The 60948-nt window shown below is 55.6% G+C and overlaps 2 protein-coding genes across 2 annotated transcripts; both read right to left on the reverse strand.

Annotated features, from left to right (window-relative positions):
- Positions 1-14100: 14100 nt before the first annotated feature.
- Positions 14101-28814, reverse strand: IFITM10 (interferon induced transmembrane protein 10). The gene is made up of 3 exons (XM_034931928.3): positions 28459-28814; positions 27111-27563; positions 14101-14730 (listed from the first exon to the last, which is right to left on the reverse strand). Exons 2-3 carry the CDS (start codon positions 27351-27353, stop codon positions 14581-14583), a joined length of 393 nt encoding a protein of 130 aa, XP_034787819.1. The 5' UTR covers positions 27354-27563; positions 28459-28814; the 3' UTR covers positions 14101-14580.
- A 3373-nt stretch (positions 28815-32187) lies between these two features.
- On the reverse strand, positions 32188-43459 carry CTSD (cathepsin D). The gene is made up of 9 exons (XM_008969110.4): positions 43206-43459; positions 40709-40868; positions 38902-39025; positions 38355-38473; positions 36717-36949; positions 34295-34417; positions 33463-33607; positions 33272-33370; positions 32188-33104 (listed from the first exon to the last, which is right to left on the reverse strand). Exons 1-9 carry the CDS (start codon positions 43271-43273, stop codon positions 32937-32939), a joined length of 1239 nt encoding a protein of 412 aa, XP_008967358.1. The 5' UTR covers positions 43274-43459; the 3' UTR covers positions 32188-32936.
- Between the last annotated feature and the right edge of the window lie 17489 nt (positions 43460-60948).

The raw sequence follows: 60948 nt of genomic DNA on the forward strand, positions 1-60948 counted from the left end.
ACATTTACAGTAGCATAAAAATCAAATATCTAGAAATAAATTTAACAAACTGTGTAAGACTCTACACAGAGAACTACAAAGCGGTTTTTTTGGGAGAAATTAAAGAAGGCTTACATAAATGGAAGGTTATAGCATGCTTGGAGATTTGGAAAACCCTTGCCTATTATAAAAATATGTAAAGAAAAACTTACATATTATAAATGTAAATTCATTAACGGCAAAAACCACAGTTACTTTTGCACCAGCCTAATATTTGGGGAGAATTTACGTTTTTATAATGTGTGAGAGTTTTTGTTTACATATGTTTATAATACGTAAGGGTTTTCCAAATCTCCAAGCATGCTATATGGCATACTTTTAATGGCAAAAACCGCAATTACTTTTGCACCAACCAAAATATATCTATAGACTTAATCAAAATTCCGATAGGCTTAAAAAAAATTTGGATAAACTGGCTCTAAAATTAAGTGAAAATCTAAAGTAAAATAATCGAGAAATTCTTGGAGAGTGACAATATGAGGGGTGGAGTGACATGGGGGCTTACTCTCAAGCTACGGTAAGTAAGATGATCTGGCATCGGTACAGCAACAGACAGAAGAACAAACAGAGAGCCGAGCTCTAGACCCTGCATCCAGGAACACCTGAGGTCCAGCTAAGGTGGCGCAGCAGAACAATGAAGAAAGGACGGGTTTTCAAAACAGCAGAGAGGCGGAACTCACCTCTGCCTGTCTCCATGCGCAGGGAGATTATCCATCTAAATGTGAAAAACAACATAATAAAGACCCTAGAAGATCATCAAGGGTGATATCTTTTATTTTGTTATTATTATTTTTTTGAGATGGAGTCTTGCTCTTGTCACCCAGGCTGGAGTGCAGTGGCACCATCTCAGCTCACTGCAACCTCCACCTCCGGGTTCAAGCGACTCTCGTGCTTCAGCCTCCTGAGTAGCTGGCATAACAGGCGCGCGCCACCACCCCTGGCTAATTTTGTATTTTTGGTAGAGAAGGAGTTTCACCATGTTGGCCAGGCTGGTCTCGAACTCTTGACCTCAGGTGATCCACCCACCTTGGTTTCCCAAAGTGCTAGGATTACAGGCCTGAGCCAGAGCACCTGGTTTAACCAGATTTAAAAGATATCACCGGCCAGGTGCGCTGGCTCAGGCCTGTAATTCCAGCTCTGGGCGACAGAGCAAGACTCCGTCTCAAAAAAAAAAAAAAAAAAAAAAAAGAGGCTGAGTGAACTCCTCTCTTGCGGCCCCATGATTCGTCAGTCCCTCTGGAGACAGTGGCTTGCCCCCAGTGCTCGAGGCTCCCAGGATTCCCACCCAGATCTCCAGCCAGAGCGAAGAGCAAAGAGCAAAACCTCTGCCGGGAAGACGGAATCTGCATCCTCTTTCACGGCTTAGAAGAAACATTTAAGGGCTCAGGAGGGTCCTGCCCCAAATTGGTAACAAACTAAAAGCAACTGACTCAGAAAATCTCAAATCCAATCCTGAGCAAACGCAGTCAAACGAATTCCTCAAACAAACTGGGTTGAAACCGTCAAGCCCTCCCATGCGATCCACCTAGCCGGAGAAAATCTTCTTCACGAGAAAACAACAATTTGTCTTTAATAAATTAATACATAATGTTTAGCCTCTGAAGTTCTTTTATGCATAATGTATGAAATGCAAAAATAAATAGAGACATGAAAAGAAGATAAATACATCCAATATCAAGAAAATAAATTTAGCAGGATGGTTACCTGTTGTAAAGAACGAAAAAAGAAAAGAAAGCCAGACAGTAAAAGGCAACCACTTATAATCTGTATGTTGGAGTTAGCAGACATGCATTAAAAGAACTATTATACATATGTTTTGAAGATAGAGGAAAAGATGAACAAAATACATGAGAAGGTGAAGAATCTCATCAGAAAATTGGAATCTAAAAAACAATGGTATAAGCATTGTTAAACTAACATTATATCTAAAATTTGAAAATGCATTGGATGAAAAAACAGAATATAGCTGTGCTATGCCCACATATACTTTCTGAGAGTAGATCCTGAGATATTTACACAAATTATATTCTAAGGTAGTATTTCTTAAAGTGTTTGGCAATAATCAAGATATAATTAAATTTTGCTTAAAATATACAATGTATAGAAAATGTTGGATTAAGCAACACTCAATAGATTTCCAAGCAACATGTCTTTTGTGAGTTTTATTTTACCTAGCTAATATGCATTATGAATCTTCAGAGAAGGGTTCTTAACATATTCTTTTGTTTTCCTTCACACAAGCCAAGAGTCCTAATCAAGATTTTCTGCAATCAACTATGATTCTTCTAAAAACATGTTGGGTATATTCAATCATATGCTGAACAGAGCAGAAGACTGAATTAGCAAATTTAAAGAAAGATGAATAGAAAATATACAAATCAAAGACAGTCTTTCAAGGGACAATCGGTCAGCGTAACTGACTGATTTTATAAGTTAGTTGATTTCTCATTAGAAACAATGGAAGCCGTAAGAGAACGGGATGACAGTGTGGTGGTGGTGTTTTTTTAAAAGAAAAAAAATGGCCAACCTAGAATTCTATAGTCAACAAAAATATCCTTCAAAAATAAAAGCAAAGACCATTTCAGACCAGCCAGGCTGTTGCAGGAAACACTCAAGGGAGATTTTTGTGCTGAAAAAAAATTGTCCCAGATAGAATGTGGAACTTCAAAACAGAATACAGTGTCCTGGAAAGGTTGAGTAAGTATGCAAGTCACTACATGGAAAAAGAGAAAGAGAAAGAGAGAGAGAGAGAGAGAGAGAGAGAGACTGGGTATTTAAAACAATGAGATTACAGATGTTTATAACATATATAGAGGTAAAATATAAAATGACAATAGCACAAAGGGCAGGAGGAGGTAGACGTGGTGAAATTCCTGTAAAATGTCTGTACTGTTTCTGGGAAGTGGTAAAAGTACAACTTTCTTTAGACTGTAACAAGCCAGTAACTCCTGTTGTCATATTATAACTCCTAAGAGATTAATACAAAAGTGTATAGCTAAAGATCTAATGGAGATAAAATGAAATAAAAACATTTGATTTGGCCGGGCGTGGTGGCTCATGCCTGTAATCCCAGCACTTTGGGAGGCCAAGGTGGATGGATCACTAGGTCAGGAGATCGAGACCAGCCTGGCCAGCATGGTGAAACCCCATCTCTACTGAAAGTACAAAAAATTAGCTGGGCGTGGTGGCACTCGCCTGTAGTCCCAGCTGCTTGGGAGACTGAGGCAGGAGAATTGCTTGAACCCGGTGGGTAGAGGTTTCAGTGAGCTGAGATCCCGCCACTGCAGTTCAGCCTGGGCAACAGAGAGACTCCCTCTCAAACAAACAAACAAACAAACAAAAATTTGATTTATCTAACAAAAGGCAGAAAAGAAATAAGGAGGAAAAACAAGTGAGTCATGGAAAACATTGCAAAACAAAGGTAGATTTAAATGTAACTATATCATAATTATTTTCAATGTTACAATAAGTGGATAATCACTGCAGATAAAAGTCAAATTAGTCAATCCAACTTTAAAAAAAACAAATGTTGTTTACAGCCGGGCACAGCGGCTCACGCCTGTAATCCCAGCACTTTGGGAAGCTGAGATGGGTGGAGCGCTTGAAGCTCAGAAGTTCGAGACCAGCCTAGGCGACACTGCAAGACCCCATCTGTACCCAAAAAAAAAAAAAAAAAAAAAAAAAAAAATTAGCCAGGCTTGGTGGCATGTGCCTGTGTTCCCAGCTACTCAGGAGGCTGAGGTGGTAGGATCGCTGAAGCTCGGGAAGTCGAGGTTACAGTGAGCCATGATTGTGCCACTGCACTCCAGCCTGGGTGACAGAGCAAGACCCAGTCTCAAAAATAAATAAATACAGCCTGGCCAACATGGCTAAACCCCATCTCTACTAGAAATACAAAAACTAGCTGGGCGTGGTGGCACACGCCTGTGATCCCAGCTACTCGGGAGGCTGAGGCAGGAGAATCACTTGAACCTGAGAGGCGGAGGTTGCAGTGAGCCGAGATGGCACCACTGCACTCCAGCCTGGGTGACAGAGCAAGATTCCGTCTAAATAAATACATAAATAATTGTTTGTAAAAGATAAAATTAAAGGATATGGACAGATTGGAATGGAAATATGATATAGCTTACAAACATTACCCAAAAGAAAGCAGAGGTAGCTAAATAAACATCAGAAAGGAAGTAGACTTAATAAAAGAAATATTGCTACCAATAAAATGAATCACTTGATAATTTCAAAAAGATCAATCAAAAAGACACGACAATTCTAAACTTCCATTCATCTGATAACGTTACTTAAAATACGCAAAAGCAAAGCTTGACAGTGGCAAGGAGACATAGACAAATCTACAATCAGAGTTGGAGGCTGTAATGCACCTCTCTCAGCAACTGATAGGACAATTAGACTGAAAATGAAATCAGTAAGGCAGGAGAAGATTTCAACAACATAATTAACCACTGGAAATAATTAAAATTTACAGTCAATAACTGGAAAATAAACATCTTTTCAAGCGCACATAGACACAGTTACAGGAACAGACCAAAATCTGCTTCAAAAAGAAGCCTCATGCATTGTTAAAGGATTGAAATGATCTAGGGAATGTTCCCTGACAATAGTAAAAATAAAGCCAGATACTGAGAACAGAAGGATAACTACAGGCCGGGCGTGGTGGCTCACGCCTTTAATCCCAGCACTTTGGGAGGCCGAGGCGGGCAGATGACCTGAGGCCAGGAGTTTGAGACCAGCCTGGCCAACATGGTCTCTACTAAAAATGCAAAAAATTAGCTGGGCGTAGTGGTGGGTGCCTGTAGTCCTACCTACTCGGGAGGCTGAGGCAGGAGAATCGCTTGAACCTGGAAGGCGGAAGTTGCAGTAAGCTGAGATTGCGCCACTGCACTCCAGCCGGGGCGAGTGCAGAGCGAAACTCTGTCTCAGAGAAAAAAACAATAATAATCACTATAAAAATCTGAATGTCTGCCGGGCACGGTGGCTCACGTCTGTAATCCCAGCACTTTGGGAGGCCGAGGTGGGCAGATCACGAGATCAGGAGATCGAGACCATCCTGGCTAACACGGTGAAACCCCTTCTCTACTAAAAATACAAAACAATTAGCTGGGCGAGGTGACAGCCGCCTGTACTCCCAGCTACTCGGGAGGCTGAGGCAGGAGAATGGTGTGAACCCGGGAGGCGGAGCTTGCAGTGAGCCGAGATGGTGGTGCCACTGCACTCCAGCCTGGGTGACAGAGCGAGGCTCTGTCTCAGAAAAAAAAAATCTGAATGTCTGCAAATTAACCAAGTGTCTATGTAATCAAGGATTCAAAAAAGAAATCAGGATAGAACTCAGAAACTATATTGAAACATATGATAATAAAACATATATAATATCAAAACTTGTAGGATATTTATGGGTTTAAATTAATTCATTATATTATGAAAAAAGAAAGTTAAAAAGAATTATTGACCAAAGAGGCTGGAGGGAAAAACAGCAATTTAAACCCAAAGAAATTACAAGAAAGGGAATAATAAAGTTAGGAACAAAAATTAATGAAATGAAAAGCAGACACACAGTAGAAAGACCCGCAGGCAAACTTTTCTTTTTTAAATAAGTATATTGATAATTATCTACAAGACTGACCAAGAATAAAGAGAATCAAACGTTGTCAAGATTATGAATTATGATGATCAGAAATGAAAATGTGGGTACAGACATCCAAAATGGAATAAAAATATACTATGAACAACTTTATGTCAATACATTTGGCAGCTTCAATGAAATGGAAAAATTCCTTGAAAAACATTATCAGTTATGAAGACTTAATACAGATAGTATTCCCACAGGAATGGAGACAGTCCGATGTTGCCGTAAAGTCAGATAAATAGACCAGTGGGACAGACTGAAGTCCAGAAACACATGCACCACGTCTCTACGGCCACCCAACAAACCACTGAGGGCCCCTGCAACTTAGTGGGGGAAAGATGGTCTTCTCCATGAGTGACATGGCAGCACTGGGACATCTCTATGGGAAGAATAAAAATACTAACATTGCCCCGGAGTTGGTTCAGGTTCTCCGGCAGCAGAACCTGAAGTGAGAAGATCCCCATGTCTGTAATTTACTGGGGACATGCTCCTAGGAAAATGTGGGAAGGGAAGTGAGATTTCAGGAGAGTGGGGGTTTCTGTGCAGGCCCAGCTTCTGCCTAATCAATGGCAACTCTTGATCATAGATCATAAGTTTATCTTGATGCAGACAGGGGAGCTTGGCTTTGGGGCTCCAGCCGGAAACAGCAGTGACTAAAGACTGTGAAAGGGATATGAAGTCAAGATACAGGGTCTTCCCAAGTACCATCTCAGTCGTGGACTCTTGGAGACAGATGCACACTGAGGCTGGGGGTGGGGCACAGAGGAACAGTGGTATGACCCAAGCAGACCTGGGTGGAGGACCTACAGTGTCCTCGGCTCCCCCACCTCCCACCTCACATCATACACAAAAATTCATCCAAGGTGGAGCACAGACCTAGATCCAAAAGGCAGAACAATAAAGCTATTAGGAGAAAAGCTTCATGACCCTGAAGTGAGTAAAAAAAAAAAAAGAAAAAAGAAATTAAAAATTAACAGGACATGAAAAACATCAGTCATTCAAGATAAAAATTATAAATGGAATTTAATAAAAAATAACTTAGTTATCAGAATATAACATTAAGACAGTGAAAAGACAAACTGCAGAGTGAGAGTGTGCCTAATTACATTTGTCTGGAACGGTTCCTCAATCTTTCCTTGACATTCATGACCTCGACACTTCTGATTACAGGCCAGATCTATTCTCACGATCCCTCAGTTTGGGTCTGCCTGGTGTTTGGCTGTGCATTTTTGGCAGGATATTAGTCACCTCAGGCTGCCACAGCTAATATGACTGGGTGGCTGAAACAAAAAAAATTATTCTTTCTCAGTTCTGGAGGCTGGAAGTACAAGACCAAGATCAAGGTGCTGGCAGATTTGGGTCCTAGTGAGAGCTCTCTTCCTGGCTTGCAAACGGCTGCCTTCTCACTGTGTCTTCACAGGCTGTGGGAGACAGAGAACAAGCCCTCTGGTGTCTTTTCTCATAAGGACACTAACCTCATCATGGGGGTCCCATCCTCACGACCTCATCTAACCCTGATCAGCTCCCAGAGGCCCTGCCGTCAATACCAGCACAGTGGAGGTGACACAAACATTCAGTCCTTAACCGGCAGAAATATCACAGAAACGACTCCGTTCTTCTCAGTGCATCCCATCAGGTGGTGAACAGTTTCAATTTATCTGGTTGTTGATGACATTCACTTTGATCATTTGATCAAGGTGATGCCTGCTGGGCTTACCCACCTGTAAAGTTACCTCTGAAGGCATAAAGTCATAAAGTTTCTTTGTGATTGCGATGACTCTTTAGGAAATTTCTTTGGAACTAAAGATCCCTGTGGTTGTTCAACTACCAGTTTATTGATGTATTAACATCAGTGTATTAAACTCGGGTTCCTATTTTATGCAATAAACTGTAATCTTGACTAACATTATTGGCTTTGATGCTCAAGTTGTCTCTGGTGTGGCCAGTGGGAAGCGACTCCAGCGTGTTTTCTGCATGTCCTCGCCCTGGCTCATCCTGCCCCTGACCTGTCTCAGCCTGGAATCAGCTGCTTCCCCAGGGAGCCCCGTGTCCTGTCAGTGGTGAGTGGTATTTAGGGGCCAGGGTCTGCCACTGGGGGAGTTGCTGCTTCCAGAGTCTCTTAGAGGAAGGAGCTGGAGAATAAATGGATTCCTCCAACTCCAATCCAACACCGCAGGCTGCGTTCTAGTTTCATCCGTTTCAATATTTGTCACTCTCTTTGTCCACAGTGAGAAAGCAGACTCCTGTTTGCTTCAATATCTTTACTTCTTCTACTGACCCCCTGGGTGTAACCACCTCCCTCCCATTGCCACTGCCCATCTCCCCGCAGATGCCCTTCTCATCAGGCATGGCTCTGGCCCCCTCCTTGCAGCCCCTCCTCTCCGTACCCAGCCTCCTGCCCTCCTCCTCGAGTGCCTTCCCCACAGGGATGCCCCCACATTCTCCTCTCTGTGCAGCTTAGTTCACAATAAAAATTACTAATCACCACTGCTCACTTTCCCTTCCCAGAGCCAGTTTTCTTCTGGAGATATTCTATTCTATGCATTGGAATTACTTATGAATAAATATAAGGCTAATTTCTCTCACAGATATTACTTGAACCCAAAGATGTGCATAGTTATTTATTTTATTTTCATATGCATATGAAAATATGTCAGTAGACATTTGAGTTACTTCCCATTGGTGGCATTTATACATAATACTGCAATATATAAAAGACATAAATATTATACAGAAAACTACATCAAGCATAAATGTACAACTTAATGACTTTTATAAAGCAAATAGTCATGCAACCACCACCAGCATCAGAAAACGGAACCTTCCCAGCAACCCAGAAGTTGCCCCACCTGTGCTCAGATTTGTCAAATGCATCAACGTTTTTCATTATGATCACTCTATTTGTGTCTTGCCGAGAAAAGCAGTAACCAAATGGAAGATGTTGGTAATTGTGACTATATTAAAATTGGAAACTTCTGTCTATAAAAAGATGCCACCAGGAGAGCGAAGAGGAAAGCCTCCGAGCGGAAGAAATTATCTGCACTGCGTAGAACCATCAGAGGATGTGGACACGCTGTCCTGAGAGAACCCCTAGAATCACGGAGAAACTGACAGCCTGGTAGGAAAGAAATGGTCAAGACACTGAAATAGTCATTTCACAAACAGGAAAACCAAATGGCCAGTCCGTGCACAGAAAAGACGCTCGACTTCCTCACCCATCTGGGAAACACAAACCAAACCCACCACGAGATACTACCACGTGTTCCCCTGAGTGGCAAAAATTAAAAAAAAAAAAAAAAAAAAAAAGACTGACAGCAGGTGCACTGGGGAGGAAATGAAACGGTGGGAACACACACTGCTGGGGGAGGTGCAGCCACCTTGGAGGGCGGGCATCGCCTGCTGAGGTGGAGGATCGGCAAACCTCATAATTCGGCAATCCCACTACTAAGGATCCGCCCGAGAGACATGGGTTCTGGGGGCCCCGAGCAGCACACACAGGGATGCTCGCAGCAGTGGTACCCCTAAATGCCAAGACGGAAACCGCCCAAGCGTTTGTCGGTAGTAAAATGGATATGTACGCTGTGGTACATGAGGCAATGGATGTCAGTCTGCAATGAAAATTCATAGGCACCCCAGTGAATCCCCGGGGGGTGACTCAGCGTAGAACACCAAGCACAAAAGAGTGCATGGCCCGGTTCCATTCATAAAAAGTTCCAAAAGTCAGGAGCCTGTTTAACAGATGACAGCGCTGAGGGATGCACTCTTAGGTCGTAAAAATGTACACAAGGACTTGGAATTGATTGCTGGGTGTCGATCAGTCAGGGTGGTGGGTCCCAGCTGGGAAGGAAGGGGTGGTCAGAAGGAGCCCCGGGGGCTTCCAGGGGTCTGGACAAAGTGCTCTTTCTTGATATTTTATGGTTAAATTGATGGGTGATTGCTTTGTGAAGATTCATCAAGCTGTACATTTTCAAAAATTTTACTTTTAATTGACTTTGGGCACTATTCTGTGCGTTATATTTCACATTTAAGAAGTTTTTGTTTAAAGAAATCCTTTCTTTCCCATAGGTCATGAACAGCCCATTATTTTTGGCTAAAAGTCATTGTTGCTGCTTTGAAAATAATCGATTTTCTCTGGCTGCTTTTAAGGCATTTTCCTCTGTGTCTCTGGTGCTGTGCAGTTCCACTGTGATGTACTCAGCCGGGGATTTACTGTTCTATCGTGTGGGCTTCACTGGTCTCAAATTGGTGGGTTGATGGAGCTTATCAGCTGTGGGCCATTTTCAGATGCTGTTTCCAGTGACTACTTCTGCTTCTTCCACCATCACAGCCTCTCTGGCCAGTCTCCTAAGAGCCGCCCCGACCACCCCTGCAAAGCCTCCAGCTCAGCAGGTGGATGTGAAGTAGGGGTGGGGAGGAGATTCCTGTCCCTTTTCTGTCTCAGAACAGTTCCCCTCTCCGCCCAGTCCCTGTCAAGGGCAGTTCCTCTCATCCTGAGGTTCAGTGGGCCCTGTGGTTTTGTGGGGTCAGAGACTTCCCTGGCCCCTTGTGCCCCCATCCATCTGAGCTAGTCAGCTGCATGCTATGGGAGCAGGAGGACCCCAGGGAGCATATATTCCTGGTCTCTAAAGCCCCCGTGGGACAGCTGAGCACATGCAATTAGGAAATAATGTTATGCGGATTTCCAATGTCTGGAGAAGAGGCATCAAGCTCCACTACCTGCAGGAATGGGCAGTGGCTTGGCAAGGGCAGGGGAGCCTGGAGAGCTCTGGACCACTGTGGTCAGGGGAAGGGAGGCTGGGGGATGACCCTATAGCACCTCCTCCCCAATGCACACACATCTTACACATGCACACACACACAATACACACATGCAGACATGCACAACACACACATGCACACAGCCACACGCAGCACATATACACAATACACACATGCACACACATCTTACACATGCACACAGCCACACACAGCACATATGCACAATACACACACGCACAGTCACATACATGCACACATGTACACACACATGTGCAGTCACACACATGCACATATACATAATACACACATGCACACAGTCACACACACATGCACACAGCCACACACAGCACATATACACTCATGCACGGCCACACACGTACACACAACACACACACACATACATAGTCACACACATGCACACAGTCACAAACATGCACACACAACACATCCACATGCATGCATACACATGTACACACAACACATCCACATGCATGCATACACATGTATACACAACACATCCACATGCATGCACAGTCACACACACTCACACAAAGCACATTTACACACATGCACACAGTCACACATGCACACCCTTGTACACACAACACACATGCACACAGGCACACACACATGCACACAGGCATACACACATGCACACATAATGTGAATATCACGTGCAGTCACACACATGCAAACACACACACAGTTACATACATTCAAACACGTGCACATAATACATGCATGCATAGAGTCACACACACATGCAGTCACACACAACACATACACATGCACATAGTCACACAGAAGCAGTCACACACACATGCACCACATACACAGACAAAAGCACACAGGTACACACACTACACACACACACGAACACATATGCACACAGTCTCACACACACACACACAGATGCACAGTGAGGCTCGGCCTTTACAGTCCCCTCAGTCTTGATCCTTTATTTATTTATTGAAACAGGGTCTCGCTCTGTCACCCAGGCTGGAGTGCAGTGGTGCAATCACGGCTCACTGCAGCCTTGAGCTCCTGGGCACAAGCAATCCTCCTGCCTCAGTCTCCCAAAGCACTGGGATTATAAGCATGAGCCACTGAGCCAAGCCCCAATCCTTTTAAACTGGCCTGTTGGGCTGGGGTCCCAAGGGCAGTGACCAGGGCAGCATGGGGAGAGGGGAGGGTAGGGAAAGTCACCTGACTCCCAAAAGATGCACAAATATATGGAGGCACACAGGGAGAAGGACAGAGAGAGTGAGAGGGGGATTGATTCTTTCGTTCGTATAATGTTTATCGAATGTCAAATGTCTGCCAGGCACTGTGCAAAATCACATAAAAATGAGGTGGGAGGAGTGCAGTGGACAGGGAGCGCCAGCAGGTCAGGCATGAGTACAGACAGGCAAAGACACAGACTTCGAAGCCAGAGACCAGCGCCGGAGCTGATGCCTGCTTGCCTGCCTGCTGAGGGCGAGAATGCACCTGCTGTGGGGGCCTGACCTCACCGTGGACACCCACCGCGGGAGCACCAGCCCTCCCCCGGTCCCCAGGGTGTGGAAGCCAGGGGCCTTTGTAGCCCCACATTGCCCGGAGTTGGATACAAACATCCCAAGAGCTAGGGGTGCCTTTACTGGCTGGAAGGTGACCGTTCCATTTCCCCAACATGAACTCAGAAAGCTTCAGCCAGGCGCAGGAACATCCCAGGGAAAAGCTGGCTGAGGGCTTCCCTAATGCAGGTGTGTTTCCTCCTGGCCCCTGTCCCAGGCAGCCACCAGCACTGCCACCAAATGTTTAAGGAAAATAGGCAAAGAAAGCATTTGCCCCTCTACTTTCTTCCCTCCCAGGCATAACATGGAAGACACCTGGACACTGGGGTTGGCCTTAGCTGCCCCAGGAACTAGAAGCCAGGACCCTCTCTCTTCCAAGGCCCAGCAGCCTCTGCCATCCTCTTCCAGCCCAGGCTCGTCCAGGAAGCTTCTGGGTCTAATGGTGCAAGCATCCGAAGTGCCCACAACCAGGCTGCCCACAGGCTCGGCAAGGCTTTCAGCCGCCCCTGGCACTTCTCCCGCCATCCTCCAAGAGGCTCAATGACAGCTCCGTGCAGCCCCGCATCAGCCTCGCAGCCCGCCGCCTCCTGCCTTCCCATCCCACCACTGCCTGGGTTCAAGGGTCAGTGCTCAAGAGTCCCACATGGTCCCCACCCTGTCCCCTCTCTCGACTCTGACCCCCAAGCCCTCCCATTTTGAGGTCACACACTCCTCTCCCCTCTTCCCTGAGCACCCCCTCCACCTCCGCCTGGGCTGCACCCCAGGCCCATGGGCAGGTGCTGGCCACCCTCCCTTCCTCTGCAGGTTTCTGGGTCAGGACTGTGACCAGAATCTTGCTCGCTGCACTCCTGCCACAGCTGTGCCCTGTCCCCTGCGTTTGTCCCATCTGCTGCTAGCTCAAGGTCCTCCCTTCTGAGGCACCCCACGTCTCCAGCCCAGAAGGCTCTTCCCTTCTCTGCTTGGTATCTTAAAGTCAACATCTTCTTCTCCCTGGTTTCCTGCTCTTGGTACACAGTGCTCTCCACTGGGCTGTCCAAGTCAAGGGACAGGAATCCTCCGGGCTTCTCCCCCACCTTACCTTCCAAACCAGTCAACCCCACTGACTGCACAGCTGCCACGCAGGCGCCCTGCTGTCCAGCCCTCCGCCGCCAGCCCCAGCCCAGGCTCAGCTCCCTCCACTTGCATCCACCTCTGTCCACTGGACTCCCCTCCAAGCTGGCCTCGCTACCCCAGAGGGCACGAGCTTCCCAAAACATGAGGCGCACGGCCATGCCCCTTCCCTGGGAAGGTTCGCCTGCCTTCCCACGGAATAGCAAGTCCTTCCCACTGCGCACCTGAGCTGCGGGATTTCTTGCGGTTTCCCAGACCAGCTGGGCACCCACGGCGCGAGGCTCCACACCCATGGCCACTGCCTCGGCTTCTTCTCCATCTTCACCTCCCCACCTCCTTCGTGTGCCTCGCCGATGCCCTGCACTTTTCCTAGTGCACCCTCATCAGCTTGTCTTCAGGGCTGACTGGCACCCCCATGACTGTGCCTGAGTTCCAAGGGGACAGAGCCCATCCCTGCATCCTGCCTCCCACATTGTGGACTGCACATGCCATGGGCCGTCAGGGCGCTGGCCTCGGCCTTTGAACGGCATCTTCCATTCATTTTCACAGTGATTATAGAAGTGAAAGGCCATTTTCCTATTTTACAGCTAAGGAGATGGGCACGAGAGAGGTAAAGGGGCCTGTCCGGGTCCCAGAGCCCTCCAGGAGGGACAGGGGTTAGCCAGGCGTCTATCGTCTCTGCCTGCTGCTTCCTTCTGAGTGAATTTGTGGTTTCCTTTGCTCTGATTTGGCCAATGCAGGCAGCTGAGGCTGTGCCCCACCCCCTTCCGTCCCCCCAGGAGGCTGCCTGACCCTCTAAGCGACTCGAGTTTGGGGTACCTCCACCAAATGCCCCCCCTTCCCATTCACTGTCTGGCACAGCTGTGATGGAGCAGACCGTCTCCTGCAGTCTGTTGGGACACAGCACCCGGGGCCCTGACCACCAGGCAGTTCCTGAGGGAGGCTTGCAAAGCCTCCAGACTTCTCCATGCCCTGCCAGGGACACAAAGTAGAAGGCTGGGCTGGAGCTGCATGGGTATTTCATTGAAAGTTCACAGACACAAGGGCTCTGAGCGGGGTCACATCGTGGAGGAGGCAGGGTCGGGGAGCACAGAGTGAGTCCTCCCAACCTGGGACAATTTTGCATAAGCCCTTCCTGCTAGGTGTCAGGTCCAAGGGGCCCCAGGAGCCTGGGAAGGGGCACGTGAGGGCAGGGACACAGACGCTGGAAGCCAGGGTGCAGCAGCGAGGGGAGAAGCCCCCAGGCCCCAGACACAGGCAGGGCGGAGGCCAGGAGGCGGAGGGGGTGGACTGAGGGCCAAGCTCACTGCCCCCTTGCTGTACTCAGCTTCTGATGGTCTTGCTGCCCAGTTCACAGCTCAAGGGGGCCCCAGGACAAGAAGCCCTGCCCTGCCCCAACCTCATGGGATCCTGCGTTTCAGGGACCACGAGAATAAACATGTCTCAGTGCTTGTCTCTGCCAGCAGCCGTGCCTGGCAGGCCTTAGTAGTCGGTGAGGGGGTACCGCAGGAAGATGAAGACGAGGATGATGCAGGAGGCTGCCAGGGCAGAACTGGTGATGTTGAACAGCCGGGCCGTCTTTGCATCCTCCACGGCTCCATTCAGGTCATTGAGAAGCTTCTTGTCTCGCACCTGAAGCCGGGAGGAGGACAGGAAATGGGCAGTCAGCCAGGGAGCAGGGCCTTGGAGCATCCAGGAGCCCAGCAGAGCCGGTGCCACAGCGCTCAGCACAGTACCAGTGCTTTGTTTCCGAGAGCTGACGAATGAACGATGGTTCTAGAGGAACATGTCTCTGCCCTGGGGCACTGTACACGGATGAACTTAGGGGCACGGGGGCTTCATGTCTGAAGCCTCTCAACCCTCAACTGCTTTATAAAGTAGGTGAGATGTATTTATATATATAGAGAAAAGCAAATATGGTAAAATGTTAAAACATTGGGGCAACTGGGTGAAGGATATAAAGAAATTCCTTGTTTTTTCTTTTTTGCAAGTTTTAAATGATTAAAATAAAAGAAGTTGGCCTCAGAGACGATATAATTGGAGGATGGGGCGACACAACTGTCTCCTAATTTGATTGGTTCTGCCTCGTTTAAAATTAACTGGGATGCCTTGAGGATGAGTGTTGTGCATTGGCAGGAGAGACAGCAGTCTCCAGGGCCTTTGGGGAGGAATATTAAGGCGAAAGGAGTGGGCTGGCACTCAGGAAGTCTTGGGGAGGCAGTGGACTGAGCTGGACTCATTTCCAAGAAGCAACCTTCACTCAGAATGAATTATAGGGCCCTCCCCTCCTCAGCACTCTTCCTTCTATCACATCCACAAATATGTGCGTGTTTGCTGTAAGAAGAAACCAAGTTCTAGGATGAGAAAGGGAAGGAGAATGGAAAGAGAGGAAGAGAGGAAGGGGCAAAAAGTCTTTGCCTTAGTAGATTGGAGCTGGGCTGAAAGAAGGAAGGTGGGCAGATAGATACTGGGGCTGACTAATGCCTGGATCCCTCAGTGTGCAGGTTAGGCAGATGGACAGGAGACCCAGGTCGGAAGAGTGGACGGACAGGGGATAGATGTGTGGTCAGGGTGATGGGTGTGTAATTGAGTGGGAGAATGGAAGCATAAATGGATTGGCCTGTGGGTGGATGGATGGAGGAGGCAGAATACTGGAAAGAACAAAGGGAGAGGAGAGAAAAAAGAAGATAGAGGGAGTGGGGAAGGGAAAGCCAGAACGCAATTCAGTGGAGTGGAATGGAATGGAATGAAGTGGAGCAAATGCAGTGAAGTGAAATAGAGTGGAGTGGATGGAGTGGAGTGGATGGAATGGATGGAGTGAATGCAGTGAAGTGGATGGAATGGATGGAGTGAAGTGGGTGGAATGGATGGAGTGAAGTGGGTGGAATGGATGGAGTACGGTGGGTGGAATGGATGGAGTGGAGTGGATGGAATGGATGGAGTGCAGTGGGTGGAATGGATGGAGTGCAGTGGGTGGAATGGATGGAGTGGAGTGGGTGGAATGGATGGAGTGGAGTGGGTGGAATGGATGGAGTGGAGTGGATGGAATGGATGGAGTGGAGTCAATGGAATGGGTAGAGTGGATGGAGTGGAGTGAATGGAACGGATAGAGTGGATGGATGGAATGGATGGAGTGGAGTCAATGGAGTGGAGCTGGAAAAAAGTTGGAGAGGGAAGGGAAGGGAGGGAACAAGGGCAAATGGGCAAGTAGGTGACTTGGAAGATAAATTGTACAGAACGTGCTATCAAAATGGAGAGATTGAAGATGGGAAGAAGCAGGTATTGAGGAATCAGGGTAAGGAAGGAGGCAGGAAGAAAGTCTATGCTCTTATCGGGTTCTTATGCTAGTGGTTTTGGAGGAAACTGACATCTGCAATGAAATTTGTATTCCTTTATAAGGACTGAATGTGTCACCCACTTATTGAGGTCTTATTTGATGCCTTTGCTAAAATAAAGTTGTATAACTTTCTCCAGAAAGAGCTATTACATCTTTTATTAGACTTAGTCTTAGTCTATTTATTGTTTTTATTATAATGTAAAAGTATATTTTAAAATTGCATGTCTAACTGATTTTGTATCCAGCTAAACTATCATATTGTACTAACTGACCACATGTTCTTAATAATAAATCATATCTACAGCAAATACTAGTAGTTCTATTTCCTCCTTGCAGTCTACTCCTAGACAGCACAGCATAGAGGTTAAAGCACAGATGCAGAAACACTGACTGGATTTCAATCCTGATTCTGCGGGTCATAGACTGTACAGCCTTAGGCCAGCTAACAACTTACTCTTCTGCTCCTCATTTCCTCATCTGTAACATGAAGATGACGACAGCGCTGCCTCCCAGGGTTGTGGGAAAGCCTTAATGAATTGATGGATGTGAAACTCCACCACAGTGCCTGGGCCAAAGTAAGCTCCTCTCATGGAGGCAAAGAAGATTCCAGAGCGATTCCAGACAGCAGCAATGAGGACAAGCAGCTGAGTCTCATTTTTAACCTCAAGGTACCAGGAAGGATAATGCTCATCTTATCATTAGAGGTCTATGATTGCGTTAGAATTTCCACAAGATAAACTATTGTTTCCTTCTCTAATTCATTAATATGGTAGATTATATTTATTGATTTTCTTATATCAAGACAACTCTGAATTCCTAAAAAAAACTTTTGGTCTTGATTTCTTTGTTGGATACTTGGAGTGAGGAATAACGTGGCAGAGGGAGGATGAAACACTGGGTGTCAAAAGCGGATGGAGCGGAGGGCAGGAGGCTGAGGCAGCTGCGGTATTGGGTGCATAGAAAATGGCGGCCACAGCTAAAGACGATAGGGAAGAGGAGGGCAGGGGAGTGATCTAATGATGGGGAAGGTGGGTGGATGAAGCTGAGGGGTTATACGGATGGAGACTGGGTGTATGGGACAGAGAAATGGATGTAGAAACTTGTGCTGGGTGGGGAGGAGGGCTGGACAGATATAAGAATGTACGTTGGATGAGTGGGACACGGAGAGAGCTGAATTTATGAATACAATGCTTCTTGATGTACAATGGGGCTACAGTCCAATAAACCCATCATAAGTTTAAAGTGTCATAAGGTAAAAGTTTCATACGCATTTTCGTATGATGCATTTTTCACAAGCCCGGTAAGCTCAGGAGTGTACTGGGTGCCTATGGCTTTCCCGCCATTGTGAAGTTGAAAAAGCATATGTCGAACCGTCATAAGATGGGGACCGTCTGTATATGCTGGGTGGGGTAACAGGTGCATAGACGAACATATGAATGTATGTCCAAGTGGACAGATGGATATGCAAGTGTATGCCACATGGGTGGGGCATCTGGGTAAGCGGGTAAGTGAACGGCTGCTGGATGGGAGGTGATGTGTGGATATGTAAGAGCATGTTCAGTGGGCAGGACAGGCAAATAGGTGAATACATGAGAATGTGTGCTCATGTGTCCATGATGGCTTGGACCAGGGCAGCGGCAGAAAAGGTGATGAGACAGAGCCAACTTCTGGACATGTGTTGAAGGTGGAGCTGACAGTGTTTGCTGGGATCAGGCTTGCAGTGTGATAAAAAGAATGGAGGCCAGGCATGGTGGCTCACGCCTGTAATCCCAGCACTTTGGGAGGCCGAGGTGGGTGGATCATGAGGTCAGGAGTTCAAGACCAGCCTGGCCAAGATGGTGAAACCCCGTCTCTACTAAAAATACAAAAAAATTAGCAGGGGCAGGCGCCTGTAATTCCAGCTACTTGGGAGGCTGAGGCAGGAGAATCGCTTGAACTCGGAGGGCAGAGGTTGCAGTGAGCTGAGATCGTGCCACTGCACTCCAGCCTGGGTGACAGAGTGAGACTCCGTCTCAAAAAAAAAAAAAAAAAAAAAAAAGAATGGAACTTCATGTGGTTTGAATGAATGGACAGGTGGTTACAGGAATATAGGAACGGATGCCAGACTGGAAGGGCAGGTGCACAGATGGGTTTCTGAATGCACGCTGGATGGCTGGAGCAGGTCCATGGCTGGATATAGTAACGGATGCTGGATGGCTGGGACAGATCCATATGCTGAATGGGTGGAACAGGTAGATCAATGAATTTATGATGTGTTTTGGATGGCTAAGATTGGTGGATAATAGAAAGGAAGGAGGGTTGTTGGTGTAGTGTAGACCACTGGATGGTAGATGGGTAGACAGATTCCTTAATCAATCAATCATCAATCAATATTTACTTAGTGTCTGCTCTGAGTAGTTGCTGTTCTAGGTCCTGCGTATATCACAAGGAATAAAACAGAGTCTCTGTCCTCACGCAGCTTACATTGTTTACAGAAAGTAAACACAATAAATAAGTCAAACATGTAATGTGCTCAGTGTGCTAAAAAGAAACCTGAAGAGGCTCAGGGGAACAGAGAGTGCTGTGGGAGGTGCAAGTCTAGCTCAGTGGCCAGGCTCAGGGGAACAGAGAGTGCTGTAGGAGGTGCAAGTCTAGCTCGGTGGCCAGGCTCAGGGGAACAGAGAGTGCTGTAGGAGGTGCAAGTCTAGCTCGGTGGGCCAGGGAAGACCTTGTGGGGTGGGAGATATTTGAGGAAAGATCAGAAGAATGTGACAGACTCGGCCATGTGTTCATCTGCAGGGAGGCATGTCCTGGGAGCGTAGAGCTGTCTGTGCAGGGCCCGGTGCTTCTGAGGACTAGGTGCAGAGTAGGGGCAGCAGATCACAGAGAGAGAAGGGGAGGACATACGGTCAGAGGAGACCATCCAGGAGCACGGTGCAGGCTCTGTGGGTGCTTTTCAGTCATTTAGAGCCGGAAAGATGAACGTGATATGACATATGTGAACGAGGCAGTGCTGGCCGCTGTGTAAGAACAGATGGCAGGGGCCAGGCATGGTGGCTCACGGCTGTAATCCCAGCACTTTGGGAGGCCAAGGCAGGCAGATCACGAGGTCAGAAGTTCGAGATCAGCCTGACCAACATGGTGAAACCCTGTCTCTACTAAAAATACAAAAATTAGCCAGGTGTGGTAGTGTGTACCTGTAATCCCAGCTACTCAAGAGGCTGAGGCAGGAGAATCGCTTGAACTCAGGAGGCGTAGGTTGCAGTGAGCCAACATTGTGCCACTGCACTCCAGCCTGGGCAACAGAGCAAGACTCCATCTCAAAAAAAAAAAAGAACAGATAGCTGAACAGGCAGAGAGAGGTGGATTGAATGGTCCAGGGGAGGGTGAGGGTGGCTTGGACCAGGGCAGCAGTGGTGAAGGTAGTGAGACCTGACCAGCTCCTGGGCAGGCGTGGAAGGTGAAGCTGATTGTGTTTGCTGGGATCAGGTGTAGAATGTGATAAAAAGCATGGAACTTGACATGATCTCAAGGTTTTTGGGGTTTGATCAACTGAACAGGGAGTTGTAGAAGGCTGCAAAAGGAAGACTCGTTTAGCAGTTCAATTTCTGACATGTCAAGGTAGGAATGCCCTTTAGATATATAGCAGATATTTGGCATAGCAATTTGTGTGAGTCTGGAGTTCAGAGATGAGGTCTAGGGCAGAGATATAAATTTGAGAAGCATCGGCAAAAAGATGGTATTTAAAACTGATATGGTTTGAACACACGTCCCCGCCAAATCTATGTTGCAGCGATCCCCAGTGGTGGAGAGGGCCTGGTGGGAGGTGTTTGGCTCATGCGTGTAGATCTCATGGCTTGATGCTGTCCTCACCATAGTGAGTGAATTCCTGAGAGCTGGTTGCTTAAAAGTGTGAGGTGCCTCCCCCTTATCCCTCCCTTGTGAGGTGCCTCCCCTTTATCTCTCCCTTGCTCCCACTCTTGCCATGTGAGATGCCTGCTCCCACTTTGCCCTCCACCATGACTGGAAGCCTCCTGAGGCTTCCCCAGAAGCAGATACCAGCACCATGCTGCCTGTACAGCCTGCCAAACCATGAGCCAATTAAACCTCTTTTCTTATAAATTACTCTCTCTCAGGTATTTCTTTACAGCTGTGCAAGAATGGCCTAAAACTAAAACCATGGGACTGGATGGGGCACCAAGGGAGTGAACATGAAGGAAGGAGAGGATGGAGAGCTGAGCCCTGGAGCCCTGCAGTGTCAGAAGGTTAGGGAGTCAAAAGCAATTAGGAAACGGGCCCGAGAAGAGTGGGCCAAGAAGCAGGGAAGGCAAAGGGGCACTAGGGTGCTAGATGGCGGAATGGGCTGAAAAGTACAAGCAGAGGTGGGACATAGAGGATGAGGCAGCCATGTGGGGGCAGGGGCGATGGATGGTGCTGGGTGGGTAGAGGAGAGGGAGGAGGAGAGCGGGAGAGAGAACAGGCTGATGGCTGGGAGTTGGGTGAGTCCATCGAAGCAAGGAAGGAAGGAAAATGGAAGGACATTCTGATGATGAATTGAGGGCTAGGTGGCCAGGCAGTTCTTCTATGACTGTGAATATTGATGGATGACAGATGGGTGAATGTGTGAAGGAAAAAGAGCGGGGGTGGGCAGATGTGGGTACAGAGAGGAACTGGCTCTGGCTATAGAGATGGATGGAACAGGTCACTGGAGGAACAGGGGAGAGGAAACACAAGGAAGGGATGACACATAAGTGGATCAAAGGGCAATGTTATGGTTTGACTGTTCATGTCCCCCAAATTCCTGTATGGAAATCCTAACCCCTAAAGTGATGGTAGGAGGTGGGGCTCTTGAGAGGATTAGGTCATGCGTGGGATTGGCACCCTTATAAAAGGGGCCCCAGGGAGGCCCTCGGCCCTACTGGCAAATGAGGACACAGAAGTTGACAGCCTGCAACCCAGAAGAGGGTCCTGATCAGAACCTGACTATGCTGGCACCCTGATCTCAGACTTCCAGTCTCCGGAACAGTGAGAAGTAAATACCCAGTGTTTATAAACCAACTAATCTATGATAATTCATTAGAGCAGGCTGGACAGGCTCATGCCACTCAACTTGGAGGCAGGTGAATGGGATACCTGAATAAAGCCAAGGAAGGAAAGATGGGATGGATGTGCCCAGAAGGTCAGATGGTCAACGAGATGAGTGGTGGGGTGGGTGGACACATGCCTGAGAGGAAACAAGAGAGAATGGACATTTTACGGCTGAATGATTAGCTATATTAGTAAAGCACGTAGGCGGATGGTAGAAAGAATGAAGGGGATAGAAGGGGAGAATGCATGGCCGAAAAGTGGGGCAAAAGAAAGGAAAAGAAAAAAATGAGAGGGAAAAGAAGAACGTGAGAAATTTATGCATGAGCGGTTAGAGACAGGGTGGATGAGGAGGGAGGGAATAGAGAAAGTGACAGTGGCTGGATTGAGCTGACAGTTGGGGTGAGCTGAGGCACGTTGAGTATGAAGGAGGCACTCGGTGAATGGGTGAGTATGACTCAGCTAGGGGAGCAGCAGGAGGAAGGGCGGGTGGATGTCTTGAAGGGTGAATAGATGTGTTGCCACATGAGGTCACAGGATGGAGGGATGACTGGGTCTATTGACAGGTAGGGCTTGGAAGGAAAGTGGGCAATTACTGAGAAAGTGAGACTAGATGAATAGTTTAGTGGGTCGATGCATAAGGTTGGTGGGGACAGGATGGGAGAGCAGGGCAGGGAGGGGAGCCTGAATGATCATGTGTGAACACAGGTGGATGGAAGGTTGGGTGGCTATTTGGAGGGGTTGAAGGGAATGTGGGAGGATGGATTGAATATAAATTTGGGTGGATGGACGGAGGGAGGATGAACAGATGATGGATGGATGGATGGACAGATGGAGGATGGATAGATGGATGGAGGATGGATGGATAGATGGAGGATGGACAGATGGAGGATGGATGGATGGATGGACATATGGATGGATGGATGGATGAAAGATAAATGGATGGATGGATTGAGGGTGGATGGATGGATGGATGAAGGATGGATGGAGGGCGGATGGATGGATGGATGGAGGATGGATGGAGGATGGATGGATAGATGGATGGAGGATGAATAGATGGATGGATATGGATGGATGGACAGATGGAGGATGGATGGATGGACAGATGAAGAATGGACAAATGGAAGATGGATGGATGGACAGATGAAGAATGGACAAATGGAAGATGGATGGATGCAGGATGAATAGATGGATGGATATGGATGGATGGACAGATGGAGGATGGATGGATGGACAGATGAAGAATGGACAAATGGAAGATGGATGGATGGATGGAGGATGGACAGATGGAGGATGGATGGATGAATGGATGGAAGATGGATAGACGGATGGATGGAGCGTGGATGGATAGGTGAAGGACAGATGGAGGATGGCTGAATGGAGGATGGATGGATGGATGGATGCATATGGATGGATGGACAGATGGAGAATGGATGGATGGAAGATGGATGAATGATAGATGGATGGAGGATGGGAAAGATAAATGTGTGATGCTGATATTCAGAAAGGAGTGAGTGGGTGAGTGTGTACATCCAAAACCCAACACAGAACCCACCCACCTAACCTGTTCTTTCTGACCGCCCTGTCACTGGAAGGTCTCACAGCCTCCTGGGCTCACATCTAGCAGCTGCTGTGTCCTAGCCACACCTGTTCCTCCTCTCCCACCCCCATCCCCAGCTCGCAAGCTCTCCCACCTGGACCACCACACTGGGACTTGAACCTTCTGCCTCGAGGCTTGTCTTGTCTCCTTCTCCTACACTGGTTGCAGATTTCATGACCCTGATCATATCCTTCTCTTTCCATGGCTCCTACAGATGAGAGCCCAGCCCCTCACGAGGTTTTCAAACCCCTCACCGCACTGCCTCAGGCACTCTTCCAGGAATGTCTTCCATCTCCCATTGAGGACAGGGGCCTTGCCGACCCCCTAGACTGCCCCACCTACGTGTCTTAGTTTATGCCATTTTCCCCGTCTGAAACACCTTTCCCCTCACCAAGCTTCAAGGCCCAGTGAAATTGCTGCCTCCTTCTAGAAGTTTTCCAGCCTCACCCCAAACTGGGAATGAAGTATTCCTTTTCTGAAACACCGTGGTGCTTCTTCCGTCTCACCATGTGTCCTCTGTCCACCCACCCATTAGACCCACATGTCCTGACCCATCTGTTGGCCAGCTCTGCCTTGGGCACAGATTGGCTGGGGTGAGCAGATGTGGCTGGGGCAGGACTGTCTCTGGAGGCTTTGCAGAAGAGAGACCCAGATCTCACAAAAGCTCTCCAGGCCGAGGATGTGCACATCGCTCACATCACATTTGCCGAGTGACCGGGGCGGGGAACCGCTGAGGCCTGAAGGGTTAAAAAGGCGGCTTGGATGCTGAGATGAGACGTTTGGCCATCATCCAGCTGACCGCGGGAGCCAGTGGTCATCAGGAGACAGCGTGTGGAGGCGGCATGAATGGAGAATTGACTTTTTGTATCTCTGCCTTCCCTGGACACCAGGCTGTGCAAAATAAGGCTTCAATCTCTGCGCTGCAGATCCAGCCTGCGTTGAGCTGAATTGGCCCATGTGGGTGGGGGGGTGGATGGATGGCTGGACGGGTGGATGGACACGTGGGGGCAGGCAAGGACACACTGTCTAGTTCACACCACTGCATGCGGGCCTCCGCCCTGCTCACGTGTGCTGGCTTGAATGTTGTTTTGTTTCTATTTGTTTTGTGAACAGATGAGGGAACAGGGGCTCAGTGAGGCAAGATGGCTTGTCTGTCCCAAGAGCTCGGATTTTAGCCAAGACCTTCTGAACCTAGGGCCACCCCGCGTCCTTGGTGTAGGGTGCAGGTCAGGAGACCTGCAGCTGGGTGACCAGATGGATGCATTCCCAGGCGTGGGGTCCACAGCCAGCCAGTTCCGTCCTCCCTTCTGCCCAGGATGGAGACAGGTCACCTTGCACCCACTCCCAGGTATGCCCCAAAGCCTCTCTGCCCTGGCTGCCCCCGCCCACCGCAGGAAGGACACAGGAGGAGCAGGCTTGGGAGGAGGTGTAATGAGCGGTCCCTGACCCTCAGAAGGGCCAACCTCACACCACCCCCAACCCCTGCAGAAACCCGGCACCATCCAGAAATCCCTGACCTACCTACAACCCGAGCCAGATGGGCCTGCCCCATGCCAGCCGGCCAGCCACAGCCTGAGCCAAGCGGGAGGAGGGACAGCTTCCGGACGGGAGCCCAGGCAGCCAGACCCATGTCCGCAGGCTGTTGGCAGGGCACAGAGAGAGGGGAGGCAGAGCTCCACCAGCTGCAGCTTCAGCCCCCCAACACTGGAGCTTTCTGCTCAGGATTGGTCTGGGGAGCCACAGCTGGAGCTGGTCGGAAGCATGACCTCCAATTCCAGGGGCCCTTTTCCTTTGTTGCTTCTACACACACACACACACACACACACACACACACACACACGCAGGAACATATACTCACCACCACACACATGCTCTCACACACTTGTGCACACACATTTACACGTACCATGCACACTCACGTATGATTACACACGCATGCACAGTCAGGTACATACATCACACATGCACACACTCACACACACTTGTGCACACACATTTACATGAACCACACACGTGTGATTACACACATGCACATGCAGGTACAGACAACACACAGGCACACACCCTCACACACTTGTGTACACACATTTACACGTGCCATGCACACTCGTGCGATTACACACACATGCACACACACTCAGGTACATACACACAGCACACATGCACACACCCTCACACACCTGTGCACACACATTTATACGTGCTATGCACGCTCACGTGTGATTACACACACGTGCACACTCAGGTACATACAGACAGTACACAGGCACACCCCCCACACACTTGTGCACACACATTTATATGTGCCATGCACACTCACGTGTGATTACACACACGTGCACACTCAGGTACATACAGACAGTACACAGGCACACCCCACACACTTGTGCACACACATTTATATGTGCCATGCACACTCACGTGTGATTACACACGTGCACACAGGTACATACAGCGCACATGCACATACCCTCACACATTGTGCACACACATTTACACACACCATGCACACACATGCAATTACACACACATGCACACAGGTACACTCACACCACACATGCACACACGCCCTCACACACTTGTGCACACACATTTACACACACCATGCCCACCCACGTACACACATGCACACATATGCATTCACATGTACACACATGCAAATACACTCCTGCCTACACACAGTCATACACATGCACACACATGCACACACACAAAAATATATGTGCACACTCATGCACACAATGCATTCACATGCACACAGTTACACACAGTACATGCCCACTTATGCAATTACACGTGAGTACACACATACACTGGCACGTGCTGGCTCACACACAGGCCCCTGTGTCAGAGCCCAGGGATGGATCCGCAGGCCCGAGGTTGAAGGTGCCCGTGCCAGTGGGCAACGCCGGGGTTGGCAATGATGATGAGTCAGGAGCAGGAGGGGAACGCCGACGGCAGTTGCGATGCCGGGCGGGGTGGGGCTCGAGCTCAAGGATGGAGCAGAGGCGAAGCTGGCCAGGCGTCCTTCCTCCCAGCCAGCCTCTGCCCAGCCTCTTCTCTCCCTGCATCCCCTGTCTTCTCCCCCACCCGGCAGGGCAGCTGCATTGGTGGAGTACATCTGGCCTTGGCCACTCAAGTCTGGGCTGGGGAAATGTGATGATGAGGCTAAACGTGAGCCAAGCCCTTCCTTCCGGTGCGTCGGGGTGGGGAGGAGGGCACCGGGGCCTGCCCTCGCCCTCACGCTCCCTTCCCCAGGAAGGGCTCCAGCACCAGACACATTGACACACGGCTGCCCCTCTCACTGTGAGCCCATCACAGCCTCCCTCCCACCATCTCAGTCCTTGCTGCTCCACCTTGCCCTCAGGGGGACAGGGTCATGTCTGCCCAGCACCTGCTCTGCTACCAGCCAGCTCTTCTCGCAGCCCTGAGCTGGGGAGGTGCAGGATCTGTTTACACCCCTCTTCCCTGGGCTGCCGTGGCCACCCAGGTCTGGTCTCCACGCAGGGCTTGGCAGAGCTGTGTAAGCACCTGCCCTTGGGCTCCGGGTGAGGAGCTGGATAAGAAGGTGGCCCCTCTTCCTTTCCATAGGGGTAGGATTCCAAGCCCCCTTCAGCCCCACGCTGGCCCCATCCCTGCACACGGAGAAGTGGCTGCTGCCCAGGTCTACGTCCCATGTCCCCTGAGCCTGAGCAACCCCCCCCCCCAACCCCCGCTCCCAGCCCCTCCTGCAGGTTCCGCTGAGCTGGCTGAGCAGAAAGCCAGGCCCTGATGGCTCAGGAGAGGGAAGGGCAGACCCCTGCCCGCCCAGACCTAGCCAGTACCGTGACCTCTCTGGGACCCACTATCAGGACCCCTCACTGTCCTTTGATCCCTTGGCCCCTCAACTGCACCTGTTCTACCCGTGTGCTCCCCTGAGAGGGAGAGGGGCCGAGCGCCGCCAGCCAGGGACTGTCCTGCCGGCACCACCTCTCTAGCCCGCCCTTGCCCCCTGCCACCGCCCGGGCTCACTTTGAGGGAGTAGGCCAAGGCGATGAAGCCCAGGCAGCAGAAGTTGAGGTAGACGAAGTTGAAGATGGACCACAGGTAATAGTCGTTCACCTCGGTGGTGTCCGGGTAGACCTCGATGACGGTCGTGGGGTTGGTCATCGTCTTCTTCTCGGCTAGGTGCTTGCAGGCGGGGGGCGCGCCGGCAGCCCGCACGCTGTCGGTCTTGCTGCTCTTGGACTCCATGGGGAACAGTGTGGGCGCCATCGGGGGAGAGGCCGAGGGCTCAGGGGCAGGGGCCGCTGGAGCCTGCAGGGCAGGGGGCTTGGACACGCAAGCGAAGCAGCCCTTGGGCGAACCTGCCGGGGGCCTCGGGATCCAGAAGGCCCCGTCCAGGGGGACTCGGGCTTCCTGGGCGCCGTCCGTGGTGCTGGCCGGGTCTCCCAGCGGGGCTGGGCACTGGCCGGGGCCCTGGGCCTGGAGAGGAGAAAGTGAGAGCGAGCTGGGCCCGGCCCACCGGCCAGCACCCACCCTCACGCCCAGCAGCTCCGAGAACAGCCCCAGTGGAGACGGAAATCCCTGCGGGGGCCGCCAGCTGCCAGCCTGCCACCTGCCTCCCCCACCCGCCCCGGGCCTCGGCGGCCACGGACGATGCCAAAGCCCTTCGCAGCAGCCTTGGCAGGGACCTGGGGCTTTCATCACTTTGCCATCTGCGCATAAACACTCACCCACTGACACACACAACAGCACCCCCCGCCCCGAAGCACACCAACGCTGAGACTGACACTGTTGCAAAACACAGAGTGCCCCAGCACCCCAAACAACCCCGCACACACGGGGCGCCGGACCCACAGCGACGCTGCCTCAGCCGCCAACCGGCAGAGCTAGCAGAGCGGCCAAAGCACCTGCCCACGGCGCCCGCGGACACCCGATACCGCCACGGGCACCGCCACGGGCTCCACCGCGGGCTCCACCGCAGGCTCTCCAGACCCCGGGGCGCACCCGCGGGCGCGCTCAGAGCCATTGACGAGTAAACAACTCCCCACACAAGGCGATGCAGGCTCAGCCACGAGCACCAAGAACCGGCACAGGTGCGGGGTCTCCAACTCGTGCGCACCGCCCCCCACCTCCAACCTGGGGACCCCAAGCGCGCACACTTGCCCGGAGCCACGCACCCCCGGGCCATACATAGACGCACAATGACAAGCTGTGAAATGAACACTTCTCCAACGAGGCACCAAGTCGCTCGCGCTCTGCGCCACCCCGCGTTCCCAGCTCCCGTGCGGCGCTCGCCGGGGGGTCTGCGGCCGAGGCTCTGCGGCCCCCAGCCCCATCCGGGTCTGCCGCAGCCGCCCGGACGGCGCCTCCTCACCTACAAGCGACTCCTCGGCGCGCGGCCGGACCCCCTGAGCCTCGGTGCGCGCGTCCTTCCGCCGTCCCGCGGGCCGCTGTCTGTCCACTGATCCGCCTCCCAGCGGCCCAACCTTGAGGGGGTGGGGAGCGCGCGGGGCTCGGCGGCGGCGCCGCTGCCTCCCCCGCCGCCTGCGCTCCCTCCGCAGCGCCAGACCGGCCGCGCGGCTGCAGCCCAGAGCCTGACTCACGGCGGCGGCGGCGGGCACAGCCACCTCCCCGCCTCCGCCTCCTCCTGCCAGGAGGGTGGGGGCCTCGGAAGCCGCTACCCTGGGGAGTTGCAACGTCCCGCAGGGATGGGACCCCTACAGCCCCCGACCAGGGTGCCCGCGCCACCTCCATCTCCCCGGACCCACTGCGTCTTCCTCCCCACCCCACCCGGCCCCATCCCTCTCGCGGAGCCCCCAGCCCCGTGGAAGACTGGACGCTCCCGGAACCCTCCCCATCTGCCTCCCCAAGAGAGACCCTCTTCCTCTTCCCACTCTCCCCATGGCACTCCACCCCAGCGCCTGGGCCCTGCTGCCTCCAGGGACCCCCGCCCCTGGGTCCTGCCCTTCTGGCCTGTTGACTCTCAGTTCCAGCAGCTCAGTCCCCTCCTGACGAAGCTCCAGTCCCCTGAGCCCCAGCAGGCCCCCTACCTGACTGCCCGTCTCTGCCCCATCCTGTCCCTAACCAAGTCCCCAAGGCCCCCAAGACCACCCTCCAGTCCCTTCCCTCCTTAGCCCACCAAGTCCAGGCCTTCCGGTAAGTTTCAGCACCCCCTACTCTGTTCGTTCCTGGCTGAGCCCACTCCTGCCCATCGGAGCTCCTGCCCCCTTTCCTGGAGTCTGACTTCACCCAGCCGGGGCCCCACTCCAGTTCACTCCCAGAGTCTGGGAGAATGTGGCCTCTCCTGCACAGACCCCAGGGCATGCTCCATCTGCTCGCAGGGCAAAGTGTCCTGTTCCGAGCTCTGGTCCTGTGCTGAGGTCCTGGCTGCTAAGGACACTTGTCTCCCTGGAGGCTGGTTTACTCACCTGCCCACAGCCTCTCTGTGATCCCTACCAGCCCTTCTGAGCCTGGTCCCCTGAGGATACTTTGTTCCCTGTGAATCATTTTTCCTGACCAATGCCTGTCCTCCCAGCCTCAGCCGCCTCCGCTACCCCACCACATCCTCACTCTCACGGTATGCTTGACCCCAGCTGATCTTCCATCCCCATAACAGTCCCCATGAGTTCCTCCCCATGGAGAAAACTCCAGCCTTCCCTCCCTCCCTCCAAGTCCCCCACTTCACCACGCAGGTTCCCTGAGCTGGGTCCTCTTCACCAACCTCCAGCTCCCACTGAGCCTCGACCCTCTCCAAAGTCCCCCGGAAGCTGAGGATGCATGGCAGCCCCCGTTTTCCCTCCCTCATCTCTCTCCAAGCCCCATCCTCCCATGAAACTCCTTTCTCCTCTGCCACTCTCAACTGGCCTCCTGTGTCTCCGCAACCCTCTTTCCTGTCTGGAAGGCCAGTCCTGCTTGGGGTCCTGTCTGCCTGCCTGTGCCTGACTCTGAACCCTTTCTCTCCCCAAACCTCTGTTCTGAACCCTAATCCCCTGGAAAAGCCCGGCCCTCTGCAAGCCCCTCCCCTTTCCAGCCTAGTCCCCGCCCCTCATGCCTGGGCTGACCCCGGCACAGTGTTATCCACGGCACGCCAGGAACCCACAGCACAAGGCTGATCTTAAATGATGTTGATAAACCCTAACGAGCAGGAGGGGTCATGAAGCATGAGGAGCCTCCTCCTCGTCTCCTTGGGCACCCTGGCCATGCTCTCCCTGGAGCCCACAGGCCGTGGGTGGATGGGGCCTGTCGGAGAACCAGGGTTCCGTTCTCCCTCCCCAACTCCCTCCTCCTTTCCAAGGGCCTGGCCCAGGGAAAACTGGACCCGGTGTCCTCAGACGGGGCCTGATCCCAGGCTGTGTGTGGCCTGTGTGCCATGCCCCCATGTCTCCCCAGCATCTGAGCTGGGCCTACCCGGCCAGCCACCACCTTCTGGAAGACCCTAGCCTGCCACACAGCCTCTGCCCAGTGCTGCCCCACCCCAGTTTGCCCTGAAGGCCTCAGGCAGTGAGGAGGCCTCCATAGCAGGAGAGGGTTGCCTGGGCCCGAGGGGCCAGGGCCTGCCCACGGTCACTGGGTAGGTGACAGGGGAGCCAGGGCCTGCTCCCGGCCTCAGGCCACCTTGGGGCTGCCTCTGAGGCCAGGAAACACCACTGAGAGGGAGCCAGGGGTCGCAGGGCAGAGCCAGGGCCCAGCCAAACTTGGCACAGCCAGCATTCCTGTGACTGTGCTGGGCTCCCCAAGGGCCTGGGCTCCAGCTTCCCCTTTGCTAGGGGTTTCTGGTTACAACCCACAGTCTAGACAGGGGGACTCCAGGCTCAGGGTCCAGTCACCAGCTAGAAAACCACGGAGGAACCCGGGGTCAGACTCCAGGGCCCCGAGAATCCTGCCGGGCTGGAGGGAGCCCTCGGAGCAACCCCAGGGCAGCAGCCATGAAGATGGGAGCTGGACAGAGCTGACAAGCTGCAGAAGGAGGGAGATGGGGAGAGTGGGACAGGGCAGGGACAACAGGGTACGGCTGCCTCCTTGTACCTCTCTGCCCTCCCGGGCCTCAGTGCACAAAGCATCTGATGACAGGACATTTGTCTCCCCAGAAGCCCTGCCAGGCCCTGCAGAGTTCTGCCCAGCTCTGCTCAGATTTCAGGCATGCCAAACGCCAGGCATGTGTTTCCAAGCCTCCGTGCCACCCTGGGTAAATGTTCTTGCTCCAGGTGTCTGCCGTAGCATGGCTCTGGGGTGAAAGCCCTGCAGCCCCTCGGGAGGAAGGCCAAGGCAGCCACCACCCTCAGGCAGAGGCATCAAGATAATGGCAAATGTCACATCTGCCTCATCTTCTAACTTGTTGGGGTGGGGCTCGAGGGGGCTCTAAGTGACTCCAGAGCTACTGATCCCAAAAGGAACTCTGCTCCCACCACCACATGCCCACAAACTCCTACTTACCTATTAGAACCCCAGGGGCTGCTACCACTGCATCCGGGCACACGCTCCCAACCCCTCCCCTCCCAGCGGAACAAGCGCACCGCGTTATCAGCCCGGGCATCCGTGACTGTGGCAGCTGTGGCTGGAGGGGACTTCTGAGTCCAGTCCCTGCAACCAGGGACCCTGGGCAGGCTTGCTTGGTGCCAGCTCAGCTCACTGCACACAAAACCGCTTCTAGGGCCTGGGAGGCAAGAAGGCCCAGCTAGGCCAGCCCCCCACGCCACCTGGGGCCATTTATTTCCCGGGACAAGAGGGCTGAGGAGGGTGACTGGTAGGCCTGCTCTGAGGGTCCCCGAGAGCAGAAATAGCCTCTGTTCGAGTGCTGTGGCCGCCTGGCTGGGCCACCTCCCTGAAATCACTCCTCAAGGCTGGCACTCACACTAGACACCCTGAAACCCCAGCCAAGGCCACATCCTGCCGGCTACTGCTCCAGACCTGGGAACAAGTCAGTCCCCGCTGGCCGACCAGGCTGGAGCCTATGGGCTGGGCAGGGGGCCATACGCCCGGGGCACCCCAAATGCTTGTCCCGGTGCTGCCGAGTCAGCTGCCTTGCCGGCTTCGCACTACCCACCCCCCCTCCCCATCCCAAGTTGGAGCCACCCCTGACCAGGCACAAGAGCACACCAGCACAGAGGGGAGGCCGGAGGCCAACAACTGTATTTCCATGTCAGCTGGGGCTCTCAGCCGCCCAAGGGGAGGACAACAGAGGTCAGCTGCAGAGGAAGGCTGGCACCAGCCCCCAATCCCAACCCCACCTCCAGGCCAATACATGCCCCTGGGACGGGCTCAGTCCCAGCACCACCCTGCAGGCTCCAACAAGGTGGGTTTTGTCCCCTCTCACTCCTTCCAGCTCATCCTCAGGCCTCTAGTGGCCTCATCCTCAATGGGCCCGGGACACTGGACAGGTAGGGGTGGCAGAGCCCAGCTGGGCCCAAGCTGGGCAGAGGGGCCCTCAGGCAGGGCAGGTTTCCAAGGGAGGGCCCGGGAGGACGGCCTGGTGTGGGGTAGGGGCTCAGCCCAGCGGGCGCTGGTAGGGCTGGGGAGGGGACTCCCTGGAGATGAAGGGAGCCCCAGGATACACAAGCTCGGCTGCCAAGCTTGGGTGGGGTCTTCCAATGCATGAAACAGATCTGTGCTCTGGATCAGCTCTACCCCCACCAAACAGATGGACAGACAGACAGGCAGGCAGCATTTCTGAACCCAGGGAGGGGAAAACCACAGAACAAAACAGCAAGTCGGGCTTGGGCCGCCGGCTTCCAGGGCGCCCAGGACAGTGGGCGGGCGAGTGTGTGGGTGTGTGTGGGAGGGGCCGCCGGGCCAGGGGCCTCCTGCTCTGGGACTCTCCTCTGTTTCTGTGCTGGCGCGCGGACGTCTTGGGAACTAGAGGCGGGCAGCCTCGGCGAAGCCCACCCTGTTGTTGTCACGGTCAAACACAGTGTAGTAGCGGCCGATGAAGACGTCGCCCAGGATCCAGAGTGGCCCGCTGGGTGGCGGGATGTCCATGCCCATGAAGCCGCTCAGGCAGAGGGTCTTCCCGGCCTGCGACACCTGGGACGGACCTGGTGGTCAGTACCCAGGCCTGGCACCACCCGCCCCCCCCACCTGTTGCCCGCTCACCTGGAACATGCGCCCCCTCACCGCCCGCTCACCTGGGGCATGTGGCCCCCCACCGTGCCCGCTCACCTGGGGCGTGTGGCACCCCATTGCCCGCTCACCTTGAGCGTGTAGTCCTCTGGGGACAGCTTGTAGCCTTTGCCTCCTAGCTTCAGTGTGATCGCGGGCAGGGTGGACACCTTCTCACAGGGGATCATGTACTAAGAGGGGTCACAGCAGTGTCAGGGTGGTAGTGGTGGCCTTGGGGCTCCCCCTGCCAGCCCCAGCCCCAGCCCCAGCCCCCGGCGCTCACCTCGCCCTGAATCAGCGGCACGGCCCCGATGGCCTTCTGCAGCTCGCGCACCTCATCCACGGGGCCCACCATGAGGGAAGTGCCTGTGTCCACAATGGCCTCACAGCCCTCCTTGCACAGAGTCAGCCCGCTGGCCACCTCCACCCTGCGGGGAGTCAGGGCGTGAGGCCCCTGCCGGGACTGGAGTGTGCCCTGGGGGCCCAGTGCCCCTCCCTGGGAGCCCCTCCCCTGGCTGGGCTGCACTCTCCTCCCCTCAGGGCTCCTGGAAGCACAGCCGGCTGTAAGCCCTCCAGGGAAGAGGGTGGGAGAGGAGACACAGAGTGGTGGTAGAGGGGGTGGGAGACCCTCAGGTGGTGGTGAGGGGCATGGGGGGATGGAGGGGATGGAGGGGCATAGAGGGATGGAGGGATGGAGGGATGGAGGGGATGGAGGGGATGGAGGGATGGAGGGATGGAGGGATGGAGGGATGGAGGGATGGAGGGATGGAGGGATGGAGGGATGGAGGGTCATGAAGAGTCACAGAGGGATGAGGGGATGGAGGGGATGGAGGGCATGGAGGGATGGACAGAAGGGATGGTGGGTCATGGAGAGTCACAGAGGCATGGAGGAAATGGAGGGATGGAGGGATAGAGGGAATAGAGGGGATGGAGGCGATGGGGGGCATGGAGGGGCAAGGAGGGGCATGGAGGGCTGGTCTGACCCCATCTCTTTCTTGCCCAGCTCCACTACTCCCCACATGCAACCCCCACCTGCAGAACCGGGGTCCTCCAGGGTCTCCGCACGCCGCCCCCGCCCACAGAACCCAGGGGAGCCGACTGCAGCCACTACTCACTGGTCCAGGTGGACCTGCCAGTAGGCCTTGCGGGTGACATTCAGGTAGGACAGAGAACCCTTGTAATACTTGGAGTCTGTGCCACCCAGCATCAGCTCACCCCCAGGCTGCGCATCTGGGTCCCTAGGAGGAAAAGGGAGGAGTCAGCTGCCATGCCACCCCCCAAGCACAAGAGTGCCAGGTCAGGAGTAAGAGGGTGAATGTGGCAATCAGGGAGAGCTTCCTGAAGGAGGGGCCTTTCTGAAACTGCAGGGATGGAGAGGCCCAGAAGGCAGGAGGAGGGACAGACTCCCTTCTTCCCGGGGTAGGGCTGCTCTGCGTGGGCCCAGCCTGGCCCAGAAGAGGTTTTCCTCAACCCTCAGGTTCCCCTGGTCTGCTCAGGAGCCAAGGTTCAGCCAGACACCAGGGTCACGGCTGGGGGCAGACAAGGAAGTGAGCGCCAGGAGCTCCACTGGGGAGGACCCTGTCTGTCTGTCTGGAAGAAAAAACCAAAGAAGGCTTCTAGGAGGGAGTGATGGCACGATCTGGGAAGTTGGGATGGCTGGTTCTGGCCACAGGGCCTCTGCACTGGCTGCTCCTGGGAACACCCTCCACCTGCATCCCCGAGCCACGTCCGCTCATCTCCCCCTCATCCAGACCACCGATGGCCAGCCAAGGTGCTCCTGGGCAGGAGCGCACTGCACTTCCTAGGACCTGCAACCCATGTCGCCCGGGTTTGTTTCTAAACATTGCTCAAGTACAGCTTTCAACGCAGCAAATCCTGCCGGTCCCGGTAGAGAAGCTCTCTGTGTCTGGGGCGGTTCTGCCATCCCGCCAGGGCCTCTGCAGCTAAGCTGGCCACCATCCCACTGCCTGTCACTCGAGGCAGCGCCAGGCCTGACCCAGTCCTCCCAACACCGCTCGGGGCCTCCGCCCTCCTCCAGCCTCCTCCGCCTTTGCCTCTTGTCAACACCTCTGCAATCCCAAGTGTAGAAACCTGATCAGCGCCTCCCACCCCTCCTCTCCTCACCAAACATGCTTTCAGAAGCCCTCGGACCCTCCCTCCTGCCTGGCTCCACTTCCTGCCCAAGCTGCTGCCTTGAGACTACACCTGGGCACTCACAACCATGTGCACCTCCCCCACCTGGGCACTCACTCTGTGTGCCCCTCCTTCCACCTGGCACTCATGCCTGTGTATGCCTCCCCCGACCTGGGTACTCATACCGTGTGCCTGCCCCTGACCCACACGGGCACTCACATTGTGTGCCCCTCCCCCACGTGGGCATTCATGCCTGTGTCCCCCTCCCTGACCTGGGTACTCAGGCTGTGTGCCCCCTCCCCATGTGGGCACTCATGCCTGCATGCCCTCTTGCCCTCAGGGGACCCCTTTTCACCTGGCTGCCTCCCCTGTGCCCCAAGGCTCCTGGGGAAATGGCCCAGCCGGTTCACCTGTGTCCTGGCCTCTAGTGAGCAGCTTAGCCCTGGGTGTTGCTAAGGAGTATTCACTGCCCAGGCAAGGGGCAGAGCAAAGAGGCCCAGCCAGCCCTACAGCCGGAATTCTGCCGGAAGCGATCCAAGGTCAGGGGTCAGGCCCAGAGACTCCAAGTGCCAAGTCAGCCACGAGAGGTAAAGCTGCCCCTGTCAGCCCTGGAGAGTGTGGGGCAGTGACCAGGCGCAGCTCAGGGCAGGAGGCCGCCGGCTGACACGCTGCCTACCCCCAAAACAAAAGCCCCCAACCCCCAGTCACCCCTCTTACGTGGAACCCTCCACTCAGGTCTGCCCCGAGAAGAGGAAACTAACTGAGTCCGACGTCCCCTTCCCAAGGTCACCTGACCATGGGTCACCCATGCTGGAGCAGCGGCTGCAGGTGGGGGCCCTGGGGGAGAACCTTTTTCCCAGAAGGAAGGGCCCCCTATGTTCCTCCTCGAGGGCAGCCGGCACCTGCTGGGGACGCCCACAGAGCTGCTCGCAGCGTGGTGCCGGGGACCCATACGCACCCAAGGTCACCTCCCCGGGGATCCCCGGTCCCCTGGGCACCATGCCCCTCTCCGCCATCAGCAACCCCGGGACCAGGACCACATGTGCCCATCACCAGGTCCGGGGACCGACGGGCCGACTGAACCAAGAGGAACTGCCACCACCCCTGACCTGGGTCCATTCTCATAGGAGGAAGGCCCAGCTGCCAAGGTCCCAGGACCCACAGCCTGGCCCGAGCCCCTCCCACTGGGAGACCCCGGCCAAACAGCTTTCTCTGTGATGCCGCTTACTCCTCTGCAGAAGGGCGGCCAACCCCCGCCTCCCGGATGACCTGAGGTCAGAGGTCAGGAGCTCTGGCACAGCAGCAGGGAGGGGGCAGCACTGAGAGGGGGTGCCTAGAAGGCTCCCCGTCCAGCCCCGCCCTGCCTCCCAGCAACGCTGAGCGAGAGGGAACCCACGCGCCCACCTGCTCAGGTAGAAGGAGAAGATGTTCTGGTCCACCAGCTTCTGCTGCATCAGGTTGTCGAAGACGGGCAGCACGTTGTTGACAGAGATGCGGGGGTAGGCCATGCCCAGGATGCCGTCGAACTTGGCTGCGATGAAGGTGATCCCTGGCTGCTTGGTGGCCTCCCCGAAGACCTGCCTCTCCACTTTGACACCGCCCGGGGCAGAGGCTGACGACGCTGACTGGCAGGGCACCTGCAGGCCAGGGCAGAGTCAGTGGGCAGCAGACAGGCTGAGCCCTACACCCCTCCCTGAGCATGAGGCTACAAAACCCAGCTCAATGGATGCCCATCTCACACATGATGGGGCCCAGAGGGCCCAGAAGAAAGGGCTGGAAACCCTGAGCTGAACACCACTGGGGATGGGGACACGGGGTATGGCGGGGCCCTCTTCGTGGAAGTCATCAGGGCTCGGTTTACACGAGATGGGAACCAGGCAGGAGCACAGACGGGCAGGCCCCTTGCTCCGCTCCCTGCTCCGACCTCTTGTTCCCACCACCAATGACAGGCAGGTCCTGCTCCTGCCCTCAGCGCTGGGAACAAGACACAGCCTGGGCCAGGAGCCCGAGAGATGGGGAACCTGCCTACCCCATCCCAAGCTCACAGCCATACTGCCCCCTTCCCCTTCTCTGCCTGTCCCCTCCCCCAGCCCTGGATGAGGCTGCAGAGAGAGAACACGGCCAGAGCAGGATGTGGGAAGGGAACGACAGCTTGAGGCTGACACGGGGCGGAGGGGGCAGAAGAGGGCGGAAGAGGGCAGATGGGGCAATTTCCTGTTCAGGCTGAGCAGGGTCCAGACAGGAGGGCTCTGAGGAGCCCCCAGTACACACTGGACTCCAGCCCAGCAGGGACTGTTAGGAGCAGCTTCAGCTGGAGGAAGGGGCCCTCTTCCCGGGTCCCTGGGCCTGCAGGGGGGCTCTGTTGCCCTCCTGGCCCGCTCCAGAGCTGGGGGCTGTCACCGTCCCATAACTCCTGAACCCCTTGTGGCCTGGCCCACCCCCAGCAGACAGCTCCGAGGTGAGAACTCACTGAGGCCCAGGCAGGGTGACAAGGGCCAGCTCACCCTCTCCTAGGGCAGGGAGTTGCTCTGCACAGGGCCCTGAGGATGGTGGATGCAGGCGGGGCCCCCAACAGCCACTGCTGCTCCCCCTCCCTCGCCCTCCCAGGCTCCTGCCGGTGACTCTCCACCAGCAGCCCCCACAGTGGGTTCCTGGTACATCCAACCCCAAGCTTCCCCAAGCCCTCGGCCTGCTGCAGGGACCCTGTGCAGCCCCAGGTCCAGCCCTCAACACCTGCTGACACCTCAAACCCAATGTGCCAAAAAGGGCCCGACCGATCTGCCCTGTCCTCCCTCCCACTCACTGTGGCCTGACTCCGGGCACCCCTGCCCCTGTACCCCCTGGGTTTGAGGCTGTCCCTCCAGCCTGCACACAACCAGGCCCATTCCCAGACCCCTCCTCACCCTGCTGACTGCCCCGGCCACCTGAGGGCTGGGGTTGGGCTGGGATCACCGAGCCCTCCCTTTCAACCACATACCCACGGTGGGTGAACCCCACACCCTGGCACCCTCGAGTCCTGGGAAAGGCCCCAGAGGGACTCACCGACACGGTGTCCTGGCTCAGGTACCCGGAGAGGCTGCCCGAGCCATAGTGGATGTCAAACGAGGTACCATTCTTCACGTAGGTGCTGGACTTGTCGCTGTTGTACTTGTGGTGGATCCCTGCCCCGGGCGACAAGGGGGCCCGCCGGTCATCCCGCAGCCCACGCCGTGGCCTTGGCCCTCCCATCCCCCTACAATCTACCATGGAGCCCGCACCCCCCAAGCTGCCTCCCCAGGGTGGGATTTGGAGGGGATCTGAGGCCCACCATCATGCCAGAGCCCCGGGACTGTGGGCTGTGACCCCGGGCCTCCCTCCCAGCCACAGCCGGCTCCCTCTGTGGCCACCCCAGCCCCAGCGCTGCTGAGAGCAAGACCACAGCTGGTGGTTCACCCAGAAAGTCAGTGGCTGGAGCAGGGTGGAGGGCTGGCCTGGCTCACGGGGCCAAGAGGCAGGAGAATTGCGTTGCCCAAGTGATTCCTGAGGCAGCCCTGCGGCGACATCCCGGAAGGGCAGGACCTGGGAGATGGGGCCGGGGTGCGTGACTCACAGCAAGCGATGTCCAGCAGTTTGCAGTGGATGGAGGGGACCCACAGGTTGGAGGAGCCCGTGTCGAAGACGACTGTGAAGCACTGGGGGGGCGTCCCGATGCCAATCTCCCCGTAGTACTGGGCCTGGCAGGGGACAGGGTCCGCAAGAGATGGGAGAGGGGGCCCCATCTCCCCACTGGGCCTCAGAAGGCCCGGCTGTCCCCAGAGCCAAGCCCTGAAGGCCCATACTGGAGGGAGGGGCATCACGGGGCCCACAGCTGCCAACAGCCACCCACTCCCACCTGCTCAGCCTGCAGGGAAGATGGGCCAGGTCCCCAGCCCTCGGTCCTAATGCCCACGGGTACTTGGGGTCTCTAGACCCCTGGCTTCTGTCACCTACCCCTGCTCAATACATGGTGAGGCTGAGGACTTCCCCACGGAAAAGACAAGGCCAGAGGTCAAGCCAGGGTGGGGACAGATGTGGCCCTCAGCCTGAGCCCCAGGTGCAGAAAAGCCCGGCCTGGAAGACTCCCCTGGTGGCCCGCAGTCCAAGGTCTGAGAAAGGAAGTGACTTCCTCCCCAGGTTGGGGCCGTGTCAGGGTCTGATTCTGGGTGTCTCAGTGCCTGCCCTGCCCTCCAGGGTGAACCCCAAGCCTGGAGGGCTTCCAGGCAGAGGGGTTCAGCTGGTCAAGGGGAGAAGGTAAGCCTTACAGTCACTGCCTGCCCAGCAACCCTGCCTTAATGGCCCAGGGCCTCAGGTTCCCCATGTGTACACAGGGATAGCAGGGGCAGGTGGGGGTGCTGACTCAGGGATCAGGCAAGTACAAGGGGTCCCATGCCGCTGAGCCTCTCAGGAGGCAGAGAGTAAGAGGGTCCTGGAGTTTGGGGTCGCCTGGGCGCCCGCTTCCCCCAGGATTGGAGCCTGGGCCACCGTCAGCCACCAGATCCCTGGCACCAGCCCAGCCCAATGTTTCTCCGACCGCCTGGCTTCACGGAGCAGCAGCAGCTGCTGACTCATGGCCCCACAGAAGTGACCACTGGCAGGGGGACACTCAGCAAATTTCCATGTGTGCGTGTGCATGTGTGTGCATGTGTGTGCATGCATCTGCTTGCTCGCGCGCTAGGGCAATCAGGAACTGGCCAGTCGGGACCAGGCACACGACGCCTGGTTCCCCCCAGGGCCCCCCTGGCCCAGTCACATGCCTGTGAGTCTTGGGCTTCCTGTCACAGCCAGGACTCGGGCCAAGCAGGACAGAGGGCAAGGCTCCCCCACAGTGGGCCAGAGCCCCGAGGCTGGACAGCAGGCCCTGGCCTCGAACTGACCCCATAGAGCTGGGACCAGGCTGACCAAGCCCCAGCTTGCTAGGTGGCTTCCAGAGTGCTCCACCTTGGATCCTGCTTCCCCCTGAAGGAGTAGTGAGCACAGGAGGGGCTGCTGCGAGAGGAAGAAGATGGGGAGGGGCTGGGGAGGCCACGAGTCACCACAGGCCTCCCAGCAGGACAGCAGTGAAAGGCTCCAGGTCAGCCGGCCACACTCAGGCAGGCCCAAGGACCGCCCCCTCAGGCGAGCTAGCACCAAGGCCCGAGGCCACTCCCAGTCACCCTCCCAGGCCTGAGCAGGACCAAGACCCTGCAACGACAGGGACCAGTGGCAGGAGGTTCCAGGATGGGGAAGAAAGGAGTGTGGCTGAGCCTGGACGCCACCCTGGCCAGGTGAGCCACTCAAACTGCGCTGCTGAGAACAGGAGGTGGGAATGTTCCCCACACTCCCATGGAGCTCTCCTGACAGTGGGTCCGCTTGCAGCAGGGCTAAGACCTCATACTCACGTCCATGTAGTTCTTGAGCACCTCGGGAATGGGCCCCGCGGTCACGGATGGCACCGCCTGGGAGTACTTTGAGACGGGGCCTTTGGCAATCAGGTCCTCCACAGAGCCCCCAACCTCCGACATGGTCCGGCGGATGGACGTGAACTTGTGCAGCGGGATCCTGTCAACCACGGGTCGGGGCATATCAGGGAGGCCCTCCCGCCTGCCGGCCAAGGCCGCCAACACTGCACATCCACCTGGAGGCCCCTGGGGAATCTCAGAGTCGCCACAGCCAAAACCAAACTCCTGCCTGTCACCTGGAAACTGCTGGCCCAGCTCCCCCAAGTCAGTGAATGGCAACCCACTGCCCCCCACCAGGTTGCACAGGCCACAGTCCTAAGAAGTGGTCACCCGCCACCCACCTCAGCCCCACACACCCAACCTGGGGGCCAGTGTGCCCACCCCTCCTCTCCTCAGCCATTCTGGAGGCTCCAAAGCCCCCAGGGGTCTCCCGTCCTCCCTCTGCACCTGCGCTGGTCTCTTCCAGGATGGTGGCCAGCATGGCTGCTCAGGGTGCTGGCGGGTACCTGTCACTCCTGCCCAAAGTGCTCTGAGGCAGCCCACTGTACCCAGCCCCCATCACACCTGCTCTCCACCCACAGACACCTGCACGAAGGTGGCCCCACCTCCAGGCTGGCACTGGCAGCTCTGCCTGGCCTCCTGGGTGGCCTCCTCTGGCCATCAGATGGGCCCTCCACACCACCTCCAGAAGCCCTCCTTGACTACCTGTCCTCCTGTGGCTGCCCAGTGCCCTCATCCCACATCTGTTTCTGGGCATCCGCACCTCTCCTCACTCCATGCGGCTCCACGAGGTCCAGGACTGCACCTGGGGCCTTAGAGGCTTCTGTGCTGCCCCCCCCCACCGCCCTGCCTCCCCCGACAGCTGCACTCAGGGTACTCCTCCAGAGTCCTGTCACCCAGCACACCGCCAGCCAGGGTGCAGGAGGGAGCTCCAGACTGAGATCAGGGGTCCTGAGTTCTAAACCCAGTAAGCGAGTAACAGAGAGAGGGGTCCCTGCCCCTCCCCCAGGGCCACTGGCCTTCCCCTTGGTGTGAACCCACTCCTTGTTCCAAGGAAGCTCCCCTGGGCTTTTAATCACTTAAATAAAACCTCTTCCCTGCCCCAGGGACTTGAGAGTACAAGGTCATAGCCGGCTTTTCCTGGCTTGTCAGGGGCGTGGTCCGGGAAGATGAGATTATTGCCTAAGAGCTGGTGGGCTGGAAGAGCTCCAGGTTTTGTCCTGGGGGAGGGACACGCCCTCCAGGGACCCAGGAAGCAGGTGTAATAGTATCAGTCGCACAAGAGCTGGAATCAGGTGAGGGCTTGGATTCAGCTACCCTTCCCTCCAAGAAGCCCCAGGATCGTTTCCCCTCTGCTGTGTCTGCCCTCCTTGGAGAGGGGAGGCCTGTGGATAGGCTGGCAAGGTCAAGGCAGGCTCAGGCTTGTGGCTACTCCCCTACAACGACTTTAATTGGGACTACCCGCCCCCCGGGCCATTCCCCACAGCCTTTGGTGAGGCTCAGTCCTACCCAGCCCACTGCTCCTGCTGGCCCAGCCAGCTCCAGCCCCTGCAGCCTTCTGACCTCACCCACCTGCCCAAAGGCAGTGGACCCATCGCAGATCCCAGGTCTCCCACAAAGGCCCAGAGCAAGGGTGGGGCAGGTGCCCAATGGGATGGGTCAGCATACCCCTCCTGGGAATGCAGGCTGCCTTGCAAGGGCTGGGGAGGGGGTCAAGGAAGCAGACTGCAGCATGGCCCTCCTCTGCCCAGCTGGTCAGGCATGGCCGGGCCCCATCCCATCCAGGCCCAATCGGTGGCCTCACCTGGCACAGGGGATCGGCCTGAGGAGCGTGTGGGCCTCACTACAGCACAACCCCAGGCCCGGGGTGGGTGAGCCGACCCACTCCCCATGCCTCCTCCTCTCTCAGGGACATGGGAACTCCTAGGGTCTCCCGGGGTCTCCCAGCCCAGGGCCTGTGATAAGAGCCGCTGGAGCAAACTTTTAAAGCCCCCAGTTCACAGGTGGTAAAGGGGTCCTTAAGGAAATGGACTCGCCCAGACTCGGGGGCTCTGAGGCCTGACTTAGGTCTCCAGCAACAAGGGCGCTCAGTACAGACCCCAATTCCACCTGCCCCGAATGAGCACTACCTCCCCTCGCCCCGCCCCGTCTCCAGGGAGGCTGCGGTCAGTCTGCAGTCCTCAAGGTACAACCCAGGGTGGCATGGGGGAGAGGCATCTGGCGCCTCTGCCCCAGGTCCCCTGCACCTCCGGAGCCCGGCGCCCCGTAGGCGGGTGGTCCGTGCAGGAGGCCGCGCAGGGCGGCACAGGTGCATTCCAGCGCGGGGGGCGCAAGGGGCTCGTGGGGGCCACAGGGGAGCGCGAAAGTCACCACAGGCCCCGGGACCTCGGCGCCGCGACCCCTGCCCGTCCCTGAGCCCCGGCCCCTGAGGCTTCACCTGACGAGCGCGGAGGCGGGTGCAGCCAGCAGGCAGAGGGCGAGCAGCAGAAGACTGGAGGGCTGCATGGCGGCGGCGGCCGGGTCGGAGAGGGTCGCCGAGGCCGTGCGCTTATAGCCGGGATGACGCCGCAGTTGGGCCGGATCAGCTGACCCGCGTGTTTGCACCCGGACCGGTCACGTGGGCGCGGCCGGCGTGCGCGGGGCGGAGCGGGGCCTGGCCTGGGCGGGGCAACCTCGGCGCACGCGCACAGCGCCCGGGCAGGGCGGTGGTGCGCCTGCCGCGCCTACAGTTCCCGCCGCTCGCGCCCGCGCCCGCGCCCGCCGGGTCAGCCCGGCTCAGCTTCTGGGGTCTGGAGGATTCCCGTTTCGGCCTGGCCCGGGGTCGTGGGGCGGCCCACCCTGCAGGGCCCCGCGGGGTGACCCCTGTCCCGGCCGCCGCGGCCGTCCCCGCGTCCAGGCCTGCGCGGGGCGCTGCGCCGTGGGCTCCTGCACCTGCTCCTCCCGGCGCCCCCTCGTCCCCCTCCGAGACGCTCCCAGACATCCTCTCTGGAAGCCTCTTGCAAACCAGGGTTAAATTCAAAGTCCCCAGCCCACCGAATGGACCCTCCGCTCCTCTACAGGGCTTCCAGAGAAACCTGGAAAACCAGCTCAGGCCCTGCCGCAAAGGGGGTCGGACCCGCTCCGCCCTCTCCCTCTGGGCGCTGTGCTTAGAGACTCAGGCCTCACCGATGGCTCTGTAGCCTCCAGATCCCAAATTCCAACCTCACACTGGCACAGCCTCACGTGGCAGACAGCAGGCCCGAAGGCAGGCAAAGTATTCCACCCTAAAATACATTCCTTTCCCATGTTTTGATATGGCACTGCACAGCTGTCTCGAGGGGGCGAAATTCGCGTTTTCTAGAGAAGCTCCTTCCCTTAGGAGGTCGGGCACCTTTTGTCCACTCACGTCAACTCTTTTTTTTTTTTTTTTGTTTGAGACAGAATCTCGCTCTGTGGCCCAGGCTGGAGTGCAGTGGCATGATCGCGGCTCACTGCAACCTCTACCTCCTGGGTTCAAGCGATTCTCCTGCCTCAGCCTCCTAAGTAGCTGGGATTACAGGCGCGTGCTACCACGCCTGGCTAATATATATATACACACACACGTATGTATATATACACACACACATATATATAGTGTATATATACGCATATATATGTATATATATACACTATATGTGTGTGTATATATATACACGTATATGTATATATACGTATATATATACACACGTATATAGTGTATATATGTTTTGTATTTTTAGTAGAGATGATGTTTCACCATGTTGGCCAGGCTGGTCTCGAACTCCTGACCTCAGGTGATCTGCCTGCCTCAGCCTTCCAAAGTGCTGGGATTACAGGCGTGAGTAATCCCACTTCAACTCTTTAGGCAAAACATAACTCTTTCAACCACTTGCCAATCAGGAAATCTTTGAATCCCCTATGACCTGGAAGCTGCCCCTGCCAACCCTGTTTCTAGGCTGAACCGATGTATATCTTACATATGTTGATTTATGGTTTTGGCCTGTAACATCTGTCTCTGTAAAATCCGTAAAACCAGGCCGGGCATGGTGACTGTTGCCTATAATCCCAGCATACTCGGAGGCCAAGGTGGGAGCATTGCTTGAGCTGAAGAGCTTGAGATCAGCCTGGGCAACATGGCGAGACCCTGTCTCTACAGAAAAAAACTGAAAATTAAAAAAAAAAGTATAAAGCCAAGCTGTTACCCACCCACTTTGCTCACATATCTCAGGACCTGCTGAGGCAGTTTCACAGGTCATAGTCCTCACATTTGCTCAGAATAAATATCTTCAAATATTTTATAGTGTTTGGCTTTTTTTCATCAACACTCCCTATACCCAGGGTACCCAGATGGACCTCACCCTTACTCTCCAAGTGTCCCCTGCCCAAGCGCCCACTCTCCACCTCCTCAGAGCAGCACCTCACTGGGCCCTGCCCTGGCCACTCTGGGCCCTCCTCCCTTGGCCCAGACTTGCCCATCTCCAATGTGGCACCATCCCTGGAACCCCATCTCCAACGTGGCACCGTCCCTGGAACCTCGTCTTCAACGTGGCACTGTCCCTGGAACCCCATCTCTAACGTGGCACCGTCCCTGGAACCCCGTCTTCAACGTGGCACTGTCCCTGGAGGCCTGTCTCCAACGTGGCACCGTCCCTCTAGGCCCCGACCTCAAAGGTGAGCAGTGTATCCAGGTCAGAAACTGGGTCTCCTGACACTGAGCCTGCAGAGGCCATGGTGACAGTTGCCCCAGGACTTCACCATTCTCGTGTGCCCTGGTCCTGCCTGGCATGGGGGACTGAATTAGGCCTGTTGGAGGGGAGGGCCCGGTCATTCCCCAGATACTCTGGAGCACGCAGCCAGGCGGGAGGTGTGGTCGCTGTAAGTAGGAAAGGGATATTGGGACAAATCATTTAAGACAGGTCCAAGTCACACAGGAAATGGAGCCAGGGGATGTGCTAAACAGCGACCTCCGCAGGAAGGTCCCTCCAAGAAGGTGGCATCTGAGCTTGGACCCAAATGAGGGATGCTTCCCCATGCTCTCACCCAGGGTGCGTTTTCTCCTCCCAGCTCCCTGCGAGGTAGATGGGCCCGACCCCGCTTTACAGAGGCAGTGGGGTTCTGTGGTTCTCGGCGGGCAGGATTGGAATTCCCACCTTTTCTGTAACCAAATATATCAGGACCTTGGCCCTTGCAGAACCTCCCCCAAGCTGGATCTGCCTGATGGCCACAAATGAGTGGCTGCCCCCTCAGCCCCACCTTCCCGCCCATTTAGAGCCCTTCATCTGAGGGGGTTCTAAGCCTGAACACAGAAGCCCGAGCAGACAGACACCCTTGCCCTCAGAATCCGCCCAGCTGCTGGGGGTCCACACCTTGCCCTCAGAATCCGCCCAACTGCTGGGGGTCCACACCTTGCCCTCAGAATCGCCCAGCTGTTGGGGGCCCACGGCCAGCCTGGACCTGGCACCTGGGGTTATCACGTGCTTTCCAGTGGGCTGGGATCTTGGAGATGTCAGCCGACCCCGGGGGACTGGACTCCAGCAAGGGGTGAAAGATGGTCCCAGCTAGTGTCCCCTGAGCCACCCTGCTCGGTCCCCAGGTCCAGTGGTGGATGAAGCATTTGGTGTCCAGGATACTGAGATACGCACCTGTGAGGACGCATGCCCACAGAGTGTGGCCGACACTCCACCCAGAGGTCCCGGTGAGCCGGTGAGGCTGCGAGCCAGTGGGCAGTGCGGATGGCCAGTGGGGCCAGAGGCACAACATGGCAGTGAGCTGTGGGGTGTGTGGGCCGGTGCTAGCCAGGCTAAGAGCCTTGGACCATCCCCTGAGACGACGGGGCACTGTTGAGCAAGGACCCTCTCGGGGCCCCAAGGGTGAAGAGGCCCCACCCCACCGCAGATACCATCTGTTATTCTGTTTATTACAGAGGGGGCATTCTGCCTGGGCCCGCTCAGCTTCCCAGCTCCTGGAGCAGAGCCCGGCACGTGGTAGGTGCCCAGTAATTGTGTGTGGGATGAATGGCTGGGTGTTCAGGGTCCCTGAGGGACTGAACCACCAGGCAGGGTGGGACCCTGCTGGCATATTGGGTGAAGGTCAAGGGAGTGGCTTCTAATCCCCTTGCCTCTGGCTCACCCGGGCAGACCCTCCCAATCTGGGCCTCACCTCTGTCCCTGGAGAGTCGAGGTTGGGCTAACGGTCTCTGGAGCCCTTGCCTGCCCCTGCTAGGAGCTGAGGGTGCAGGAGCGACCCCTGGCCTCCTCGTCTGGCTCAGATTCCCCAGACTCCTGCACCTGCCAGGCCGATTCAGGAGACCCTCTTCCCACCAGGGCTGCCTTCAGGGCTCCTGGGCCAGTGGGCGCCTCAGCGTGTCCAGGCCCCGCCTCTGGCAGAGTGCAGGGGACAGGGCCCTTTTTCACCTTTCACACCCTTGGGCTGACCGCATGCAGGGACATGGGCTCCATCTGTGGGGTGCTCGGCCCACCTGGGGAGAGGAGGCAGGAGGTGGGGGCCAGGCCCAGGCTCCATCTCAGCCTTTGCCATCGCAGCCCATTGAGCTTCCCACCACGGAGGGGCCCCAAGCTTCTCTCTGGGAAGCCAGCCACAGGACGGGGGTCGTGGCTTCTCCGGCTCCCTCCCGGCTGTGTGGAGAGTCAGGGAATCAGAGGATGGCAAAGTGCCCGAGAGGAAAGGGGCAGAGAAGGGAGTCGGACCTGCTGGGTGCCCGCTGCATGCTGACACCTAACAGGGGCAAGCAAGGGCTGGAGGCTGTCAGCTCAACCCTGCCTCTCCATGGGGAGTGCTGAGTCCCAGACTGGAAAGGGTCTGCCTGGATGGGTCAGTCCCTCGGGAGCCTTGAGCGTCTGCTCATTCACTCAACACGTGAGTGTCGGGCACCTACCACGAGTAGACGCTGCTCTAGGAAATCGAGAAAACAATAGAGAAATTCCCACCCAGTGCCGTTCATATATAGACAGGGGTGGGGGTGGGGAGGTGTGTGGAGGGGCAGAGATTAAAATGAAGTTGGGGGGTGGGTGGGACGCCCACACAGGGCTTGGGGAGTGGAACGTACCAAAGAGGAGGCTGCTGCAGGGCACAGGGAGGGCAGGGGAGGGCCCTGCGGGAAGAGAAGCCTCTTCTAATCGACGTTTTTTTTTGGGATGGAATTTCATTCTGTTGCCCTGGCTGGAGTGCAGTGGCGTGATCTCCACTCACTGCAACCTCTCCCTCCCAGGTTCAATTGGTTTTCCAGCCTCAGCATCCAGAATAGCTGGGATTACAGTTGCCCACCACCACGCCCGGCTAATTTTTGTATTTTTAGTAGAGATGGGGTTTTGCCATGTTGGCCAGGCTGATCTTGAACTCCTGACCTCAGGTGATCTGCCCACCTTGGCCTCCCAAAGTGCTGGGATTACAGGCATGAGCCACCCCGCCAGGCGCTCTAATCAGACTTGAAGGAGGTGATACACCAAAGGCTTGGTCCGGAGCCGCTGACATGAGAACAGGAGAGCAGAGGCCATGAGGCAAAGGGAGCCGGCCTGAAGGTGGGGAGGAGAGGAAGCAGTCCGAGGTCAGAGAGAGGCAGTGAGAAGGGGTGAGACTCTGGATGCACTTTTGAGGTAGGGCCAGAGAATTTCCAGGTGGATTATTCGAAACCACCTTTGCAAAATTATGGCTGAGATAGCGGAAGAGCTCTAACTGAATCAACTGCATCTTGCTTCTAGTCTCAAGCCATCCTTGTTCATTCCTGGGTGTCGGCTGAACTGTCTTTGAGAGGAATTTAGTTTATAGTTTAAACAAAGATGTTAACAGCCCTTTCCCCAAGCAGAACTCCTTCTTGCCTGGGGACTAGATGGCCTTTGTAGGACTAACATTAGCCACACGGTTAGAAATTATGGTTTAGGAGTCATGCAGCTGGAGGCTACAAGATTCTGACCCTCTCTCAACTGCTCCTAAGATCAGCGCCTAAGATATTTTGCAGACTTTGCACTTGACGGATCAGCTGGCACCACCCAGATCAATAAACTGGCTCATCTGATCTTGTGGCCCCCACCCAGGAACTGACTCACCACAAGAAGACAGCTTCAACCCTCTGTGATTTCATCCCTGACCAATCAGCACTCCTGCCTCACTGGCTTCCCCGTACCGCCAAGTTGTCCTTAAAAACTCTGCTCCGCAGCACACCAACGTGGCACATGTATACATATGTAACAAACCTGCACGTTGTGCACCTGTACCCTAGAACTTAAAGTATAATAAAAATAAATAAATAAATAAATAAATAAAAACAACAACAACTCTGCTCCATGAATGCTTGGGGAGACTGATTTGAGTAATAATAACACTCCGCTCTCCTGCACAGCTGGCTCTGCGTGAATTAGTCTATTGCAATTCCCCCGTCTTGATGAATGGGCTCTGTCCAGGCAGCAGGCAAGGTGAACCCCTTGGGCGGTTACAGATTGGACTGACGGTGTGTGATGGAGGGGCCAATACTGACATTCCACGGCCTACCCAAAACCCTAGAAGGATGGCCTTTTATTGGCTGAGATGGGAATAGATGCAGGAGTAAGAGGCTCGGGGAGGAAGGCCAGCAGCTCAGTTTTGGATGCTTCAGATTGAGACAAAGCATGTGCGGCAACCAGGTGATTCTGCTGCATGGCAGCAGTGATTTGAGTTGTGAGTCCAGGGAGAGGTCGGGGCTGAGACGGACATGAGATAGTCATCAGTGCCATGTGTTGTGGTGATAAGATTGAATGGCACCAGGCTGAGTGTAGTTAGAGAATAGAAGAGGTCTAGGGACTGAGCCCAGGGGCCTCCCAACTTTAAGAGGTTAGAGGATTGAGGCTGGGTGCGGTGGCTCACGCCTGTAATCCCAGCACTTTTGGAGGCCAAGGCGGGCAGATCACTTGAGGTCAGGAGTTCGTGCCCAGCCTGGCCAACATGGTGAAACCCTGTCTCTACTAAAAGTACAAAAATTAGCTGGGTGTGGTGGCAGATGCCTGTAATCCCACCTACTCGGGATGCTGAGGCAGGAGAATCGCTTGAGCCTGGGAGGTGGAGGTTGCAGTGAGCTGAGATTGTGCCACTGCACACCGGGCAACAGAGCAAGACTCCGTCTCAAAAAAAAAAAAGGAAGAAGAAGAAGACGTTAGAGGATTGAGCAGGCACCAGCAAAGGAGATGAGGAACCATCTGGAGACAGGAGAGGCCAAGAGGGTGGGGCCCGTAGAACCGGCCGAAGAAAGTGGTTCAAGGAGGGAGTGGCTGCTGTGTTGAGTGGCTCTGCTGATGGCCTGTGGAAGATGAGCATTCACCACAACGTTTCACAATTTGACCTTGACAAGACCTGTTTTAGTGATGTGGTGGTGGTGAAGTTTAAGAGAGAATGACTGTCATATTCAATCATCAAGACAGTGTGGTATTGACACAAAGATAGATGGGTGGACAGGAAGGAGGAGTCTCAGGTATACAGTGTCAAGGTGACACGGAAATGCAGTGGAGGAAAGGCTGATCTTTTCAGGCAATGGAATGGAAGGGTCTCGATCCCTCCCTCATACCATACACAACATTCAATTTTAGATCAGTTAGGGATGTGATGTAAATGGTAAATCCTTTAGGGAGGAAAAAGGCAAAGAGGGCCACCTTCATGATCTTGCCAAAGAGAATGGAAAGAAAAGCCACACGCTGGGAGAAAAGATTTGCAAAACACATATTTGATACAAGACTTGTATCCAAAATAGGCAAAGAACTCTCAAAGCTTAACAAAAGAAAATAACCCAATTTAAAAAGTGAGCAAATCGTCTGCTCAGACGCCTCACCAAGGAAAAAATGCAGCTGGCAAATAAGCACAAGAAAAGATGCTCAACATCGTACGTCATTAGGGAATTGCAGGTTAAAACAACAGTGAGACACCACCACATACCTGTAAGAATGGCCAAAATCCAAAACACTGACAACGCCAAATGCCGGGGTGGGTGTGCGGCAACAGGAAGTCTCATGCGTTGCTGGCGGAACTGCAAAACGGTGCAGCCACTTTCGGAGACAGTTTGGCAGTTTGTTACAAGGCTTAATGTACTTCCACCATACCATCCAGCAACTGTCCGCCTCGATATTTACCTCAATAAATGAGTTGAAAACTTATGTTCACACCAACACCTCAATGTTTACAGCAGTTTTATTCACCATCACTAAAAACTGGAAGCAACCAAGATGTCTGCCTAGAGGTGAGTGGACAGACAAACTGTGGTCTATCCAGACATCAGAATATTCTTCAGCACTAGAAGGAAATGAGCAGGCCGGGGATGGGGCTCAAGCAGGCAATCCCAGCACTTTGGAAGGTCGAGGTGGGCAGATTACTTGAGCCCAGGGATTTGACACCAGCCTGGGCAACATGGTGAAACCCCAGCTCTATAAAAAAAATACAAAAATCAGCTCGGCTGCTGGAGGGAGCTTGAAGTCTCAGCTACTGGAGAGGCTGAGGTGGGAGGATTGCTTCATCCTGGGAGGTGGAAGTTGCAATGAGCTGAGATTGCACCACTGAGCTGCAGCCTGGGCAACAGAGAGAGACCCAGTGTTAAAAAAAAAAAAAAAAAAAAAGCTACAAGCCATGAAAATCCATAGAGGAACGTAAGTGAAAGAAGCCAATCAGTAAAGGCTACATACTGTCTGATTCCATCTCTATGACATTCTAGAAAAGGAAAAACTATGGTGACAGTGAAAGGATCAGTGGTTGCCAGGGTTTGGGGAGGGCAGATGAACAGGTGAAGCACAGAACATTTTTAGGGCAGCAAGACTGCCGTGTATGATACTGTAATGGTAGAACAGGACATTATGCATTTGTCAAAACCCATAGGATGTACAACTCAAAGAGCGAACCCTGCTGTAAACTATGAACGTTAGTTAACGGTAATGCATCCTTGCATCAGTGATCATCACTTATAACAAATGTGCTGCACAAATGCAAGATGTTGATCATGGTGGCAGTGTGTGTGTGTGTGTGTGTGTGTGTGTGTGGGTGCGTGTATGTGTATAACTTCTGTTCCTCGGCAGGGGAAGGAAGGGGGCAAGGGGTCCTTCTGCAGCCCTACGGCTTAAGGGACGGCTTGAAGGTCAGATTCCCTGGATGGGGTCAGGCGCTGCGTATGGAGCAGGGAAGTGGTTTCTTCCCCAAGTCCCCCGCCAACCCCAGGAGGTAGGAGAGGGAGCAGCTGAGATGCTGAGTCACCCCTGCTCCAGTCCTGCCCCTCCCTCCTCTTAGGGCTGAGTCACTGCACTCTCAGAGCTGGGGCCACCATGACCCTCAAGAGAAAGGGGGCTGCGGTACCCTGGGGCTCCAGCCACAGGCAGCTTTAGTTCTGCAAGAGCAGTTGAGGAGGCCAGGGAGGGAATTAGCTTTTTGTCAGCTGACTTTGGACAGGACTGGGGCTGGTGGGGGGAAAGGTGGGGGCTGTGAATGGCTGGCACAGTTAGGGCAGGGGGAGGGGCTGCCCAGGCACAGGTGAGGGAGGGGAAGGGATGCTGGGCACAGGTGGTGGAGGGGAAGGGAGTGCCCAGGCACGGGTCGGGGAGGGGAAGGTGGTGCCCAGGCACAGGCGAGGTTTGGGGGAGAGGGTGTCCAGGCACAGGTGGGGGAGGGGGGGGAGGGGGGTGCCCAGGCACAGGTGGGGGAGGGGGGGAGGGGGGTGCCCAGGCACAGGTCAGGGAGGGGAAAGGGGTGCTGGGCACAGGTGGGGGAGGAGGAGGGGGGGGTGCCCAGGCACAGCTGTCTGGCTTCCCTCCAGGTCCAGGACATGGCATCTCTGGGTGTCCTGCTGGGAAGGGACCCAGCTTGGCTGAAGGTGCACTGTGCCTGTAGCATCCCTCCAGTCCTCCACCCTGAGGTTATCCAGCTCACCCACCCTGGCCACTGCCCCTGACCTTCAGTCTGGCTCTTTGTGCAAGGAAGAGGAGTGGCATGCAGGGCTCACAGTCGCTGGAGGCCTCTGCTGTATCCTCTTCCAGGAGCCTCAACCTCTACCTGCCTCCAGAAATGAGCACCCCCGAGTCCTGAGCTTACTGTGGGGCCCAGTTCTGCACTGGCTGCCGGGGTGTGCGTTTCTGGTCATCCCCCAGGGCTGGACAGGCCTGGGTGCTGTGGAGGAGAGCCGGATGCCAGTCATCAGTTGGGGGTGAACTGGATGACCTTTTAAGCTAACCTCCTGCTCCCCACCCTCTGCATACACCCTGTTCGGGCACCTGACCTTCCAGGATCACAAATGTGTAATAGGAAAAAACCCAAAAGCTTTAGGGTTCAGCAGTCTCTGAGGGCTGCAGTCTCAGGGCACTGATGAAAAGGAGACCAGGGTCCCAGTGGCCCACAAACCCTCTGGATTAGGGGCTTCAGCTCCAAGGACTGAGCCCTGAGCCATGGCCTTCCTCCATCATGGCTTCCCTGGGAGGGCCTGGCAGGCACATGGAGGCCTCGGGAGACCCCAGGAGCCCACAGGTATGGGTGCACCGTGGCAGGCGGCCACAGAGCCCACTGGGCTCTGCACCTGGAATAACTGAATACGCGGCTCACTGTCCCCCAAGCTTGGTTGGGGACTCTTCCTTCATATTTTAACAAAATCCACAGCACCTCTGGGATGCCGGCGGCTGCTGCACACTGGGGACAAACAAGACAGATGCACACCTGCCTTCATGGGGCAAATAGGAGCCAAAGCAAGTGCTCAACCAATAAGAGATGTAGTTCCAGACTGTGGTGTGTGCTGAGGGGAACAGCTGGGGCCGGGCTGCCTCAGAGACAGTGAGGAGGTTGGGGTGTCTATAGGGATGACTGAAGGCCTTCCTCAATGACGGACAGGAGCCAGCCTGAGAATGGAATGAGCTGGAGGGACCGAGAGGCCTCCATGGCTAGGAAGGTGGGAAAGGACGTGATGAGGTGAGGTCAAAGGGGTGATGGGGGCCCGCCAGCCAGGGGATGCATCTGGCGCAGGTGTGGCTCAGCCAGGCTGCAGGGAGGCCCAGGGAGGGAGCTTCCCTGCCCTGGCTTACTGGGGAGACAAGCCTGGCACCCAGGAAGGGATGCGAATGTACATGGACTACCCGTGCAAATGCTTATGGTGAAATGTTCTGTGTCAACTTGGCTGGGCCACAGTATCCAGATATTTGCAAACGCTAGTCTAGATGTTTCCATGAAGGTGTTTTTCAGAGGTGATTCTCATTCCCATTTAAATCCGTAGACTTTGAGTAAAGCCGATGATGTGCCAGGGTATGGTGGGCCTCAGCCAATTGGCTGAAGGCCTTAACAGAAAAAAGACTGAGATCCCTGAGGAGGTAGGAATTCTGCCAGCGACAGACTCGGGACTCACATTGCGGCAGCAACTCTTCCCTGGGTCTCCAACCTGCCCTGAGATTTTAGACTTGCTGCCTCCATAATTACACAGGCCAACTTTAAACAATAAATCCCTCTCTCTCCACATATATACCTATCACACCCCATTGGTTCTGTCTCTTTGGAGGACCCTGACCAGTACAGATGGGCTCAGGGAAGGCATCCCCAAGGGGAGGGTCCTGCCCTGCAGGGGTTTGAAAGCCGGGCAGTCATGCCGGACAGGCCCACGGTGCTGGCCTAGCCAGGTGTGTGAAGGGGAGGGCCTCTGGCAGGGAGGCGGCTGAAGCGTCTGGTCTGCAAGGCTTTGGAGGGAGGGCAGGTGAGGGTTGAGCCCAAGCAATGGTCAACTAGGAAAGGACAGAGGACAGAGGAGTGATTGGCCTGAGCGTAGGGTGGTCATTCACCTGCAGCGTGGCCAGGGGCTCCGGGGTCCTCTGGGTTCGAGGGGATGAACTAAGATAGCGGCATTAAGAATGGGACAGAGGGCAGACGACAGATACTAAGGAGAGGGGGATGGAGAGGTGGATGGAGAGGGGATGGAGAGGGGGATGGAGAGGGGATGGAGAGAGGGATGGAGAGGGGATGGACAGGGGGATGCAGAGGTGGATGGATGGAGAGGGGGATGGAGAGGGGGATGGAGAGGAGATGGAGAGGGGATGGAGAGGGGATGGAGAGGGGGATGGAGAGGAGATGGAGAGGGGATGGAGAGGGGGATGGAGAGGAGATGGAGAGGGGATGGAGAGGGGGATGGAGAGGAGATGGAGAGGGGATGGAGAGGGGGATGGAGAGGAGATGGAGAGGGGATGGAGAGGGGGATGGAGAGGAGATGGAGAGGGGATGGAGAGGGGATGGAGAGGGGGATGGAGAGGAGATGGAGAGGGGATGGAGGGGGGATGGAGAGGAGATGGAGAGGGGATGGAGAGGGGGATGGAGAGGAGATGGAGAGGGGATGGAGAGGGGGATGCAGAGGTGGATGGATGGAGAGGGGATGGAGAGGTGGATGGAGAGGGGATGGAGAGGGGGATGGAGAGGAGATGGAGAGGGGATGGAGAGGGGATGGAGAGGGGGATGCAGAGGTGGATGGATGGAGAGGGGATGGAGAGGGGATGGAGAGGGGGATGGAGAGGGGATGGAGAGGGGGATGGAGAGGGGGATGGACAGGGGGATGGAGAGAGGGATGGAGAGGTGGATGGAGAGGGGATGGAGAGGAGATGGAGAGGGGATGGAGAGGGGGATGGAGAGGAGATGGAGAGGGGATGGAGAGGGGATGGAGAGGGGGATGCAGAGGTGGATGGATGGAGAGGGGATGGAGAGGTGGATGGAGAGGGGATGGAGAGGGGGATGGAGAGGAGATGGAGAGGGGATGGAGAGGGGATGGAGAGGGGGATGCAGAGGTGGATGGATGGAGAGGGGATGGAGAGGGGATGGAGAGGGGGATGGAGAGGGGGATGGACAGGGGGATGGAGAGAGGGATGGAGAGGTGGATGGAGAGGGGGAAGGCAGCATTTACTTCTTCCCCTGTCATTCTCCTAGAAATAAGGATGGCAGACAGGTTCCAGCGCGAGTCCCATAGGAGCAGAGCTGCCCACACAGTGGGTGGCTAAAACGACACATAGTCATTCTCTCACGATTCTGGAGGCCGGAAGTCCAGACTCAGTGTCGCTGGGCTGAAGTCGAGGTGTCAGCAGGGCTGGTTCCTTCTGGAGGCTCCAGGGGCGAACCTGTTCCTTGGCTTTGCCCGTTTCTACGTTTCTAGAGGTTGCCTTGGCTGGGCCTTGGCTGGGCCCTACCCACATCTTCAAAGCCAGCACTCTAACCTGCTTCCATCTTCTCATCGCCTTCTCTGCCTCCTCCCCTGCCTTTCCTTCCAAAGGACCCCTGTGATGACCTGAGGCCCACCCCAATAATCTAGGATAGCCTCCCATCTCAATATCTGTTGAGTCACATCCTCAAAGTCCCCTTGACCTGCTAAGGCCACATCTTACCAAAGTCAGGGGTGAGGATGTCAATGTCTCTGAAGGAGGTGTTATTTTACCCACAACGCTGCCATTTGTTGAAATGGAGGATATTGGGTGAGGAAAAGGGGTTCAATTTGGGGCCGAGAGAGTGTGCAGTGCCCATGGACTGAACTTGCAAGTGGAGGTGTCCCCTGGATCTGCAGGATGAGGCCAGAAGCAAGGCTGGTGGAGTTCAGACAGAGCTCTGGAAGGGACCAGCTGGTGGTGGCATCTGTGTGAAAACAAGGGCAAGCCAGAGGAGTAAGGGCAAGGGGAGGGTCCTGAATCCTGAAGCCCCCTACTCCAGAACTGGAGTGTTGAAGCTTGCGGTGGAGAGGGATACACTGAGAAAGGCTGAGCTGAGGAGCTGGGGCTGGGCTGGGTGGGATGTATGATCAGGGCTGAGCTGGTAGGATGGGACCATCAGGGCTGAGTTAGGTAGGATGGGACCACAGGGGGCTGAGCTGGTGGGACGGGGCCATCGGGGGCTGAGCTGGTGGGATGACACCACAGGGGACTGAGCTGGTGGGATGGGGCCATTGGGGGCTGAGCTGGTGGGATGACACCACAGGGGGCTGAGCTGGTGGGATGGGACCATGGGAGGCTGAGCTGGTGGGATGGGACCACAGGGGGCTGAGCTGGTGGGATGGGGCCATCGGGGGCTGAGCTGGTGGGATGGGACCATCAGGGCTGAGTTAGGTAGGATGGGACCACAGGGGACTGAGCTGGTGGGATGGGGCCATTGGGGGCTGAGCTGGTGGGATGATACCACAGGGGACTGAGCTGGTGGGATGGGGCCATTGGGGGCTGAGCTGGTGGGATGACACCACAGGGGGCTGAGCTGGTGGGATGGGACCATGGGAGGCTGAGCTGGTGGGATGGGACCACAGGGGGCTGAGCTGGTGGGATGCGGCCATCGGGGGCTGAGCTGGTGGGATGGGACCATCAGGGCTGAGTTAGGTAGGATGGGACCACAGGGGACTGAGCTGGTGGGATGGGGCCATTGGGGGCTGAGCTGGTGGGATGACACCACAGGGAGCTGAGCTGGTGGGATGGGACCATGGGAGGCTGAGCTGGTGGGATGGGACCACGGGAGGCTGAGCTGGTGGGATGGGGCCATCAGGGGCTGAGCTGGTGGGATGGGGTCATTGAGGGCTGAGCTGGATGGCATTGGATCATGGGATCTGAGCTGGTGGGATGGGGCCATTGGGGCTGAGTTGGGTAAGATGGGGCCATCAGGGACTGAGCTGGGTGGGATTGGATCATGGGGGCTGAGTTGGTGGGATGGAGCCATCAGGGTGATGTGGGGGGGATGGGGCCTCTGGTGTTGGGTTGGGTGGGATGGGCTGCTTGGTTTAGCTAGGGCGGTCCTGGTGGTTGATGGTTCTGCCCCAGTTCAGACAGGCTGGGTTGGCCTGAGATGCTTGTTTCTGGTGTTGGGCTTGTGAGTGTCAGGAAGAGTTGGGCAACGCCTGTGGCTTTCCCCTAGGGGCTCTTGGGACATCTGAATGTCCCACAGAACAGAAGCATGACTTGTGCCTCAGCAGCTGGAGGGTGTTGGAGCAAGGGGCCCTCCCCTGGCCCCAGGCACTGTCCAAACATCTGCACTCACCTCCAGCCCCAGACGTGGCCAGTGACCACCCTCTAGCCTCACACTGGGCCAGCCATTCTAAAGGGGCCCTGACTTCCCCACCCAGAAGGGGCCCAGGCCATCTGGCCTCCAAGCCTCCTCAATCCACCCCAAGAAGTCCTTGCAGCAGAGCCACAGGGAGCGGGAAGGGCCACCACATCCCTGCCCCACGTCTTGGTGCAGCCACCAGGGTAGGGCCACACTGACCCCGTCGTGACCTCATTGTGGGGGTGCGAAGGGAGGGGAGAACCGGAACTCCATGGAGCCTGGGCATGTGCTCTCCCTTCTCTTCTGGGAGAACCTGTTCTGCTGTGGGCTGATCTGGTCCCACTTGAGGAAAAGGCCTTATCACCCTCCTGCAGCCCTCGCCTACCTCCCACCCACAGCCAAAAGATCTGTTCCCCAGGGTGGGACGGTGGTGGCGGTCAACACTCGCCCTTTCTCGGGATGCCAGCTCCTCTGTGGTACCCTGCCTCTCCCAGGCAGCTGGACAAACGGGTCTGGGGCTGTGACACCCCCTCTCTTTGGAGCAGTGACTCATAAGGGCAGGGAGTGGTGGGTGGGGACATGTGGCCCCTCTGCCCTGTGAACAATGCCTGATTCTTCCAGCCTGCATGGGGGTGCTGAGCTGGGGGCAGGGCCCTGCCCAGAGGCAGATGCTGAGGCCTCCGCTTCCAGTCCTGGAGGGACCCCAAGCCTCACAGTGAGTGCTGCGGATGCAGAGCCCTCGTCCCTCAAGTTACCCGGCATTATACCACACACCTCCTTGCATCATGCTAGCAGGAAGCACTGCTCTGTGACAGACAGAGGACCCCAGGTATGTGGCTTCACGTGGGTTACTCACCTGTCTGAGCCTTAGTCTCCAATCTGTAAAATGGAATGGTACTGTCCATCCTCATGGGCAGGGCGGGAGCATGGTGGCAGGTGTTCCCCATGTTACCTGCACCTCTCCATCCCCCTCTCCATCCCCTCGTCATCCCTTAGTCTCCAATCTGTAAAATGGGATGGTGACGTCCATCCTCATAGGCAGGGTGGGGGCACGGTGGCAGGTGTTCCCGGTGTAACCTGCCCCTCTCTGTTGACTCTGGACCGCTTGGCAGCCACACAAGGAAGCCCAGGACTCTTTGCCCCTTGGGCCATGGAGGACACACAGGTCGTGGGAGAAGCCTGGCAAGCAGGCTAGGGAGCTCATGCAAGGCAGGGAAGATGACTTCCAAGAGAAGGCCAGCCAGAGGGTGGGGAGCCTGCTGGGGGAGGCAGGGCCCCAGGGGAAGAGTGCCCGGGCAGGAGCCCCCAACACAAGCAGGGGCAGGGAGGCCAGCACGCCATCCTGCTGGCTTGGCCAGACCGAGGGTGTACAGGTGGAGGTGAGCTGCAGCCCTGGAGGCTGGACAGGAAGGTCGAGGGAGGCTGGAAGAGCCTTGAATGCCACAGTGAGGGCATCTGAGTCTGTTCACAGGCCATCAGGTGGGTGGTGCTGGGAGTGTTGGCAAGCAGGCTCCTCTCTCTGGGACCCACGTGGGACATGCTATAGCCCCTCACTCGCTCACCCCATTGAGTTTGCAGGGACTGCGCCCCTCTCTGGGCGACACCTAACACAGAAGAGTGCAAGCTGGGCAGACGGAAAGGGGGTTCTCGGGGTCCGTGGCTCCCCCTGCTCCTTGTGCGCCTAGGCTGGGTCCTCTTGGGAGGACCACTGCCAGGCAGGAGGCAGCCCTGCTCGTGGCTCTGTGCCGTGCTCCCAAAGTCTCCACCGAGAGCACCCAGCAGGGTCCTGTCTGCAGAGTGCAGGCCCTCGCCTGCCCGGGCCTTCGCTGCTGTTTGCCAAGGGTTTGTGCTGCACGTTCTGTGGCCAGATGTGATGTGGATGCTGTGATGAACAGAACAGACGAAATCCCTGCCCTCCAGGAGCGAATAGTAGGGCATGGGAGACATGGGGAACATAGTAACAAACACAGGGGTGGTGACTGGAAGAGCAGTAAAGGGGAAGGGCGGGACCACTTCTGGGGATGCCTGGGGTCCGGGTAAGGATGCGGAGGCAGGGAGGAAGCCAGCCTCCTGCCCGGCGGGCACAAATGCCCCAGGCCAGGGGTACAGGCCGGCAGGTGTCGGAGCGCACAGAGGAGGGAACTGCACCCTGCAGGCTGCGCCTTGAGTGTCCCGTGGGGAGTCTGCGGGGCTGAGAACCGGAGGGTGAGGACCACCTCAGCAGGCTGTCGGGGCCACTGGCGCTCGTTGAGAGAGGGGTGTGATGGGGCGCGGGAGACGCAGAGGAGGAATATGGGGTGGCTGGGTGGGGTGTGGTGGCTGGCAAGGCAGGGTGAGGTGGCAGATTTTGCTGGTGGGCTGGATGGGCGGAGGTGGTGGTGATCGGGGGAGGCTGAGGAAGAGCCTGTCTGAAGGGGACGGTCAGAGCTGCCAGGGGCGACTTGCTGCTAGGACCCCAGTGCATGGCCGACGGGCAGCCGGACGCAGGTCTGAGGATGGAAGGAGCGCCCTGGCCGAGATGCACGTGGGACCCCTTAGCCCAAGAGGATTTCCAGCCTGGAGGATTTCCAGGGTCAGCAGGAAATCACAAGGGGTCAGGGTGGACACAGAGGTGGCAAGGAAAAGCTGGGGAGGGGACAAAGCTGGAGACAGAGCAGCCATCGGGGAAAGGAGGATGTGTGTGGAGTCCTGGGGCCAAGCACAGGAAGGGCTCCCAGAAGCAACTGGGGGACTCGTCCGCACTCTGATACCCCAGACACGGCCACATGCAGCCCTCAGGACCTTGCTGGGGCAGCTCCGAGTGGCTCAGGTTTGAAGGAGGTGGAGAGGAGGTGCCGGGAGCTGGTGTCTGAGGCTGACTCTCTCGGGGAGTGTGGCTGGGAAGGGGCAGGGGAGCGACGTGGTGGCCAGGATGCGCTAGGATGCGCTTAAAGCTGCTGGAAGGATCTGGCAGCGGGAGGAGTAATCCCTGCAGGTGTGAGGGTGGCAGCTGTGATGCTGGGAAAGATGTTCCCTAATCCACTGGGGTGCGGCAGAGTCAGCACCGGGAGGCAGAGGCGAGGCTGTGGAGACCACTGAGGGCGTCTGCAGCATCCCTGGGCCCTGACCTCAGGCCCCTGGCCTGCAAGAGAAACCCCCGGGCAGTGGAAAGTTCACTCCCTCCCTGAGTGTCGTGCACCAGCGACTGCTGAAGCCCAAGTCCA

The sequence above is a fragment of the Pan paniscus genome, chromosome 9 (assembly GCF_029289425.2).
Source record: "Pan paniscus chromosome 9, NHGRI_mPanPan1-v2.0_pri, whole genome shotgun sequence".
NCBI lineage: Eukaryota > Metazoa > Chordata > Mammalia > Primates > Hominidae > Pan > Pan paniscus.

What these genes read in the sequence shown, in the direction of transcription:
- IFITM10 (XM_034931928.3), bottom strand. Translation starts at nt 27,353, where the DNA reads ATGGCGCCCACACTGTTCCCCATGGAGTCCAAGAGCAGCAAGACCGAC. An exon ending in CCTTGGCCTACTCCCTCAAA is followed by an intron (nt 14,731 to 27,110) that starts GTGAGCCCGGGC and finishes TCCCGGCTTCAG; the next exon opens with GTGCGAGACAAGAAGCTTCT.
- CTSD (XM_008969110.4), bottom strand. Translation starts at nt 43,273, where the DNA reads ATGCAGCCCTCCAGTCTTCTGCTGCTCGCCCTCTGCCTGCTGGCTGCA. An exon ending in ACTGCTGGACATCGCTTGCT is followed by an intron (nt 38,474 to 38,901) that starts GTGAGTCACGCA and finishes CGCCCGGGGCAG; the next exon opens with GGATCCACCACAAGTACAAC. An exon ending in TGAGCCAGGACACCGTGTCG is followed by an intron (nt 36,950 to 38,354) that starts GTGAGTCCCTCT and finishes CCTGGCCTGCAG; the next exon opens with GTGCCCTGCCAGTCAGCGTC.